General features: G+C 41.1%; 1 protein-coding gene across 1 annotated transcript; it reads left to right on the plus strand.

The window, feature by feature from the left end:
- Positions 1-2,528: 2,528 nt before the first annotated feature.
- On the plus strand, positions 2,529-46,833 carry AQP9 (aquaporin 9). The gene is made up of 6 exons (XM_004421625.3): positions 2,529-2,984; positions 28,342-28,468; positions 32,786-32,923; positions 34,295-34,413; positions 39,881-40,098; positions 44,889-46,833. The coding sequence occupies exons 1-6, from the start codon at positions 2,874-2,876 to the stop codon at positions 45,061-45,063; spliced, it is 888 nt and encodes a 295-aa protein (XP_004421682.1). The 5' UTR covers positions 2,529-2,873; the 3' UTR covers positions 45,064-46,833.
- The last annotated feature ends 25,256 nt before the right edge of the window (positions 46,834-72,089 follow it).

A 72,089-nucleotide genomic window follows, 5' to 3' on the forward strand; every position in this document is an offset into this window, starting at 1 on the left:
AAACTAAGAAGCCCCACACTATCAATTGGAACATTGACACAAGGGTGCTTTGCAAAGATCTCTTCCCAGATGGAGAAGAGATGTTATTCATCGCTTACCTTCTCTGGGTGCTTTTGAATATTTTTTTTGGTGGCTGGCTGGGGAGTGTCAGTGAGTTATGTTTGATGACAAGTTATTCATGGCGATGGAGGTGAAAAGTGTGACTGTCATCTGAAGGTAGAATAAAAGAAATAATAAAGATTTCCTTCACCTCTACCAGGGCAGGAAATAGTCAGTACCAAAAGCTCAGCCTCTGCTCTCTTCAAACTCTCCCCCTAGGTAACCTCATCTTTATTCGTGGCTTCAATTATCACCTCTTTGAGCACATGGACCTTTCCTCTGAATCCAGACCCATATCATTTCCTACCTGACATCTCTCAGAAGCACCAGAGAGCCCCTGAGGCTCAACCTGCACTGGCAGAATTCATGATGTCCACTGTGACTCTGGTCCTCTTCCAGACTTTCCTCTCCCAGTGCTTAGCATCTCCTTCCCCAATACGCCAGGAACCCAGCAATCAACCTTGATGATTCCCTTTTCCTCATCCTACATATGCAGTCCACTAGGTCCTTCCAATTTTAAGACACAAAGAACTCTTGAATTCTTCCATTTTTCTCATTGTCAAAGCCACCACCAGTCCCGGAATTCAGTAATATCCCCCAATGGGTCTATCTATGCCCACTTTAGGCCCCCTCCAATCCCCTTTCTACCTCACAGCCAGGATGATCTTTTTAAAACTCAAATCTGGTGGTGTCTTGTTCTTGCTTAAACCACCTCAGTGACTTATGATTGCTTTTAATCCTAAACACGATTCACAAGGTTCAATATGATCTGATCCCTCCCCACGGCTCCGGTATCATTTTGTGCTGTGCTCCTTCACTCTCTCTGGGAGGCAGCCACAGTGGGCTTCTTTCATTCTTGAATAAGCATCATACTCTTCCCACACCCACCCCCAAGGCATTTCTCCATGCACCTCCTTCCCCACTTCATGTAGTTAACCCTACACTTCCTCTGATCTCAGTGCAGGCATGATTTCCTTGGAGAAACCATCAGAGATCTCTCTGACAAGGTGAAATCCCCCTGTTATATTCACTCATAGAAATATGTCCCCCGTCTTTAAAGCATGCATCTCAATTGTGATTTCATGTTTGTGTGCATGATTGTTTCACTCATGTCTGTCTCTCTTATGAGACTCTAAACTCTAGGAAGGACAAGAACACTCTGTGCTTTTGCTAAGTGCAGTGTTTGGCACATAATGAGTATGCCATAAATATTTGTTAGATGAGTGAATGAAGAGCCCAAAGAACACCCTTGTGTGGTATTTATTGTAGTCACAGCAATAAAGTCCTGTTTCTCTGGTCCACCCACTGGGACTTGGGAATCATGTGGTCATAAGTAACTCTTCAAGACAATGGTATCCATGATAACTTAACCAGGCATTAAAGCCAAAATACTGCATTCTTGTCTTGGCTCTGCAATGATGTGTCCTCAAGCAAGTGACAACTTCTTTAGCCTTAAACTCTGTATTTCACCTACAGATCAGGTATCTCCTCTCGCCCATGGACTCTCAACAGCTGTTTCTCCAGACCTCTCCTCCCTCCTTTCCTGCCTGCCTCCTCACCTAGAAATGACCGCCCGCCTCCTGAAAAGGTATTCAAAAACAACTGCTGGATTCTATTTCTTAGACAAACTAGTTTTGAAAAACAAGGCTTGACTATTTGACATGATAAGAAGCTAGTCCTGAACCCAGTTTGTTGCCTGTGAGGATGTTAATTCATCTTAAATGGCATAACTAGGAGCCTTGTTTAGGTGTATTTACCTCCTTTCTTGTTTAATTGGGGTGGCATAGACTCAGACTGATCTATTTCTGGCTCAAGGATCTCTAAGTGGTATAGACTTTCAAGCTGCTATTGTTTATTTTCTGTGTATTTTGCCTAAATATTTCATGGTAAATGAAGGGGGGTAACTTGGTTTTCAAACTGGAATCCTTTTTCAGAAGAAAGTCAACAAGTTGCTTTCCCTATCTTTCTGATTCTTGGATCCCAAACTATTCTCAGTAGATGAAGCCCAGCTTCAGTAACTGAGGAGGAGATCCCATTCTGTCCTACAGAATTCCAATGTGAAACTTGCAATGGTCTCTCTGTATGTTAATTTCTCTATCTCTGGAATGTGCACTGTGGTTCTTACCACCATCAGGAAGGCATCATCAAATCACTGAAATGATATTGGAGGAAAACAAGAGTGATTAATTTTGCAGAGCAGCACATCTATATTCTCTTCATGTTTTCCAATTTGCATGAAAAGCTCCTTCAGTAAAGAATATTTACACTCAGTGTATATACACCTTGTTTGACAGTTCCAAACTACACCCCAACCGCCCACTTCCGAATAGGGGAAAAAAAAAATCAGAAGCCTGCAATTGTGTAACATGTAAATCTCTTCTGGACTGGAGCCCATCGCTGTGGTTTGGCAACACAACCAGCACAACATTTCTTTTCTCATCTCTTGGAAAAAAAAAAAACCCAACAGAGAAAAAATACCTTGAGAATAAAGGTAATGATTAATCCACCAGGCACAAAAAGGACCGTTTTGGGGATTTCAGGTTCTAACTCCATAATTCAGATAAACAGCAGTGAACAGGGAATGACAATTTCACCGGAAGAGGATTAAGTCACAGGCTCTAATCAGGACAGCATTTGCACAGTCAGAGCACCTTACTAGCCATCTCCAGGAATCTGCGTGCAGCTGTCAAAACTTCTGTCTTCACTTGCCAGTGAGGTAGGGACCAGAAGCAGCAGATATTGGTGGGAAGAGTGGTCCTTGAAGAAGCCCCGAGATGCAGCCTGAGAAGAGACAACAGGGGAAAAGCTTCAAGCAGAGATTGGTCTTGAAGAGCAGCTTAGCTAAAGAAACGCTCTCTGAGTTCTTGGGCACGTTTATACTGATTGTAAGTATTTCCTAATTTCCTGATTTCGTACCCAATAATGCCTCCCTATCTATCTAGCTGTGAGTGGAGAGCTTTGTTTTGGTTTGTTTTCTTTAAGTTCATCATTAGATTCATCTCTTCCAAGAAACACCAAGTTACTTCCAGGCTGTTGAGCTACTTAGTGGCCGCAATATTAGGCTTCCATTTACTCATTTCATTTAGCCACAAGAGTTGATGGGGGTAGCCGAAGGGGAGTGAAGTACTTTCTTCGTTTCAGAGATTTACTCAGACTCTGAGATGGGTTTGTGATTCAAGTCAGCCGTTAGAAATTTTTCTCATTGATTAATTGATTTATACCCTGCTTTTTTCCCACAAACACAGAGGTGACTCAGTCACTTGAAATAAGTATTGAAAGTCAATAAATATGGATGGCAAGAAACAGCTCGTTATTACAAATGCTTTGCAAAGATTGTGCTGTCAGATCACCTGACTTTTAATAAACTAGAAATTGCACTAGGTAGAAATAGTGTACTGTGCAAGAGTCCAGCTTTGGTTTTGTATCATTTTTTCCCCTCTATTTAACTGGAGGTAATTTCTGAAGATCTTTAATTAGACAGTTTTGAGAACCTTCTATATATAAAGGAAGGACTGATTCTAAGCACCTCTCAAGGATTTTGTCCAGAGGTTTGCTCAGCTGTTAATAAAAGACTGGAAAGTTTACTTAAGTGGCATGGGATCTAGGCTTTCATCCTGCTGCATGTTCCAGAATTCTCTGGATCCTGAATTCTTAGCTGGAGCAAGACCGTTTGTGTACAGAAAATTAAATGTTCAATTATTCCCATATGTAGCAACCACTGATTTTAACTTGCTTTATTTATTTATTTTTTTTGTGAGGAAGATCAGCCCTGAGCTAACATCCATGCCAGTCCTCTTCTTTTTGCTGAGGGAGACTCGCCCTAAGCTAACATCTATTGCCAATCTTCCTCCTTTTTTTTTTCTCTTTTTCTCCCCAAAGCCCCAGTAGATGGTTGTACGTCATAGCTGCACATCCTTCTAGTTGCTGTATGTGGGACGCCGCCTCAGCATGACCCGACAAGCGATTTGTTGGTGCGCGCCCGGGATCCAAACCTGGGAAGCCAGTAGCGGAGCGCGCGCACTTAATCACTAAGCCACAGGGCCGGCCCTTAACTTGCTTTAAAAAAAAAATTGCTCAAAGATTCCCTACTCCAGGTATAAATAATTTCATTTTTCTTAGGGTTATAGAGAATTGCCCATAAACTTTGTACATTAAAAGTTCTTTGGTAATACACAGCATGGTGACTACAATTAATAATACTGTAATGCATATTTAAAAGTTGCTAAAAAGTAGATCTAAAAGCTCTCATCACAAGAAAAAAAAATTTTATAACTACGTATGTTTGGATGTTAACTAGACTTACTGTGGTGATCATTTCACAATATACACAAATATCAAATCATTATGTTGTACACCTGACACTAATATAATGTTATATGTCAATTATACCTCAATTAAAAAAAAGCCCGGGCCGGCCCCGTGGCTTAGCGGTTAAGTGCGCGCGCTCTGCTACTGGCGGCCCTGGGTTCGGATCCCAGGCACGCACCGACTCACCGCTTCTCCGGCCATGCTGAGGCCGCGTCCCACATACAGCAACTAGAAGGATGTGCAGCTGTGACGTATAGCTATCTACTGGGGCTTTGGGGAAAAAAAAAAAAGGAGGAGGATTGGCAATAGATGTTAGCTCAGAGCCGGTCTTCCTGGGCAAAAAGAGGAGGATTAGCACGGATGTTAGCTCAGGGCTGATCTTCCTCACAAGAAAAACAAACAAACAAAAAAAGCCCTGGGCTGGCCCCGTGGCTTAGCGGTTAAGTGCGCCCGCTCTGCTGCTGGCGGCCCGGGTTTGGATCCCGGGCGCACACCAACGTACAGCTTATCCAGCCACGCTGAGGCCGCGTCCCACATACAGCAACTAGAAGGATGTGCAGCTATGACAGACAACTATCTACTGGGGCTTTGGGGAAAAAAGAGGATTGGCTCAGAGCTGGTCTTCCTGGGCAAAAAGAGGAGGATTAGCACGGATGTTAGCTCAGGGCTGATCTTCCTCCCAAAAATAAATAAATAAATTTAAAAAAGCCCTTTGCTTTGGATAAATACATATCAATTTAGGAGAATAAGCCAAGATTGAGAAATGAATATGAGCTCAAAAAATTGAACCAGTGTAAAATGAGTGAGAGTCATAAGTTTTCTGGTCTTTGAGAGCCTCTTTTGACCTGACTCATTCCAGTATTTTCAAGGAGTTATGGACAATTTCTTGAGCTCTTTGTCTTCACCCACGGGACTTAGTTAGGGGGAGCTCTAAGGAAAAGAGAGAATAAAAACGCAAGATTCTTCTGATTCCAGTGGCTGCTTGCTGGATAACCGCCCACAGAAATCCTCGGGTTTCTCTTACTTGGCAGTCTGGTCCCAAAGAGAAGAGTGGTTGTCACCACAGACTGACTTGAGCCCCAGTGTGACTTAAGGTCCAGAGAAGTGAAGCAAATTTGGTCACAATTCTTAGTGCTCTGCAGAAAACACAGAGGAGGAAGTGAATCCATTTTGCAACGGAAAAAGTTAAAACTCTTTATTTCTTAACAAGAACTTGTTTCATAATCCCATCCCGTCTGGGGTGAGTAAGTGGAAGTTGCTCTCAGCCATTCACTGTTCTTTTTACTCATGCAGCTAGTAGCGTGTGTCGCCCTAGTATTCAAGGTGGGGGCCAAAGAAGTAATATCTTAATATTGTACTTGGAAAAATTAAACTTTATACCTTCTCCTAAAGCCAAGCATTTCCTGAAAGGTTTGATTTCTATCTATACTGTACCTTTATTTTTCTAAAGCGAACCCTGATGAAATCTATAATTGTGATTATAATCTTCAGGTTTGCTGAGGTTTTTTTGGGGATGTGTAAACAAGAAGTTTCTGCACAAACACAATAGTTTTTAAACCAATAAATATACATGCTTTTGCTCAAAGTTTATCCAAAGCAATTGTTTCTGCTTTATTAGAAAGTGTGCATTTGGCCTTGCTTTCTCTTGTAAAAAGCTTTGCATGTTGTTAAGGCGTGGGGAAAAGGGGGCATTAAAGAGACGGCAGAAGATATGTAGGACTCATCAGTCCTTCAAATTTGTGAAGTTGGTCTTCCCCCAGACCCTGGGAATCTGGTGCCATTTTTCTCCCTCCTCTCAAAAATGGCTCTTAGAGGAAGTACGTCAAACTCATTCACACCGTGGTATAAATGACTGATAAGGCCTACGGGTAGCATTAAGGGAAGAGAAGGTCCATGAAAAATACTTTGTAAACTACAACTAAAAACAGCAATAATTAAGCCATAATACAAAGAGCCAGCTTTAATTTGGCATTTTAGACAGGGGGGTGGTAGGCCTTTTTGCCTCTGCTAGCTTCAGGGAGGAGGTTTGCAATGCATCTTCTTTATCACAGAGAAGAGGTTTAGAAACCTTGAGCCTCAAAGGTAGGGAGCATGTATCAAGTACCTATCATATGTTAGCTTCTTTATATGTGTTTGTTTCATCCTTACAATAGCTGCATTAGGAAGGTTTTATTATGACCCACAAACAGTTGGAGAAATGAGGGCTCAAAGCAATGAAGTAACTGCCAAAACCAGGAAAGCATACAACTGGGATTCTTTCTAATTCTAGAGCCTACGCTTCCCACCTATTGCTGGAATCCCTTGACCAATGTCCTTGATAGAGAGGAAATCAGACTCCCTCTGCTTCAACATTTCCATAGATTGGAGCCATGCATTAGCCTTCACTTACTTGTGGGCATGCGAGTTTAACTGGTGGGCACCTGATGAGACCAGACCACTAGTTGTACCCTGAAGTCAATGTCTTTACTTTCTCCGAAGCAGAAAATACTGCTCAACGTGGGTGGACAGGTATAAGGTAAAGATAGAGGACAGAGGACTGCTCAGCCCCCTGCTTGTGGGCCCACTGTCTGGGGATTTCAATGCACATTAAATACACACTACACGTCAAGTTCCTAAAATAGGAAACGCTCATTAAATGCTAGCTCCCGGGGGGCCGGGCCCGAGGCTTAGCGGTTAAGTGCGCGCATTCCGCTACTGGCGGCCCGGGTTCGGATCCCGGGCGCGCACCGACGCACCGCTTCTCCAGCCATGCTGAGGCCGCATCCCACATACAGCAACTAGCAGGATGTGCAGCTACGACATACAACTACCTACTGGGGCTTTGGGGGGAAAAAAAGGAGGAGGATTGGCAATAGGTGTTGGCTCAGAGCCGGTCTTCCTCAGCAAAAAGAGGAGGATTAGCACAGATGTTAGCTCAGGGCTGATCTTCCTCAAAAAAAAAATAAAATAAAAAAAATAAATGCTAGCTCCCTTTCCCCTTTCCCACCCCTTCCCCTCTTCTACTTGAGAGTCCTTTGTAGTATTTGAAAACAGCTGCTTTGTCTCCTCCTGGGCATCTTGCAGACACCTTTGCCCCGCATTTGCCACGAAACTCTGCACTTACGTAAATGGGACCCCATAAACGTGTGTTGAATTAGAATCTCTTTTTTGGGCTGAACTTCCCAGGATCTCTAGTCATTTCTTGTAGTACCTATGTTCTCTCCCCACTATTCTGTGTACCCTCTTCTCTCTTCAAACGTTTCAGGATTCTTTGATACAGAGCTCATCCTACTGAAGATGCTGAGGTGAACAGCTCGGCAAGCAGCCATATTTCCTCCTGTGGTGTAAGGGCATCCTTCCAGAGCTGGACTTATGAGTGGGTAGCATCTACCTGTGTATTAGGGAGGACCTTAACTTCTTTTCTCACCCTGTCAAACTTGTATGCTACAGATCTACCTTTTGGCACCTCTAAGAATGAAAAAATGCAAATACTTCTTTTAAAAGTAATACCCTCGACCTGTGCCCTAAAGGGAAACGGAAAGGGTACAGGCCTGAGACACAGAACATGGAGGGCATGGGAGGGTGGGCAGTGCAGGAGGGAGGGAGGAAGCGAGACTGATGCTACGTGAGAAACTTCAGACCTCGCAGGGTTTCCTGTGCTCCTGCCTCCCTCCGTGGCTTCATGCCCAAACTTCCCTCCTTGTCAGAGTCACCGGGTGCATCATTTCATTCTGGGTGGGTTGTCAGATATGCTGACTATTGAAATTCCAGGGCTTTAAAATTATTATTACAGTGTGCTCAGATCTTGGAGTAGATCTATTCCATATTAGAGAACTTTGAAACAAAAGAATACATGGTCAGCAATTAGAGTGAAATAGGAAAGTTCTTAAAATAAGCCAGTTCATGAAATATGTCTGCTGATTCAGGACAATTTTGGTCCACTACATTATTTAGAATTCCCAGGAATGGGAGGACAGTTCTGAGATAGGGGTGGGACAGCTGTCATTGGCCCTTCTTATTGATGAGGAAGCTGATGCAATCACGTGTCCTCTGAATCCTCAGAAGCTCAGTCGCCCTGCCATACGCACCCGCTGACCCTCAGGTTCCCCTGTGCTTTTCCTCCAAAAGGCATAGGGTGTTCCTTCATGTAGATTCCTGTTTATCTTTACATCTTTCCTAGGCGAGAGAGAGAGAGAAGGGATCAACTCCATTTCGCCAGATGGGGAAACAGGTGTAACATAATTAAGAGGTTCACCCAAGGTCACCCAGCCCATGAATGCAACAGCTGGGCTTGATATCTTGACTCCAGTCACACCTGATACACCATCATTTGGTGAGAATTAACTCCTTTCACATGAAAGCTCAAGAGAACTTTTCTAATTTTATAGCCTAAAATACATTAGACATTAGAGGTGTCAAAAGATGATTATATAGAACAGACATGATGATGGCAGGGAAATTTTATAGAAGATCTACTAGCATAGAGTTTTTGGACCTCTTTGCCACCTTCAAGTACATTCAAGGCTCTTGTAACGCTGGGGTTCTGAGGTGGGGCAGCACATTGACCATTCATTGCACTTTTTCCCCGGGTACTTCTAATTTCTGGGTTCTCCTTGAGACCACCCTGTGGCTCAGAGGCAGAGCAGAGGACCCACAAGGAAGTGGGCCTCAAGAGATCCCATAATTCCTCTCTCTTGCTTTCTGGCTCAACAGTCCCCAGCCCTCTAGCTGTTTCTTCTCTGCTTGGTTTGAGCTTATTGCTTTGCAGACGTGCCCCACTCCAAGCCTGGGATGTTCAGGACGAGGGTCCCAGAGGACCACAGCTGTCAGTTTGCTGAAAGATGATAGGCCAGAAGCCTCTGCTGTGAGCAGTGCCCTGGCTGATTCTGGCCACGAATGTCTGCTGGAGCCTTGGAGGGGTCTGCCATCCTTAGGTCTTCACACACTGGCTTCGGAATGAAGTGGTCTCTGTTGTCTGGTCCCTATGTCTCTCAGATGAAGGAACAGAGACCCACATGCTCACAGAATTCTGTCAAATGCTCTTTCTACTGCAGCAGGACATCAGAGAGAATGCCCACCATCAATCCCATCTGTTTCTTGTTATTTACTTAAGATTTATGTCCTGTACTCAGCCTTTCATGGATCTGCACTTCTGTACTTGGGTGTTCTGTCGCTGTAAGTAAGTCCAAGGTTTTAAATCTGAATGAGTGGAGGAACTAAACATGGAGGGTTCCGTGTGGATTCTTGCCCTATATCTTCAGCGAGATGTAAAGGGGACTGAAGCAGGAAGTTAAAGACTTGTGGTTCTCTCCTGCCAAAGACAATGATGGGGACAAAAGACAGTGAAGGAGGTTAACATTTACTGAGAATATCCTATACCCAGACACTCATTAATCCTTGAAAATCTCATAAGATAAGAGAATTGTTCCTGTTTTACAGATGAGGAAATTAAGGGTTAGTATGATTAAGCAACTTGCCCACAGGCAAGTGTATGGTGGAGCTGGGATTACAATCAAATCTCTGGTTTGTCTTCATCTTGCTGGAGTTATCATTCTTGTGTATGCTTTTGAACTTTTACGCTGTTCCCTATAACAATATATTTCACTGTTTTGCACGTTTTAAAAATTTACAAACATGGCTTCATAACTTGCATACCTTCTACAATTTGAGATTTTCCCCCAAAGACACTTTTTGAGATTTATCTATTTGGGGACATGTAGACGTAGATAATTCATTTTAACTGTTGTGTGGTATGGCAGGTTTATACATCCATTCCCCACATAAACCATTATGTTGTTTGCAGTTTTTCGTAATTACCAACACTGCTGCAATGAACATCTTTGTGCTTGTCTCCTTGTACACATGTTCCAGAGCTTCTCCTGAGTGTATACTTAGAAGTGGGTTTGGTGGCCCTGGCGCATGTGTATCTTCAACTTTGTATGTATCGGAAAATTGCTCTCCAAAGTGGTTTCAAATTAATAGCACCAGCAGCAACATATGAGTTCCCGTTTTCCACGTACTCACTGACCCTTGATATTATCCAACTTTTATATTTTTGTCCACTTGACATATAGGAAATAGAATTTCACTAGTAGTGTTAATGAATTCCCGGTGTAGTTGATCATCTTTTCATGTTTACTGAAACTAGATTTCCTCTTCTGTAAATTGCCTGTTCATATCCTCTGCACATTTTGTGGTTTTTTTTGTTTTGTGGGGTTTTTTTGTTTACTTTTTCTTTGGTTACAGGACATTGGTATTTATTTAAAATCCAGACAGTAAAGATATTTTGTGTTTTCTTATTACAGTTTAATATTTTGCTTTTCATATTTAGGTCTTTAAGTCATTCGAGTTAATTCTGGCATATAATGTAGAGTAGGTGTCTTTTATCTATATCTGGAAGGATAGCCAGTTGTTCCAGTACCATTTTTGACCAGTTTATCCTCTCTCTACTGATTGTGATGACATCTCTATCATACACCAGTTCATATATATGTATGGTTGATATTTAGACTTTATTCAGTTCCATTGATCTCTCTCTCCAAACCTGCACAAATGTCACATATTTTTGTTATAATCACTTTCCAAATAATTTTTATTATCTGGCATTTTCCTGCCTTATTATTTTTTCAATATTATTAGCAATATTGCTATATTGCTATACAATTGCTATACAATATATGGTTATTGCTATACAATAACCAATATTATCTTGGCTATTTTTAGGCTTTTATTCTTCCACATGAATTTTAGGATCCGTTTATTGAGTTCCATAAATACCCTGTAGGGGTTTTGACTGGAACTGCATTGAGTTTATATGTTATTCTGAATAGAACTGATATCTTTAAAACATTGACTCTTATTTGTGATTAGTTATTCATTTGTAGATCTGCTTTTATATTTCTTTTTTAAAGTTTTATAATTTACTTTGTGTTAGTCATATATATCTTTGTTTGATATATTTCTAGGTACCTTAGGTTATTATTACTATTGTGAATGGTACCTTTTTAAAATTATATTTTCTAATTAGAGTTTAGGAACAACATTGATTTTTGTTTGCTGATCTTGTATTCAGCAAACTTGGTAATTCACTTATTAATTCAAATGAATTTACAGCTTATCTTGGATATTCTGTGTAGATTAGGGCTGTCAAATCTGATAGCCACAAACCATATGTGGCTACTTAAGTTAAAATTAAACTTAAATAAATAAAAACTTTAGTTCCTCAGTCTTACTAGTCCTATTTAAAGCCCTCAAGATGCATATATGACTACAGGCTACCATATTGGACAGCACAGATATAGAACTTTTCTTTCACTGCAAAATGATCTATTGGACTGTGATGACACAGAAGATATTTTTTTCCTGAGAATATAGAGTTTTTATTTTCTTTCTTTCTGGAACTTAAATATTTAGTTTCTTCTTATTGTGTTATTATCATGGTTAAAACTTCTTGTACTATATTATTAGAAGCTATAATTGTGGCACTCTTGTTTTATTCCCTACTTTAAAGAATCTGCTTCTAATGTTTTACCGTTAAATGTGATAATTCTTGTAGGTTTTTGGTAGACACTCTTGATTTGAGTAAGGAAATGTCTGTCTATTCCTCATTTACTAAAACTTTCACTAACAATTATTGTTGAGTTTTTAAAAAATACCTTTTCTACATCTATTGAGATAAGCATATGAGTTTCCCTTTTTATCTGTTGATGAAGAAAATTACGTTGAAAAATATTTCTGTCATTAAATCATCCTTACATTCCTGAGATTAATCCCCACCTAGTCATGCAGCATTTAGTTTGCAATGTTTTATTAAGGATTTGGGCTATAATTTCTTGTTATTATGTTTTCCTTGTCTAGTTTTATTACCAGTTCATATTAGCCCCCTGAGATGAATTGGAGTTCTTTCTCTCTTTTTATATTTTCTGGGACACTTGGTATAAAATGAGGATTATCTGTTTCTTGAAGATTACTTAGCACGTGTCCTGAAAAAGGGTGTGAAGAAAGAAAGGTGTGTGCCAGAGAAGATTTCTCTAAAAGTTACAGGTCTAATTTAGATTTTCTCTTCTTAATTCCATCTTGGCAATTTATATTTCTTTCTGGGAACTGTACTCTATTTATGTTTTCAAATTTAGTGTTTCAAAATGGTTAATACTTTCGAATTAACACAGTGAAAGCAATAATTTTGAAAGGATTTTTCATAGTATTTGCTTATGGTTTTTAAAATCTCTACTGTACATGAGATGATGTCCTCTTTTTAATTTTCTTTTTCTTTGAGGAAGATTAGCCTTGAGCTAACATCTGTTGCCAATCCTCCTTGTTTTGCTGAGGAAGATTGGCCCTGGGCTAACATCAGTGCCCATCTGCCTCTACTTTATATGGGATGCCGCCACAGCATGGCTTGATGAGCGGTGTGTAGGTCTGTGCCCAGAATCCGAACCTGAGAACCCCAGGCTGCCGAAGCGGAGGGAGTGAACTTAACCGCTACGCCACTGGGACGGCCCCATCCTCTTTTTAATCTTTCATGTGATTTCTTTGTTGTCCGCTCAGTTGTTTCTCCTTCGACCTTTCTCATATCCTGCCATTGAGTCCATCAGTTTTCTTTATTTCTCCTCTACTAGCTCTTTCTATTCCTTGAGTGTTTACCCTTACATCTTTTAAAAAATGTATTGTTGGGCCGGCCCGGTGGCTTAGCGGTTAAGTGCGCGGCTCTGCTACTGGCGCCCGGGGTTCGGCTCCTGGGTGCGCACCGACGCACCGCTTCTCCGGCCATGCTGAGGCCGCATCCCGCATACAGCAACTAGAAGGATGTGCAACGATGACATACAACTATCTACTGGGACTTTGGGGAAGGAAAAAAAAAGGAGGAGGATTGGCAATAGATGTTAGCTCAGAGCCAATCTTCCTCAGCAAAAAGAGGAGGATTAGCACGGATGTTAGCTCAGGGCTGATCTCTCACAAAAAAAAAGAAAAAAAAAGAAAAATGTATTGTTGAGTTAAAAAGTTTAAAGTGAATCAGCATCTTTTTCCTTCTGAACAACACAAAAACTTTAAAAAATCCTAATTGTAATCAGCCACTCCATCTTACATGTCATTATTATGTAATAGTTAAATTCTACCTTCATTATTATTCTAGGTGTTTTTAATAGTGAACACATTTAAATTTACTGTTATGTACCAATCTATTTGCTATTCATTACTGCATACATCTGCTACTTTCTTTTAGGTGCAATCTCCTTTGTGCAGTAAGTTCTTTAGAAAATTTTTCAGGAAGAGTATGTGAGGGATAAATTTTCTCAGTCTTTGCCTAAATATGCCTTTCTTTCACCCTCAAGGTTCAATGATAAATTGGCTGATAAATTTTAGATTGATTGTTTTTGCTTGGCATTTTGCAGGTGCCATCTCAACCTCTCTATTGTTGCTGTTGACAAGTCTGTTGTTGTTCTAATTTTTGTCCTTAATAATCTGTGTTTCTCTGGTTACTATTAAGAGTTTCTCTCTTTTTTTCCCCTGAAACTTCACTATATTATGACTAGGGGTGAACTTATTTTATTTGTAGTGCTCAGGATTCATTGTTCATCTTTAATATAAAGATTTGTAATTTTCATCAGTTCTGGGAAATTCTTTCAGCTTTATTGCCTTTCCTCTCCCCCAGTCTCTCTATTTTCTCCTTTTAGAACTCCTGTTATATTATATTTGTATATACACTTGACCCTCTCACTTTTTTCCTTATGTCTCTTAACCATTCTTTCATATTTCTATCTCTTAATCTCTCCATGCTGAATTTTGTGTAGCTGTCTCAAATCTATCTTCCAGTTCAGTAATTCCCTATTTAGTTGTATCTAATCTTCTGTTTAACAAATTCATTATGTTTTTAGTTTCATTAACATGTTTTCATTTCTAGAAGTTCTATTAGGTTCTTTTTCCTAATTGCTTTTCTTTTCTCTTCTTATGTGTTTATTTCTTTTATCTCTTTAACTCACTGAAGTCTAATATATTTATGGTATTTTATGATTATTCTGTCATCTCAAGTTTTGGGAGAGCTAATCATCCTGCTTATTTTATCTACTCACTCTCATTCACAAAGGAACATTTCCTTTAGTATTTTGTAAATTTGTAGCATAAGCTCTTCTGGAAGATTTATTTTTCAGTGTGAGAATTCCATATGGCCTGAACCTTGGATTTGTTCTTCAAAACAGGTTTGCATTTGCTTCTGCTAGGTTGCCCAGGTATATCAACAACCAGAACTGATTATTGTGAAGCGGAAAACTGAAAAGAGAAGATTGATGAATGCATGTGCTAGGTTGAAGACCTCTCTCCCAAAAGAATGACTCTCTGCTCTCTTTCTCCCACATGGGTTGTGTGATCGTAAATCACTAGGAAATCCCATACTTTCTTCAGATGAGGCTGGTTCTCTTCAAGTCCTTAGACCCTGAGTCAGTATCAGCTGAAGGAAGGCTTTCCTGCAGGCTTCCTCTCATCGGCTGTAAATATGAAGGGCCAGACTAGTGTGGGAAATTTCAGAGTTCCAAAGAACCTGGAGAGAAAAGTCTGTTCTGGGTCGCTGATCTAAGGGCTGCAGACTCCTAAAGCCAAACTTGATTGTGCCCAAGAGAACTGTGCTTTTGATCCCTGAGTTTTCATTTTGACCCAGAAAACTAGCTATTGTCATTGATTTTCAAAGGGGAAGTTTTTTGTTTTCTACTTTCCAGAAGTGGGTTCGGTTAGTTTTTCTTTAGTGACAAAGTCCATTGCAACATGTTCTCATTAATTGACCAGAAAGGGGAACATAGTAATGAGAACAGAAGTTGGCTCTTCTTTACTCATCAGCCTTATGATGAAGATATGGCATAAAGTGAAGGAGTGTGAGGAAGAGAAGCCTCAGAAAAGTGAGATAACCAATAGAACTGATCAAAATGCTACACAGCGCAGCAGTGAAGGTTACTCTCTACATCTAGTGAGCACCTTATTTCATGTCTGAGGTAGGACTGCAAATGCTTTCAGAGAAAATATGCCAACGAAATGTGCTGCTCCCTTCTCCATCTTGATAGATTGGCTGATCATGCTAGGACACAGGCCTGGCATGGCCAGTCAAGACCAAAAAGGACTTGAGGGCCTAGTCCCTCTCAGCCTAGAATCAGCCCACATACCTTAGTCTCTGTTTGAAAGTTTAGACTTTCTTAGGAGGAAACCTCCCAGAAACCTATGCTTCTATCAATAGGTGAATGGTTAAAGAAATTGGGGTGTATCCATGCAATGGACTCTTGTGTAGCTGTTAAAGATAATAAAGCCAATCTTTATATGCTGATATGGATAGACTCTCTAAACTGTTAAATTGAAAAAGCAGGCTGAAGATGGTATGTATAAGATACTCCTATTTGCATAAACACACACACACACACACACACACACATCATGTATTTTTGACAGAATATACCAGAAAGTATTGATACTAGTTATCTGTGGAGAATAAAATATGAAAGCTAGAGTGATAAAGAGATGATTTTATTATATTTTGCTGTATATTCTTTGTATTTTAAAAAATTTTACAGGTTCGTGTATATTTTCTTCATCTTCCTTCTCTCCATAAAAGAGCTCACTGAGTGGAATTTGTCTCTTCCAAGTGTTTTAGAGAGTGGCTCAAAATGTGTTCTGAAGAACACTAGTTCCATGAAATGCAAATAAGAATTAAGTGAAAGAAAATATGCTATCCTTCCCAAATATGCTTAAGAAACACTGGTTTAAATCAAGATAAGTAGTTTTCTCAACTGCAGGAATTATCAGAGCCTTTAACGTTCACTGTGATTTTCTAAGAGGAGACTAGAATGTATAGCTGGCCCCAGACTTACTTGACCACAAATCCCTTTTTTTTGAGGAGCATCTTATGGAACTGATGGTCTATGGAACATACTTAGGGAATTGCAGGCCCTGGAATGAATCTAAGAAACAAACCAGCCCCCAGAACATCTCCATCTTCAGAGATCTTCCAGATTGAGAGTGACTCAAGGTATACTTGACATTGTTTGGCCACTTCACTAAGAGAGAACTGTCCTCAGCAACCCCCATCCACACCCAGCACACTCAGATCCATGGTTATCTTCATATGCATACACACACCTTAATAAGTAAATGCTTAGTTTCTTACCCTGGCCCTGGGATTATGATCAGATTCTTGTCCAAGTTAGCATTATTTGGGATGAGTTGAGGGATGTGAATGTCTGGCGTAGGTCAGAAAAGGACAGCATTGTTCTTTTTCAGCCTAGCAGAAATAATGGAGTTTAAACAGTTTTCTAACTGCTAGCCCTAGTGGTCTGGTGGTTAAGATTTGGTGCTCTCACCACCATGGTCTGGGTTCATTTCCCAGTCAGGGAACCACACCACCCATCTGTTGATTGTCATACTGTGGCAGCTGCGTGTTGCTGTGATGCTGAAAGCTATGCCACTGGTATTTCACTAACCAACAGCAAAAATCACCTTTCATTTCTGAGGTCCAAGTCGGGTCTTAGTAGTCTCTTGGTTGGCCATTTGCCCATTCACCTGGTTCTCAAATCTCAGATTCTTCTTTTTATGAGCCTGGCCTAATATCATCTCTTTTCAAGTACAGCTGGTTCTAGAGGGGTGATTGACGTCCTCCCGATTTTCCCTCAGGCTGTATGTCACCACATACTTTATTTTTAACCAGAACGTCCAGGTTTCAGTCTTGGTTCTTTGTGACTATCTTTGTTATGACTGAGAAAGTTTTATTTTCAATTGGAAAACTAACTGACTGGAAAGCCATGCATGAATATCATTCTGTCCTAATAAAGGGAACAAGTAGACCCACCGAGACAGCAGCAGTTGTCAGAGGGGAAATACAGAGCTGGGAAACAGAAAATCTGGCTCCAGATTCGGATTCTGCCACTTGTTAGCTGTATGAATTTTGTCAAGTTGTCCAGTCTTCCACTTTTTAAACGGGGATTCAGTATTGGGAGGAATAATGGATGCAATATACGTGAGAGTGCCTGGCCCACGGAGTACATGCTATAAATGTTTGCTTGTTCACCCCTCCAGCTGTCAAAATTATGTGCAGTCAGACCCGAGCCCCATCACTTACTACCCGTGTGAATGTGAGAAATTCTCTTGACCTCTTAACCTCTTTAAGCTTCATTTCCCTATTTGTAAAACGGAGACAATAAGAGAACCTAACTCACAGGGTCGTTATGAGGATTAATGGGCTAATGTATGGAACGTGCTTAGTTCATGAAAAGGACTCAATAAATATTAGTTGTTATTGCTGTTGTTACTATTATCACTACATGTTCCAGTGGATATGGTCACATAAACTAAATAGGTATATGTAGACAGGTGGAGTAGGATGTGGACTTCGGGTAACACATACCTACAGCATGGCCTGGAGGGCCACGGTTTGCAGAGAAAGCTGTACTGACAGATTGGCGTTTGCTTTCCTTCCTCTCCAATTACAAAAAGCAAAATGTTTACCAGAGGAAGGGGACCTCTGGCAAGCCCCAAAGTCCTTCTCAAGGATGGGGACTGTCTTTTTTGGTCTCTCTATCTCCACCACCTTAGGTAAAGTTTTGCCTGTGGCCAGACCTTCATTTGAAGGTAGCCACGGATCCTTCCTCCAGGAACTGGGAGGCTGTGCTGCATCTCAGCCCAGGTATCTTATAACCATGGTATTGTGGGGCCAGGAAGTCACTGGCACCAAAAGCTAAATGGGTTTCTCTTAAGAGGGGAGTGAATATCCCCAAAGCCTATTGCAACCAGGCATGTTACATATAAGTGAAGTGGAGGTGGTGGGGTTGGGGGGAAGTGGACAGTGTATGCCCTATCTTAGGGGCATGTCCTATCTAGACCCTCTCCACTACGACTGAGCAGGAATGGGCTAAGCCTTTATCAGATTTTCCAATTTTTCAAGAATGGTCAGAAATCCAGAGTTCTATGTATAATTTTTCCATTTTTAAATACTGGCAACATTTTCCAAAATTGAAAAAAAATTACCATGTGTGTCAAACAAGACATCTATGGATCAATCCTACTCATAGGCCGTCCTCAGCCATGGACTACCAGTTTGTGACTCTGCTCTGAAGGTGTCCTTAACCACATTCTACAAAGACAAAATTTTCTCACCAGTAAAGGGTAAATGGAGAGATCGTGAGGGTCTACGCCTTCTGTTCAACATCATCTGTTTACCGGAGTCCTGGCTACTGGAAGTCAAATTCCTGTGTGCAAGATTGTGGTTCTTTCTTTTCCCATCCTACCACCTGGTTAAACTGGTTGAGGCAATAGTGTGAAAACCATTTTTATTTCAGGCAATATCAGAAGAGAATCTTGATCTCAAATCATCTTAATCTGGTTCCTCATTAGGCCAATCTGTTATACACTCATGTGATTATATTAATACATCTCAGATTTAATATATTATATCAGGTGATTCAACAATTTTAGATATTTATCAAATGATTCCAAGAATTTGGGGAGACTTAAATATCAAAATGGCCATCATTTAGTTAGTAAGGCTGAATTACAAAACTGCATCTCCATGTATACTTTCTCTAGGCATAAATGCTTAAGCCATTCATTAAAAACAAGCTTATAACATTAAATGGCAGTTCATCTCTTCCTCCCTATTTTTCTTGTGATTCTTACCAGATATCAGCCATCTTCCCTCTCCTACTGGTCCATGAGGTCTCAGAGGACCTGGGTCTGACTGTTTGCACTCCTGCTACCACCAGGCACTTAGAACTTTCAAATGTACATACACATGGAGGAATGAAGGAAGGAAGGAAGGAGGGAATGGCTGAGTGAATGCCAAATCCCATTTAGAGGTACTTGTAGATTTGGGGATCTTAGTTTCCTATAATTTGACTTTTTGAATGACTTCTAAAGCACAAATCTGGACAAATTGCTTACTTGGCTGCAGCACAATTGAGGGCAGTTTAGTGTAAGTGAAGGAACACAAACTTTAGACACAAACATTAATTTTAGGTTCAAAAAGAGCTTTTCACCAGCTGTATGTCCTCAGGTAAGTTACTTAATTTCTTTATCCCAAGGTAACTTTAGATAAAACAGCAGACTTTTCCTCCCCCTCAGGTTATTATGAGGACTAAATGAGAGTATTTATAGCATATATATATATTTGTGTGTGTGTGTCTGTGTGTATACATATCTGACACACACACACACATATATACAAGACAAATCAGTTTGTTTAAAATACAAGTATTGCCATAGATATCCTCTTTTAATGTTGAATTATGTCTTATGAACATTTGCATCATTGAATGACAAGTTGTTTACTGGAGGATATTTTTTGTTAAAAATACATTCCTTACCTATTTCCAAGCCGACCTGCAGCAACGTACAAGAAAAACAGTCAACATGACTCATGGTCTTGGGTCGCATTGTTGCTGCCCACGTGATGCATAGCAAATGTGCCCCAAACTGGCACTCCTGGATTAAAAGAGGATATTAGTCTTCCTATAAAAGTTTTTAAAAGAACAACAATAAATACTAGCCAGTGAGCTTTGGAGGTATTGGGGGATTTTAGAATGACCACTGGGGTTTCTTCTTTGACTCGGATTCAACCAAAGGTACTAAGGACACAGGCAGGGGTGAGGGAATTGTTTGACTTCTAGGGTCTTGGTGATGAGAATAGCTATGAATGCTAATAAGTCCCCCAAATGCTGGCCAGTGACATAAGAAATCTGTGTGGCTCACGGGTGTGGTTCATCAGTGTGGAAAAGGCCTGCCCAACCATTGTCTCAGCGCACTCATGCCCAGTGTTAGGCAGGTTTGATCAGTGTTAGGGGAATGAGTGTGCCTTCTGCTGATGACCACAAGATTGGGAGACACCATGAGGAAAGGAGATAGCAAGACAGAACAGGAGAGGAAAGAGTTTAATTCTGCCTTCAGGTCTGGTTTTTCCCTGGTGAGCCCTTGGTCATCTCGTGGAAGTTGTCAATGTAAGGAGAGCTAGAAATAAAGCAAATAGAAACCAATAAAACAGGTTTTGCATAAATTGAAAAAGCTGTACTTAATCACCTATGTATCTTGTTGATCTCTGAGAAAGGAAGGGAAATGGGGCTGAAAAGGATTTTTCTCTAGGTTGTGGGAAGCTTTGGTGAAAAAGCACAAGTATTGGGTATTTTTCTGAACCAGAGTGACTACATTTGTTGTCACCAGAAAAGCCACTTGTCCTGGCACAAAGACCAGGGCATACAAGGAGGCTCCCAAATGAGCTTCATCCTCAGTCCTTTCTCCTCGGACTGATGTACGTGGTTTACAGCGAGGCCATTGTATGGGTAGATTTGTAACAGATGGCTGCTGCCTGGGGTCTCCAAGTCCTTCAACATTCTGAGACATCCCTTTACTTTCAACATGCAGATAGGAAAACGGGTGCCCCGTCCCACATCCTGTGGAACCCCGGTGTTCTCCCTGAGAATTTCCATGAATTCTTGGGGGCATTGGTTGCTTCCAATGACCTCTTGCTCCACCCAATGTGCAATAGTTAAGAGCACAGGCCTCTGACAAGACAGATCTGAAATCAAATCCTGGTTCTGTCTCCTTTGTTTTTATTATGTAACATTGGGCAAATTGCATGGCCTTTCTCAGCCTCATTTCCTCATCATGAAATGGAGATAATAATACTTCCCTCCCAGAGTGATCATAAGTTAATAATGGGATAATGATGAGGCAATACAGGTAAGACACTTAGCGTGGAACCTGTCGCAAAGCTCACACCAAATAGACAGGAGCTGATATTTGTATTCCTTTATTCTCACTACCTGCAACAGATGAGTAAAGACAGTACACATCTCACACAGTCTTTATTCCAAAGTCCATGACAGCGTTTCCCAGGGAGCTCCTCTCAACTTCAGAAAGTTTCGAGAACTCCGTAGGATAGAGACTGTTCTTTTAGTGTCCATTAATTCTGAAAATACTGAACCACAAAAGGTAGATACAAGACATGTTATTTTTCTCTTCTCTGGACAAAATTGATGTGCACAAAAAATTACAGACCCCTTGCAATAATTGCAACGTTCCCTGGTGATCCTTGGCTGCAGATTGGATGCATTTGCAAACATTGTACTAAGGAATTCCTAACCTTCATTAACTACTGCTTTTCTGAAAGGGCTCAGTTTTTACATATTCACTGAACAAATATTTACTGAGTGTCTGTTATGTACCACGTACTGTGCTAGGAATATCTTGGTTTACACTTTAAAGGATGTGCAAGAGATTTGAGAGGGGTCAAATGAAATAAAATCTGTGGGTTTGTTATTCTTTTTCCCCATCCTCAGCATTTCAGTTCACAATACTCACTTCATCACATTAGGTTTTATTATTGAGTTTGTATTGTTATTATTGTGTCCAGTAATTAGCCCGTCATAAGGGTCATGGCTCAACTGGGAACTTCCCAGCAGTCCCAGCTGATACTTCTTAGAAATTACACCTCCTGCTTTTCACATCCTACCCCCAAACGATCTCTTTCTCTTGAAAATGCATTTACACAGGATTTGTTTCCTACTTGTGTTTAGATATTTTAATATCTTCCATCATCTATTGTTTGAGCATGGAATATAAAGAAGCATGAGTTGCTCTGGTGGACATTATGGTCTTGGTGGGGTGGCACAAGGCAAGGTGGAATATAATGAAATGACATGGTAAAGACATGATAAAAGAAGCAGAGGAGGCCTCTGAGGGCTTAAGTCATCAGAGAAAGCCCTACGGGAAAGGTAGGATTTTAGCTCAGCGTTAAGAATAGATTGGGTTTGGTTGGAGAAGGTGCAGGGAAAGGATATAGCGTGAGCAGGTGTGTAGAGGTGGGAATGAGTGTAATGAGCCCAGAGGACTCAAAGTGATTAGGATGCCAGCCTGGCTGACGCAGAAGATTTATGCTGAAGAATACTGGGCAAAAGTGGCAGGAGATCATGAGGCAAGGCACTGGAGAGCCCTCCGTACCAGGTTGAGGAGTTTGTGCTGGCACTTCCTGAGCAATGGAGGGGCAGTGTATAAGTTGTGCTTCATCTGGCATGGGAGACACTGGAGGGGGAGACACTGGAGATGGGATACTGGTTGCAGGCTGCAGGAGAAGGCTAAGCAAGATTTGGGTGTGATTGGCTATGGGTGGCCAAGGGAGAGAAGGGGAAGGAATACCAAATGATTCCAGAATGTTTGGCCTGGGTGATTGGGAAGGATATGGGGGTACCTCACTCAGCAATCAATCTTTTGTAGGAATTCTGCCTTTCAAGTGTCTTTCTTTTCCATTGAAATTCTTTCTCCTGCTCCTGCCATGCATGGAACCTGATAACAACAACAGTATGTACTCTCTCCTCTTTTCTAGTGTTGCTTTCCTACCAAAAGCAATAAACCTCACCAACTATGAAATGACTCGTCTTTGGAGAAAGACAAAACAACTTGTGGGTCTTGCAGCTTCCCACTCCCTGCAGATTTTGATCACATGACTAGGAATGAAACAGTAACTATTTCGAAAATCTGTCATAGATGTGTTTTCTCTCCTGTTTTTATTGCCAGACAGTGAGTTAGTGGTTAAGATCATGAATCCCTTTGTCTTAACTTATTCACTCTGAATTGGGGTTTTCCTTTCGAGTTTATACTAAAAGCAATAATAGCTGCAGTTATTATTGCTCTTTGTTGTTGAAATAGTGCCTTCATTAATGTTCCCCCATCTGAACCTTTACTCAACAGCCTGGCAGGTATTATTATTCCCTTCAATAGATGAACAAGCTGAGACTGAAAAGTAACATGTTCATTTACACAGACACCAACTGTCATACCTGGAAATAACACCTGGGATCTGGTTATTTAATTGCCTTCAATATACTACATGCTATTACAGAGACAAAGGAGTTTAATACTTGATCTTGAGTATCTTCTTATAAAATTGGGGAAAGTAGGCATAGATACAGGAACAGTTCAATTACACCCTGTGGCTAAGTGCCCCACTAGATGGCAATAGAAGCAACGAGCAGAAGGTAAGTGATTAATTACCACGTCATAATATGATGCATAAGTATGGGAGGATTGTGTCCATTTCTGGGCTCTGTGTCTTAAGAGGGATGCTGACAACCTAGAGCTTATCCAGGTGAGACTCGCTGAGAATCTGAGGAGCCCCGGGGATCAAAGATGAGGGGACAGATATCTAGGAGAAAAGAACTCAGGGAGGACATTATGCTCTCTCCACTCATTGGAATGCTTGGTATGTGAAAGAAGCTTCTCCATGGTCCCAAGAGTGGGCCAGGAGCTAACGGCAAAAGTTACAGGAAAGAAGACTCCAACTTCCTATAAGGAAGGCTTTCCCAATCACTAGAACACCAAAAATGTATAGAACAAGCTGCCTGATGTGGTAATGAGCTCCCTATCCCTAAAGGTAATCAACGTGGGCCAGGTTAACACCTATTTAGGATGTTGTAGTTTGTGTGCTATTGAGTTTAGAACCAACATAGTGCTATGCTGAGAGGTAGTGTGCTGCAGGGTTTAAGAATGCTGGTTCTGGAGCCTATATGGTGCTCACCCTTGGAACTCAGCAACCATGTTGTGAAGAAGCTAAGCCCCACTGAAAGGCCAGTTGTGTTGGCTAACTCCCCAGCTAAGGCATTGGCTGACAGCCAGCATCAACCACTATACATGTGAATGTGTGAGCCTTCAGATAATTGCAATCCTCCAACTTTTTGAACCATCACATTTGACACCAAATGGAGCAGAGATAAGATACCCTGCCAAACCTTGCCCAAATCGCATATTCACAAGCAAAATAAATGTTATCATTTTAAGCTACTAACTTTGGGGGTAGTTACGTAGCACTGAGTAACTGGAACACAATGCTTATGTGATATTCTGAATTGCCATTTATCTTCAAGGCCACTTATAGGTGCCAAGACAAGGAGAAGGTGGCATTATTTGCAGAAAGGGGTTGGGTGCCTTCAGCTGATGAGAGAAGAGAAGGCTTGGTGACACTATTGGGAGAATATGAATGAGAGAAGAATGAAGAGCTTTGGGGGCACAGCGAAGACTAGGTCCATGGCTTTGTAGTACCCTCCCTCCCCTACACGGTTTTGTGATTTTACTAACTCTGCTGGAGAAAGCAGCCTAGATTGAGCAGGTGCTGGATCCTGACAAGAAGGTGGAAGAGACCTTGAAGGTCTGTAGACGGCCTGCAGAGGAGGAGAGGGTGGTGGATGTGAGAAACACAACACCCAAGGGAACAGAATAAAACAGAATAGATCAGCATATTATTGGCTGTTAGTATGGGAAGGAATTTTAGAGATTGTTTTCTAGGTAAGAAAATCAAGATCAGGCTCTTGGAAAACAACTAAGTACTAATTGTATACTATAGACAGTACAGTTGAATTTCAGAGAAGAGAGGGTAGATTTGGTGAGAAGAATATGAAAGGGTGATGAGTCCCAAAAAGCTTTCTAGACCGGGACACCAGGAAAATTGAGACAGGATGCATATGATATTAGGCTCTTTCTGTGTCTAAGAAGAGGAACAGTTAGTGGTTCTTAAAGGTTAGAGCACGGAATCATGTTGGAAATTTTATCAGTAATACCATAAAGAACAGTTCTCTCATCTTTTAAGGAAAACACTTACACTGGGAACACAGAAGAAGGAAACTAGAGTGGAGGACCAATTTCCTAGCAATCAGACCATGATACTTTCGAATATCTAAGATCTGCTTCCCTGGTGCTGTGAATGTGGGTGGAAGGAGTCAGGCGAGGGAAGATACTAGTAGGCAGTTTACCTGTCTTCCTCATTGCTTTTCAGGCTATAATAAATGTACTTAAAAATTAAGAAGCAATGGTGTAAATCTGGGCTGAAATCTTCTGAGTAGCGATTTCTGCTGAGGGTAACGGAAGTCCTCACAAAGGAAGGAAGTCCTTCCTTTCCTGCAGTGCACAGCATCGATTACCTTCCCGAGAAAAGAACAAAAAAGCAAATTCAGCATCTAGGGTGGAAGAGGAGAGTATTAATCATAGTGAAATTTTACAGGACAGAGGCCTCCCTGGGTCCACTCAGGCCATTTAAAGTTTTTGTGACCCCTCTGGACTAGCACAAGTGCATCATGCACATCAAACCATAAAAGAGAGAAGATGCTTATTCAGAAAGCAGTAATAGCTCAGGACTGGCCTGTGTCTGGATGCATTTCTTCTAACCTCCCGGTTGTCTAAATCAGGTCATCTCAGTAATATTTTTTTCTTCTTTTCAGAAGATGCTATCAAGATGCCGGTTAGCTTGTGCCCAGGGCATTTATTTGGCTCTAAATTAAAAAAAGAAAGAAAGATACCAATGTGGTTTTAATTCTGACAGTTATTATAATGGGTAGGGATTCTAGAAAAAAAAATGTCAAGTCTAGGTGAAGTTGGTAGGCTATGCAATGGACCTAGGGGATTTTTTTGAAAAGGGAGAAGGGAACATGTTCCTGCTGCAGCTTTATTTAGTGCTCAGTGTAGGGTCTGGAGCCAAGGCTGTGATTAGAGTCAAGAGAGCCGTGTGCGTGTGATGTGGAGTGCTTCCCTCGAGATGTCAAGCCCGCCTACTTCTCCCTGCTGTCTAGCAGTTAGAACTAAGACAAGTCAATATAGCTTAGAACTGGGGACTGGAGGGGATCTTAAAAGATCATCTAGGTAATTTCTCTGTCTTCAGGAAGGAGTAAACCAAAATCATTCTATATATATTAAATATCCCTTGTTTGTAAATTATATGTCTCTGGAAGACCTCACAAATGCGCCCTGGGAGAGCTCTTTAGAATTAATTCATCACTACCAGGAAATTGTTTATGTGCAAGCGCTCGTATTTCAGTTTCAGACTTCCCTTTCATCCCTTTGTGAAGAGACACAATAGCTGGTGACTTCCTTCCTGAAAAGAAGCGTTCACATTCTTAATTTCTTTTTTCTTAAATATATTTCTTTCTGAAATCTTTCCTCATACACCCTTAAATAATATTCATTACTTGGTGCTGAGCTCTCCCTCGAGTTGGTTGGTCTGTAGCAATGAAACCCAAACAGGACTCTGTATTCTAGAAAAAGTTCGGCCAGTTGGACACACAAAGAGTAATGACCTAACGATTCTACAGTCCAGAACTTACTCCTCCAGGACCACACGAGGTCTGTAAACCACAGCATGACGATGGCTGATGGTCATTTGTTGCCTTGTTATTTTCCTACCAAACTTGTCTGCAACAGTTCCGTCTTTCCCAATAACCTTCCTTCACCAGATGGCTCTTTAATGGATCATAATTAAATGTTTTCAATTGGTTGTTCAGTGAATATATAGGACCCATTTTTTAACAATTAGGAAATACATGATGCTATGGTCTGAATGTTTGTGTCTCCCCCAAAATTCATTTGTTAAAAACCTAATGCTCACGGTGATGGTATTAGGAAGTAGGCCCCGTGGGAGGTGATTAGGTCGTGAGGGCAGAACCCTCATGAATGAGATCAGTGCCCTCATAAAAGACATCCCAGAGAGCTAGCTCACCCCTTCCACCATGTAGGGACACAGAGAGCAATCTGCAACCGGGAAGAGGGCCCTCACCTGACCAGGCTGGCACCCTGGACTTGGACTTCCAGCCTCCAGAACTGTGAGAAATAAATCTCTGTTGCTTATAAGCTACCCAGTCTGTGGTATTTTGTTATAGCAGCCCAAATGAACTAAGATACTTGGTTAAAAAAAAAAAATACACACACACACACACACACACACACGCACACTGAAAAGTTTTCTTTCAGTACCTGTACTGGCCATCAAGTTTCCTCCTACAGGGTCCAACTCCACTTTCGACTGCTTGTGCATTCATGGAGATAGCCCATGCATATAAAAAGAAATATATATAATGTATTTTTAATACAATTGGCAGTGTACTGTAACACTGCTCTGCGTCTTTTTTAAATTTAATAATATACCTTGGGGATCTTTCTACTTTGGTACACACAGACCTTCCTCATTCTATTTTATGACTGCATAGTATTCTGTTGAGTGGACAGAACATAATATATTTATTCCAAACCTTTCTGAACACTGATTCTATTCTCCAAAACATCCTACACCAGCTGAATATTGTCGAAGGCTCACTCTCATACTTCACCTTCATTGTACAGCTGTGCAGCTGTGCATTGTGCTTGGTGCCATAGGAAATGCAAGAAGCAGTAAATTTGGCAGCCTCTGCTCTCCAGGAAACTACAGTCTCACCAGGGAGAAAAGACATTGGGATGAGGAGGGCTTGATTGCCAATTCTACCCCCGCACAGTTTCCTTTGTTTTCTTGCACATCACACTCTTTCTAATGGCCCTGCATATGGTACAAATGGCCCTTCCACTTGTAGGATGTGTGTGTGATTGTTTGTGAGTCTCATCTAGTGTATACTGGAGCCTCTAGAGCAGGGATCTCAAACCCAAATGCCACAGGGGCCAGAAGGGAGACCTAAATGAGTGAAGCGAAGCAAAGTGAGCCATTTGGGAGAGCACATGCTCTGTTTAAAGGGGAGCAGCCACCTGCTACTTTGCTCCAGGAAGTTATTTTCCTGTGGGTTGCTAGATGTTCTGATTGATGAAAAGGAACCAACGGGTAAAAGGTACATGGGATCTTTCTGCGTCGATTCTCACAACCTCATGTGAATCTACAATTATCTCAAAATAAAAAGTTTAACTTAAAATAAAAGCCAGAAACCTGGATCATTATGTGACAAGACCGAAATTATAAATGTAGCCAAATTTTAACACTGTGCAGGCCCAGCAAAACTCACCCGTAAGCCAGATGCAGTTTCGGGACCACCATTTTGCTATCTGTACGCAGGTGGATCATTATAATTTGATTGGTATGAAGCCTGAGAGAGCCCAATCCATGGACTTTGCTTAAAAAATATTTCTTGTTATTGTGACTATCCATTATCTTTAACAGTGGCCACTGCCACTTACTTGTTGAGTTTCTTCTCATTCTAGGTCCTTGGATGTGGCTCTGTTGCCCAAGCTATCCTCAGTCGAGGACATTTTGGAGGAATTGTCACTATCAATGTTGGATTTGCATCAGCAGTTGTAATGGCCATTTATGTGACTGGAGGTGTCTCTGGTAAGCAATAGAAATAATAATGGGGACTATTAACTCATTGCAGTGTGCTAGAATAGTGCTGGCTGCTCTCCAGTCTTTAGTTTATTCAGATATCACTCCTGCAGGAATATGTATTTGCTTCTGTTTTTATAGATGATATATTAAAATGGCCAGCAAATAGTTAACGACTTGGGCAAAGGCAACATTTAGCAAGAGACAGAGATGGGGGTTAGAACTCAGAACTGGCTGATTCCTAAATCTGACCACTGCATCATATTCTTCATCTGTCAAAATGATCTTTTACTTGTTCTACCCCATGTTGGGAAACTGTTTCCCAGATACTCTGTGAATAGCCCAGTGAAGATCACTTCAACAGAGGCGAGTCCCTAGACCTCGATCCGCAGCCATCAGAGAGAGTCTAGGTCATTGCAAAATGGCTAGTCCTTTCACGGAAGTGCAGGTCTGATCCGAAAGGTCTTGGTCTAATTCTGCCCTGAGGTGGGTTGATGAGAAGCCATTCTCAAGGTTCTGAGAAGCAAAATGAAATGATGATATTTAATGCAGTCTGGAAACTTAGGAAGAAGTTGATGTGGAAATGATCCAGTTCCCAAAGGCACTCGGAATCTTTCAGCAACCTGGTCTAGGTGCTTGAAAGTCTAAGGCAAGACTCTTGGTGATGCTGGACACTGCTGGTGCTGCACATACTTCATCTCGTCTCTCCTCTACAGCAGCACTCAGAGGCGGGTATTATTGTCTCCATTTTACAGAGAAAACTGGAGCTACGTGGGATTAAATAAATTGCTGGAAGTCCCACAGCTGTCATCGGGACAAAAAGTCCCTCTTTACCAAAGAGGCAGAGCAAAGATTTGACCCAGATCTATGTGACTGCAAAGCTCATGTCCCCAATATTACACAATATTTCGAATGGTCTATTATGAGAAGGGCATTCCAGGCAGGGCCTTTGGGCAGAAGAGTCCTGCCGGAGGATCCTGCAGTTAAGCTGGCTGTCCTGGTGACAAATGCTGTCATCGGAGCCCTGAAGAATGATTGCTCAGACTCCCTGGGAGCCTCCTTGGGCTGGGCACCTGGAACAGTCATTTGCTGGCTGGCACCTTTTCCATATCACAGTCGGACTCAGATCCTGGGGCAGTCCGGGTTACAGATTACTGTATAGTATGTGATTTGTTTGGCATGAGCAGTGTATCTGTTCACACTCTTGTCAAGCCTTTGCTGTGACCCCAGCACCGTACTCCCTTCCTAGGGCATCAGAATAACCAGGGGACTGCTGGACTGTACCAAGGCCTAATTACAGTGCGGACCTGACACCAGACGCAGAACACAGTCCTGGCTTAGAGCAAGCATGCGGGATGCTCTGCTGCCACCCCCTACATGCTCCCACTACATTTACAGAAGTGTGATTTCCACAAACCATGCACTATAAATGTGGGCATATTCTCAGCTATTATTTTAGCTGGAGATGTGGTTTTGGAGTATTTCGCTTGCATAACACCCTAAATTGAACATTGTCAAATATTTGCTTAAGATAAATCGTTCCCAGATCCTACCAACATAGCTAGAGCGAGGAGGTGGAGCCTTCCCATCTGGCCCTGGACTGGGGTTAAGCCCCTGTGCTCAGAGGGGTGAGGGACAGAACTGACAGGACTGTTTTCACTAAAGCTTGTTTCTGGGTAAGGGTCAGGAGCTGACCAGATTGTTTACAAGAGAGTGAGACCCCAAAACACAAGTAGAACGGTGTCTGAGCTTGGTTGATAAAAGTTAGCATTGGGTTGGAAAGAGAGCTTATCTCCCCATCTCTGTTTGGAATCTAGTGCTGTTCAGGTTCCCTGAGGACTGGTGGCTTTGGAAACAGGCCAAGACAACACAATGGCCCACCGATGACATCCACACCAACGTCAGTATTGGCTTCAGCAGCCACAGGAATAGGAGAGAAAGACTGTGGGTGGGAGGCGACTTTCTCATGGTGGCTGCAGCTAGGATACTGGTTTGTGGGCACATGTGAGGCCCTCTTTGAGGATTCCAAAAACAACTAACGTATATCGGGCATAAACATAAATGGGATCCCATTTTGTGGTCACAGACTGGTGAGGTCAGCTGACTTGTGGTTTTGAGCTATAAAACATGCCCTGACTGCAGGGAAGTTACTGCACCTGGCTCCCTTGCGAACATGCCAGTGGGCTGGCAATCCAACCCGCCAATCAGAACCCACAGTGCCCTAATTGTGTGGCGTCCCCCACGAAGTGTTTACACTGCATACTCATACCTAGACTATGGTGGTTGCTTTTGATGTAGCATTTCATAAGTAATACAAATTCCCTGGAAAAGCAAAATAGCTTTGCTTAATGACAAATAAAATACTAAGGTTAGCTCCATCACAGAATCGTCTGTAGGTAGTGGGGAGGAGGGGACTTGTCCAGAAGAGAACCTTGAAAATGTTCACCCTGCTCACATAAGGCTTTCATCTCAGGCCTCCTTGACTCTGGTTGCACCCCCGGGCTCTTTATGTAAATAAGCTGATCTTCACAACAACCTTGGCTGGGCTGAGACAAGGGCCAAGTGCACCCCTCTGACTCCAGCACTCATGTTCTTTCCACTACACTGCTCTGCCTTTTCCTTCCACTAAGCCAGGGCGACCATTCATCTCTGCAAGGAGAAATTTTCCTCATTGCTTTGCAAAGCACCCTCACAGACACACCCTCTGTGACGCCCAAACAACTTTCTCTCTCTGTAGATCTTTGTAGTCTGAGCTCTCTGAATAAAGGCCTCTGACTACTTATTTCTTCAACTTTCAAATCTTGAACACCTATGAAGGGCCTTGCAACAGGTGAAGTCCAAGGTGAATAATAGTTCCTGCCTCAGGGTGCTTATGAGGGGCTCAAAAGCATAAACCTATCTACAGGAAGTTTTATTTCGGAACAGGAGCTTGCTAAACAAATAACTCTTAGATTGGTGAACTTGCATGAGGGGAGGTATCTCTGAGGAGGTGATTTCTTATGTCCCCTTGTCCTTTCACAATGGGTCCCTCTGGACTGGCTAGGTTGTGGCTGCTCTCCAACCATCCTTTGGGTGCATAGGAACAGGGCTGACTTCAGGAACTTTCCACCACCGTGTATGCTCCCTTCTCCTAACCCCTGTTTCCAGCTTTCCTTGTAAGCCACACTCCTGCTAGTCACCAGAATTGTGGCTCTCTTGGATTTAAAAGTAAAACAAAACAGTTGACCTGTTTGTAAGGCTTCAGGAAGTCATTTATGCTTTGATATATTGGAATTTTCTCGCTCATATAAGCCCCTGAGTGGCAGGAGCAGGGGAAGAAAGGATTCTTGTGGTTTTGCCAGCAGCCAGAACCTCGCAGCTACAAACCCACTATGGCTTAGAGACTCAAGAAAAGCATAGCTTTCTTCTGTGCCTCAGTTTCCTCACCAGTTAACTGGAGTAGAACTCATCTCGCTGGGTTCTTACAAGGATTAAGTGCATGTAATACCCCAGTGATGGCGTCTGCCAAGTGTTCAATCCATATTGTTGTTACTAGCCAAGCCAGCTGGGGATGTTAGTGACCTACCACAGAGCAAACCCTCTATCTGATCTTGTGGCTACATGAGAATCAAAGAGGCTGATTTCTCTAGCCATAGATGAGGTTGGGGTGATGGAAGTGTTGCTACATTTCTGGATGTGAGAAAAATACACTGTTTATGCAGAGGAATTGTGGAGAATCCACTCAGACACTGTGATCACCTCAAAATAAACTGAGCCGCTTACCCCAGTGAGAGGCACAGCCCACCTACCAAGGATCATTCCCCCTTAAAGAGGCGTCTCTTTTCAGTCCTAAGATTGTTTTTATGTCCTCTGGACATGGACTAAGGAACTGCTAGTGACTTTAAAAAATATATATTGAAATTAACAATTTACATCAATCTCTTTGGGGTTATTGCTTTATAGATCGATAAAACCCAGTAGATAGATGATAGATAGATAGATTAGAGAGATAGATAGATAGATAGATAGATAGACAGATAGACAGACAGATAGATAAAGAAAGAAAGAGAGTAAGAAAATGAACCACTTGAGTACAAGTTTCTTTCTATGTCTGACTCCCTTTTCAGAAGACTAAACTTCCTAAACAATGTTTAATGATGCCATGAAGATTATTGGCCCTCCCTTCCTGCCCACTCAAACACACCCACATACAAGCCTCTGTCTCCTCACGTACAGCTCTCTACCTAGAAGACTGAGTTCTGCTGAGGTATCTACGTAAGGTTTTCTTCATAATAATTCTCCCTGGCCTGCCCTCTGACATTACTAATCATCTTTTCTTCCTTGCAGGTGGCCACATAAACCCGGCTGTGACTTTTGCAATGTGTCTCTTTGGAAGGATGAAATGGTACAAATTTCCTTTTTATGTGGGAGCCCAGTTCTTGGGGGCTTTTGCAGGGGCAGCAACTCTCTTTGGCATTTACTATGGTGAGTAGGGCCCCTGAGTCCGGAGGTTAGGGAGAGCTGGGCATAATTTGAAAGTCAGAATTACTTGGTAGGAAGAAGTGAGATAAGGCAAGAAAAGAAGAATTCTACAATTCATAGACAGTTCTAAGAGTTCTAGTTTCTAAATAATAGGGCCAACGTTATCCTTAGGGTAAGTTCATGAAACCTCTTAATGAAAATGGTCACAACTTAAATGGGTAGCAGAACTTAAAGGAAGTCTATCTTTAGGCCAAACCAGGACTACAGTGTGAACATATACAAAATAAGCAATAGGCCAGTGGCTTTCTCTTATTTGGCTGAGAGAGGAGGCTTTGACTGGTGGCAAAGGCTATGACGAGTAAGTATTTAGAGAAGGAATGTAGAACATAGTCTTCGAAGGAAGAGGCCCAGCAGAGAAACGGGCTATGTGGGGAACCTCTTCCCCCTTCTGTCCAACAGCCAGGGCTTCTGTTCTGCAACAGTCCTGGGGGCAAAACACTGTCCCGACAATCAAAGACCCAGACTTTGGTTCTGTGTGAACTAAATAAGTAGCTGTGTGATTTAAATAAGTCATCTGACCTTATTGGTTTCCTCCTCTGGAAAATGAGGAAATTGAACTAGATGACTTCCAAGGCCCTTCAAACTAAAAATCTTGGCGTTCCATGAAATCAACTGTTAAGGTAGTTCCTTCTGGCTAACCCAAGGTAAGTCTCAATACACAATGACTTCTCAAACTGAAGGGCTTAGGAGCTAGAATTTATGAACCAAGCCTTAAAGAAATACATTGTGGAAAGAGGCCTCTTCCCACAGTGTCTTTCTGAGAATTAGAGCCTAAGAAGACTACAGGGGAATTCAAGACCAGACCAGAGACTCAGAAAGCCAGCTGCTGTGGCAAGAGAGACTTGGGGTCAGCACTGGCTATGTGGGGGACTGCTGTCTTCCTTGCCCTAAGGTCATCTGCACTGTACCATGACACGCTCAAATTCTGGACTGGTGTTAGGGGTTACTGAGAACCCTCTGGGAATTCTGCCTAAAGTAAGTCCAAGCTCCACTTTGGCTTTCAGTCAATCTCAAAAATTCCAAGAATTCCCCCAAAAGAAGATTGGTTCCCAGGACTCACTGGCTAAGGATCTGGCTCAAGTTTAGAGTGAACCATCAAGGGCAGCCAGGGCTTTCTACCTTTGACCCACCATCCTGGGATTTCTCTGGGCATTTCTAAAACTACCATACTATGAAGCGAAGAGAGGCAAATGATATGGATCTGCCACACTGAACCTGAGTATTTGACTGCGGTTCTTTAGCGCAAGACCTGGCACACGTGTCCCTCTTTCCTTCCCAGAGTACGCTAACATGCCAGAGCTCTGTCTTCCGTAGATGGACTTATGTCCTTTGCTGGTGGAAAACTGCTCATCGTGGGAGAAAATGCAACAGCACACATTTTTGCAACATATCCATCTCCATATTTGTCTCTGGCGAATGCATTTGCAGATCAAGTAAGTGTACATTCAACATAGATCTAACTTTGATGAAAAGACATAATCTAAGAGGGGAATGCAAAGGGGCATTGCAGGCCTTTCAGAAAGGAAAGGCTGTGTTTCCAAAGTCAGAGGTCGCTAGGCATAACCCAAGCTTTCTTGACAAATATTGCCTTTGCTGAAATTGACACCGTTAAGAAAGTTTTCTGCTTCCTCTTTAATACATACACTTGTGTTAAAAAAAAAATTCAAGTGAGCAAATTTTAAAGATCTTATTGGCTTTATTCAACGATTCATGAATTGGGCAGAATCCTAGCTAGCAAATATAAAAGAGGTCCAAAGAGCTGTACAAAATGGAAGGCTTTATAGGCGGAAGGAGGTGGAACAAGGAAGTTACTAGTGAAGAGTGAATTGTCATAGGCAAGGTCACCTTCCTTTGAGGGCGACAGGGGTCTGTCAGGCAGATTACCTCACTAGTGCTGACCAGATAATTCCAGACTGACTGGTGAGGTTCACATTCCTGGGAAAGGCTAAAACTACATTTAGGTTAGGTATGAAGTCTTGGGCTTAGCACAAGTGACCCCATTTTGGGCCTGTTGTCTCTTTTTTAATACTTGTTTTACATCAGTTGAGGTCTAGAAAAGAGTGGATATTTCAACTGCTGTAGGGGCAAATGGGGTTTGCTTCACTATTATTGCATCTTTTGTGCACATTACCTAAATGTGGAGGCCACCAGAAAAGACGTTTTGATCTCAGTTCAAGGACTGTGGAGTGTGATCATTGAGGCTGGAGTATCATGGGTTCTCTGTGTCTCCCCATGTGCACAGGTTTATCCAAACTCTCAAGGTAGACAGAAGTGTCTCTGCTTTACTGACATTTAAACAAACTGTATCTAAGCATTTGTAGTATAGCCAATAGCACAATGATTCTAGTCAGTTTGTGGCAGGATCAACATTGTCAACCCAACAGACTCTTCCTCCCTTACTGTATCCCAGGAAGGCTGCTTGGTTAAGGCAAAAGAAGGAAGGCAGGAAGGGAGGGAGGGAGGGAGGGAGGAAGGACGGTCATCTTCTCCAGCAACTCTAAGATCTTCTCTTGTGATTAGCACTTATACAGTGGGGCAGGTTAGAGTGGGCATGTGTATAAAATGGATCTTCCAGTTTGCCAACTCTGCTTATCTCCATTTAACAGATGGATGAAGAAACTATGTCTTCAGATTTTTGATCAATAAACCAAACAGGCAACAAGTTTTCATAGAGCACTCTTTATGTGCTCAGCCCTGTGTCTGGAGCTTGAGGGAGAAGTAAATGTGAGCTGTAAAGATCCAAGATTTAGAGTCTGAGTGCCTGAATTAAAATAAGAGTCCTGCCCACAACTCCCTGTGTAACTTCAGTAAATTACTGGACTTTTAGCGTCTCAGGTTTTTCATTTGTGAAATGGGGATAATATTAGGACTTATCAGATTACTTGTAAGGATAAAATGAATAATATGAAGAAAATGCATTGTAAATAGAATCTGCCCAGGATTTAGAATCTAGTTGAAGAACAAAATGATCATATAAGAACAAGAGGAACAATGCAAAACTGAATATAATTAGACAAGAAAGTGAACTCTAAGGGCCACATTAGTAATTTGGAACAAAGATGGGATGATAGAAAAAGTTTCAGTGGAAAAGATACAGAGAGATGTAGCTGCTAGAAAAAGGAATGTTATCATAATCTGCAAAAATAGAGCACAGTATTCAAATGAAGTAGTTGAGGGTCTTCCTCTACTCTATCCTGGGAGTATTAAACTCATTTCCAAATGTCACACTTCTACGGAGCATGCAACCAAAGGAGAGGAACCAAAAAGGTAATGATGTCACCCAGCAATGAGTGGAGAATGGGGATGTTTGCTCAGGAGAAGGTGTGTGTGTAAGGGAGTTGGGGGGATGGATGGGATGGGATACGATAGTAGCTTTCAAAGATTTGAAGGGCTGTCAAGTGCAAAAACTTGGTGTATGTGCCCCCCATGGAGATTTGGTGGAAGTACAATGCTTGGTACATAATAAATACTCAATAAATATTTATTAAATGATGAGTCCATAAATAAATGAAATTATGGTGAGATAAATTTACATTCAATAAAAGAAAGACTTTTCTAGCAATTGGGGCTGGGCTAAATATAGACCCTGTTTCCCCAGGACAACAGTCACTAGAGGTTTGGAGGCTTGTCTGGGTAACCTCTAGGGGTAGAAAGTGGGAATGGGGAGATTCTCGAGGAGATTCTAACACCAGATGGAAGACAGTGTGGGATACGTCACCTTTAAGGTGTTTTTCCAACTTGGAGACTAGATTAGCCAGTGGGAAACTTGGAAAAACTGGTGCCCTTTGAAGGAATGGGGCAGGAGGGTAGTTGTTTCATAAACTTGGGACAGCAACGCAAAAAAAGATGTGAGGAGGGAAGGTTAGGAGGAGGGGGAAAGACATCACTGAAGGCAAGATGGTGGGGTTCCTTAGCTGGGCATCGGTCTCTACTGAGAGAGAGAGAGAGAGAGAGAGAGAGAGAGACAGAGAGAGATTGACCAGGTGATTTAGTCTAGCTTCAAAGTGCCGGGAGTCTGTTCTCCTAGGCAGGTCGGGAAGGACAGGGAGGGTGGTAACTGTCAACCCTTACATGCACACATTGATTAGAGCAATTAGCTGCGTATTTTCTGAGTCAATAAGGGCCCCAGGGGGTGCCTCAGAATGGACTTTGGGGTTGGGTAAGAGTTACAGGTTTCTCAGGGATCCTATTTTCCATTAGATTCAGGCCCAATTTATCTTATAATGAAGAAGATAGGATTGGAGTCAAGGGCTGTTGAAGGACCCTTAGTGATTTCTCATGTGAACTCAAGTCCTTTCCATTGGAGGTAAGAGAGAAAGAATGTGACTTTCTCTCTCAAACCTCGGAGAAAAGGACTATGACTTTGTTTCTTGTGATTTGGACCCACAGTCACCTCCCTATACTCTCAGGCTGTTCTGAGAATGTGAGGAGCAAGTGAAGACTCCAGCCCCATATACTTTCTGCCAGAGACAGCCCTTCTCCACTAAGTCCTGGAGCAATGCTCTTCTCCTTCTTTCCCCTCCAGATAATTAGCAGGCCCCAGGACATCCCTGACACAGGGTCACTCCAAGGGCAAGAGAATGGCACGAGCCTGCCTTAGAATTCTGCAGTGTTCCAGGAGCCTGGTCCCAGCCCTGACTCTTCCCATGCATTTGCCCTTGCACAAGTTACTCAGAATCTTCTGAAACCTCAGTTCAGTCTTCTGATAAATGGCATCAATAATACCTGAGTAATACACCATGGCAATAAAATCCCCAGCGCATAGTAGTCAGTCAACAAATAGTCATTTTTCTACCTTTGGTCAGCCCTTTCTCCCTCCTTCTCTTTCTCCCTTCCTCCCAACTTTGTTCTTCTAATGGAATCTTGTAGAATTTTACGTGTTCTCCCAATTCCTATTCTCAGGATGTTTCACCAGGTGTCTCAGTCACAAGGAAATTGCTCGGTCTTCTGGTCAGTGGAGGTTCAACCTCACTGAGGGTTAGCATGTCTTGCCTGATGTTCATCCACATATCATCTCCTCAGCTCTCCTCACTGTGTGCTTATCTCAAAGTGGGTTGCCGTTTCTCTAAAGACCATGGTTTTAAGCCAGATATTATACGTAGCTAAGTAGAGAAAATAAATGTTAGAAAACCCTGGTGCTCCAACCATTAGCAATTCCTGAAGGCTCTGTATTCTTTAGGCTTTCAGGGGAGTCTTGGAAAGTGGCAATTATCAGTCAGTGGACACCCAACAGAACACTTGACCACCACAGCCATATTTCTGGGTCACCTTATCTCAAGATCACTAAATTGTTTAGCTCTAAATATTGTCCAAGCATATTCCATAATGTAATTAATAAACAATCATTGTTTCAGCTGTTAAATATTTATTGGCATCTGCTGAGCCAGGTAAACTCCATGTTGTTCCTTCTTCAAGGAGTTCAGGGCTGGTGCTTAATCTGACAAGTAAACAGATCACTGTCTTACAGGGTGCTAAGGGCTGTGATAGAAGCCAACTCAGAATGCAATGGAAGCCCAGAGAAGGAAGCTTCTACTCTGCCTGGGAGGGTGGGGAAAGGCTTTTCAGAGAAAAGAGGTCTTGGGAGAACACCTCTCTTTGAATACAAATTCTTTCTGTCTTATCATTTTGGAAAGCAGATGAAATGATGAAGTTGCCTTGTTCTCATTCTGACTCTTCTGCTTATGGGCTGTGTGCCCTTGGGCAAGTTTCTTAACCTCTTTCTACTCAGATGTCCTCACCTGTAAACCTACAATAATAATACGACTTATCTCACAAATTGTTATGAAGTCCTAATGAGAAAAAGCCTATGAAGAACCTGGTACATAGTCAGTTTTCAGTAAATAGTAGCTATCATTTAGCTGTTAAAGTAAAATAATAGTTTGGAATGTTTAGAAAATAGAGAGTGGGGAAAACACCACCTATAACCCACCACTTCAGAATACCTATTATCATTATGTGTATATTCTCTTACACTTTTTCTTTTACGTGTGTGCTTACATGTAAAATATAATGCACATATAATTTTTCACTTAATATCATAAGCACTTTTAAATGTGACCCCATAGCTTTTTTATTGTTTTAATGCCATATAATAGCCTATAAAATGGGCACTCCATAATTTAGTTAGCCATTTCTCTATTGATGTGTACTTAAGTGGCTTCCAGATCTTCAGTACTATAAATAATTCATAAGTGAACACGTTTGTTTTATGATTTTTCCATATTTTAGATTATTTCTATGGAATGGTTCTCAAATATCCAGCTGGGTCAAATTGAATAAATTACTTTATGTGTTTTTTTTTTTAATGCATATTGATAAATTACTGCTGAATTTCCTTTCGGAAGTGTGGTATGTGTTTAGTTCTGCTAGAAAAGCCTGAGAGAACTGGTATCATTTCCCTAACTTTGGTATTGTTTGCATTTTTTCATTACAAATCAGTTTTTCTCAATTATTTGTTTCTTAATTCTATTTTTCTTTTATGAATTTTCAGTTTGTTTCCTTTGGCTGTTTATCTGTTGATGTCTGACATTGCTTTTCTCGCCAATTTGAATGAACCCCTTGATTCATTTCTCCAGCCTGCAGCTTGCCTTTCTGTTTAACTGGGTAGTAGCTAGCAGGACAGCATAGTCAAGCTACCAGTCTCCAGAGCTGAACCCTCTGGGTCCATACCTGCCTGCCACTGACTAAGTGTGTGGCCTTGGGTAGGTAACTAATCTGTAAAGGAGGGTGCTATTAGCACCACGTCTAGGATTGCTGTGATAAGAAGAGTGCCTGGCACAGTGTCCTCACCCAGTGTATGTTAGTTATTACTAGGTTTGTTTTAACGAGAAGGAGTGAATTCTGAGGTGGGCAAGTGGGCAGACTATCAGCTAACCCCTTGCACATTTTCTCCCTCTCCAGGTAGTGGCCACCATGTTCCTCCTCATGATCATCTTCGCCATTTTTGACTCCAGAAACATGGGAGTCCCCAAAGGCCTAGAGCCCATTGTCATCGGCCTCCTGATTGTCGTCATTGCTTCCTCTTTGGGACTGAACAGTGGCTGTGCCATGAACCCGGCTCGAGACCTGGGTCCCAGATTTTTCACTGCTTTGGCAGGATGGGGGTTTGAGGTCTTCACGTAAGTAACAACGGTGGGAGGAGAGAAAGATTCATTCTTCGCCTTATCAGGGAGAGCTGTGCTTTGACTTGGAGATCCAGGAGAGTTCAGGTGGGAGGATGGAGGTGAAGTGCATACTCTGGTCATCAGCGTGAAACTTTTCACTGGTGATTGGTGATTTAGGGCAGGGGGTGTGTACGAGAGAGGGAAAGATGAAGAAATAGAGAGACAGACACAGATACAGAAAGACAGTGAAAGAGAGAGAGACAAAGAGACAGAGGCTCTAAGTAAACTCAAAAGGGATAGGCCTGTCCTATATAATAATAATGATTCCTCAGTTGGTATATGGTTTTATGTGAATATTTTAGTTGTATAACTTGTCTACAGGTTCACTTTATGACAAAGTTAAGACTGGAATTTACATCTGATACTACTACAGGGCTCTTTCTAGTGAGCCAGGCTAGTTATGCTTCATTCATTCATTCACTATTCAACAGATCTTCATTGAGTATTGTCTATACTATAGTCACTGTGCTACGTAAGGCAATTTCAAACTCAGCTAAGACACTAGCCTTGAGCAATGTAATAAGTGATCTAGCAACCCCTAAAACAAAGTGCTGAGGGAACACAGACACGGGAGTGTCTAGCTCTGCCTGGGGAAGTCAGAGAAGGCACCACCAAAGAAGTGAGAGCTGGCTTGGGTCTTGAGGTATGAGTAAGAGATTCCTGGCAGAACAGATATAAAAGACAGTCTGTGCACAGGAAATGGCAAGACCCCATGCTTTCCACCTCAGAATGTGCTGAGGAAATATGCCAACTTGGTACCAAGTTGGTACCAAGTTGGTACCAAGCTCACAGGACAAACTTTGCCCATTATTTCCTTCCCATGTTCTCCTCATAAAGTCACAGTGGCCCGTCCCATCCATTCACTGCATCCATTCCTGCATCCCAGAAGGGAACTCACAGGGCTCTAACGTGGAGAAAGAGAAGTAGGAAAAACATATGTGAGCAAATTTTAATGTTTGCTGTGAGAACAAAAGACTTGAGTGTCCCTAAATGCTGATCAGCACGTATAGTCAGACACATATGATGACTTATTTAAGGAAGAGTTTGCATTGCTTTCACCAGTAAGAAAAACAAACTATTAAAATAACTGACACCACTCAGATTACAGACAGCATTGAAAGCCCTAGAGTGTAAGCATCATGAGGATGGGGACCTTGACAGCTTTTCACTGTTGTATCCACCATGAGTAGAATGGGGCTTGGCACACAGAAAGTCCCAATAAAAGTTACTGAATCAAAGAATGGGTAAGTGCTATGTGCCAGACATGTCCTAGGAGATGAGGATACAAAGAAGATCAAGCAACATTCCCTATCTTTAAGAAACTAGCAATACAATGAATTTTCTAGAGCAATGTCTCTCAACTAGAGGCAATTTTGTCCCCAGGGACATTTGTCTGGAGGCATTTTTGGTTGTCACAACTGGGGACGGTGGAGGCAGAAGTTGTTACTGGCATCTAGTGGGTAAAGGTCAGGGATACTGCTAAGCATCCTACAGTACCCAGGACAGATCCCCACAACAAAGAATTATTTGGCCAAAAATGTTCAAGAGTGCACGGTTGGGGAGCTCTGTTCCAGAATGATCACCACTAGAACATGAAAAGATTGAACAAAATGTCACCAACTATGAAGGATCCTTTGTAGTCTTCCAATGGAGAATCAAAAACATATGTCCGAAAGATCTCCTTCTTCCCAGAGGCTAGAATTAGCCCATGAGTTTCCTTTAATCTCATCTTCCTGAGCTTCACTCTAGGAGACCACTGCCTCCACCACCAGGTCACCTCTGTTAGCTTCACACAGACCCCTAGAACAAAGATGCCTCAAGGTGATCTGGTCTCCCTTTGAGCCCATCTTGGTGGTTCACCCAAAGCTCTAAGAGTCATGGTGGTTCTAAAACAGGTAGAGTTCTTGCTTATTCTCTCTTTGCTTTGTTAAGTATATGGTGGGAGACCATGTCTGTGGGAGAATGCTGGGGTAACCTAATGCCAAACTCTGAGCTCCATGTCCCTTGTTTAGCATCAAGAGTCTTTTCCCTTCATGCATTCATTTATTCATCCACACAGCTACCTGATCTCTCATTCAAGGCCCTGTGCTAAAGATGATAAGACCCAGTTGCTGCCCTTCACTGTTTTATTTAAGTTCTATTTCAGAGGGGTTAACACAGGCTTCTACACAAGGTTGAAGCTGTCAAGTGCCATTAAAGAAATTTGACTGATTAACTCCAGAAATTGAGAGAAGGTTTCCAAATTTAGGAATGATGGGGGTGGAAGTAGGGCCATTTTATAGCATTTTGACATACTTAAACAGGGAACAAAGAGGTTATTTCAAGAAGAGAGGATCTTGTATATGAAGACCGATTGTTAAAATAACAAGTGGTCTAGTCCAGCTGGAAGGGCGCATGAAGAAGTTTGGAAAGGGCAACTGTTGTCAGATCATAGAGGACCTAGACTCCCAGAACGAAAATTTTGGGTTTTTGATGCTCCCTGTTCTAGAAGTGATGGGGAACAGCAAAGGATTTAGGGCAGAAATTTGACATGTTTACAACCTCAATTTAGGAAAATTAACCTGACATCATTGCATAAAATGGATTAAAAGAGAGAGAGTAGAAGGGGCAGAAACCAGTTAGGTAAGAGATAGGCTGGCTGGTAATCTTCACACAGAAAGTTCCCAAGAAAACCTTTGAGGGGTGATAGGTCTCCAAAGTGTCCCTAGAGTGTCCCATCCTATCAATGTTTGCTGTCCAAGGTAAGCATCTCAGTAGTTACCCTAGCTTGGATCCACAGCCAAGATCTCTGATAAAACCAAGACTACCTTATTCTTGGATCCTCACTTGCCCCTGTATGGCAGGCATTGAGGATGACTGGGGGAGTGGGCACCAGAGGGTCTGACAAGGGCAAGAGTCAATGGCCCCTGCCTGACTCTTGCTTTTCCCTTCAATATAGAATGTTTCCTATGCAAGTTCTCTCCACTAATTCACATTAAGGTGTTAATGACTGAATGGATGAAAGATCTCAGAGATGTTGTTAATTTTTTAAATAGTTTATCCAAAGGAATGAATCTCTGATGATGGTACCTTAAGCAATGGACACAGACATTTTCTTGGCAACCCCAAAATCATAGCGTGCAAATGACCCTGTGTACACATGAGACTGAGCCAGGCAGGGAACCATATCTGAGCTCCTCCATTTATGACACATCTCTGGCACAATGCATTCAGCTCTGATAAAAGGAAGAAAGTCCAGCCAGGAAAGGAGGACGTGTGCTGGAGGACATATCTTGGATCCTAATCTGTTAAATGACAGTGAGAAATTCGCCATAACACAGCGACGGAGGAAAGGAAGTTATGGACCAAATAACGCGGCTTATACTTGCTTCATGTATTTACCTGAAGAGAAGGCTCCTAGTTCTTTAAAGCCCATGTACCTCTCATCGAAAAGTCCATCTGGATTTGGGGGCGTGGGAAAGGGCGCTGTGAGAACAGCAGAGTGCAGCGACCTCTCTCCCATGCAGTAAGAGTGACATCTGGTGGCTGCTGTGCTCAATCTCAGCGCTCTTCCCCGGAGCCTGCATTTACGATCTAAGATTTCTGATCTAAGGCAGTGCTTGGATGACCCAGGTGGAAGGGACCACCGCGCAGATGGAAGCACGAAGCTCAGGGAGGGGCACACTTGCCCAAAGACCTTCTAGACAGTGCTGAGATAAGAACTAGGTCTCACGAATTCTAGGACAGGCATCTTGTTTTGTGCTTATTTCCTTTATTATCCTTTGTAATCAAAATTTGATACAAACAAAAGGACCCATGGAACATATGTGTAGTTATTAAGCATAACGATAAAAAGAACAGCCAGGCATCCTTCCCCGATACAACACTGTGAAATCCTCGCGTATCTGTGCGCTCCTTCGGATTCCTCTGCCTCCTCCGCGTTATCCTAAATTTTTTTGTTCATCATTCTCCTGCTTTTAAAATTTTATCTCAAATTTATATATCCTTAAACAGTATACTGTATAGTTTTTCTTGCTTCTGAGCATTCATGGTCCTTTCTATAGAGTTATTTAAATGGATTTCCCGTCTCCAGAAAAAGATTGGTGACAATTCACAAGGGCACCTGCTTTCTCCAGGAATTATGCCTTTAATACAATGTATTGACACTGAAGATTTCTGGAGAGAGAGAGAATCATGGCACAAAAGCCTTATCAGAGAGTAACTTTAATCTGTAACCTCAAAAAATAAGCACTGAATTAAATTATATTTAGTAGTTCATAAAACCACCTTTGAGTTTTTTTAATTCGTTCATTCATTGACAAACATTTCCTCATTGTTTATTTTATGGTTGCCCTTATAGAATAATGATGTCCAGGAGTCTCTCCACATCTCCTCTCCATTCATAATGCCCAGGACTCATTATTTCAGGATGAGGGAAAGGCAATTCCTGAATATTTGACCTGAACTTTCCCTAGATGCCCTCAATTTTGACCAGGGGTTCAGGGACTATATTGTCTGAAAGGAAAATAAATGGGACATATTCTCTCACAAGTACTAATAAGACAATGGAATAGATCATCTGAAATCAGGTATACTGGAAAATCTAGGATGACGGTTGCCAAGCTACAGTGAGTGCCCTTATATTTAGTTCTTGCTGAGTTAAAAGGGAGCCAGGAGCATGAGAAAGAAGCTGGTTAGTGAATAATTAGCAGTAATACCAGAAGGAAAGCCAAGCGTTATATCACTAATTTCTTGTTTGATTTCAGGGCTGGAAATAACTTCTGGTGGATTCCTGTGGTGGGCCCTCTGGTTGGTGCTGCCATTGGAGGCCTCATCTATATTCTTGTCATTGAAATCCACCACCCGGACCCTGACACAGACTTCGAGGCGGAACAATCTGAGGCCAAACCAGAGAAATACGAACTTAACGTGATAATGTAGTGCATGCTCAGTTCTGGGTTTACAACGGGCTGAGCTGGTGTTCTCTTTAGGAAGGTAGCATCCAGGTGTCTGTGTTTTCACAAGACTGGGGAGGATCTACCCAATTTTCTCTGCCAGCCAAGTGGGACACCTATTTGGAAAAGCATCTGAGTGAAGATTTGAAAACACTGACCTCTTCTCTACCAGCTTCCCCCTAGAACAGCACTGACTGCCTGTCCCCTGAAACAACCTTCTCTCCTGCCCTGTTTATTTCATCTTTCGGTGGGAACCCTTATCACCAGGCCAGCACTAATAACTCGGAACCTTGACCAAGGACTTATTTGGATGGTCTCAGCTGCATCACCTGTATGAAATAGTATCACCAAAAGCCTTTTTGTTTTCAATACTCACAAAGATTACATTCTGAGTATCAACCAAGACTAAACTGGAAGACAAAACAGTGGTTTCAGTTACATATCCATGAATTAGGGAGACAATGGGTTAACTCTCTAGTTATATTGTGCCTCCGTTTTTGTATAAATTTGATATTCTACAAACCTAAGGATATAGAGAGCAGTAGAATGCAGCTCAGGAGAAGGACATTGTGGCACTCAGAAACCTCAGGAGACAAGATAAATTTGGGAAACCAAATGGAATTTTTTTAATGGAAACCATTTATCAGACTAATCTCCTGCTCTTTGCATTTTAGAGAGCATCAATTAATTTCCTGGTCTTTAGTATATAATAACCTAATATACAATCATAACCTCAGTCATGAAATATACATCACTCTGTATTTTTAGCTCAAATGTATTTTCCTAATTGCCCACTTGAGGACAGACATTTGACAAGTTAAGTCCATGGCTACACTCATCCATTATTCTATACACGCCTTAGATGCCAGAACTAAAAGCCATTGGCTCCTGGTGTAGTATAATCTTCAGGATGGAAAGTCCCTGGAAAGATAATATACCTATTGGGCTTTATAATTCACAAAGCACTTTCACACATATTATCTAATTTAATCCTCATAGTGACTGTCTGAAGTAAATACCATGCTGCCCATTTCTCAAATAAGGAAACAAAATCTCAGGGAAGTTAACTGAGTTGCCTAAGGTCACATGGAAAGTTGAACATCGTCTAATGCATTCTACAACTTCCAGAAGATCAATAACTGGCTGAGAATCTTGGCCAGCCCTTCCTGGCTGGCCAGAAGAAGTGGGATTGGCAGCTGCCAGAACATGTACACCTTCTGGACATAATTCTCCTGGATCCTAAGATATAAAGACCTTCATTGTCTGGTTTTACTCCCGCTGTTACTGAAGCATTAACAAAGAAAAGAGGGAGTGATTTGATCATATTCTTCAACTGCTGAAAATATTATCAATGGCCTCCCTTCCTAACCCACGTTTGGTCTTGCTAAGTCTTGATCTTCCTCCCCTGCCAATCCCAAACATTCCATTTGAGGACTTTCCTCTTGGTCAGGCTCTTGCCTGTGAAGTTCTCTAATGGATAACACTTTGGTCAAAAGCATCTCTGTGAGTTACAAACACCAGAAAAATTGCTCTACATGGAGTGATGCACCTCCAGCCAAACTGTGAAAAAGAGCAGCATCAACGAGGCGTTCCATTCCCCAACTGCTTTGTGACGATAACAGAACAACAAAAAGCAAATATGAACTGTTTCCAGTGGCCTATGTTCTATTTTCTACCAACATATGGAATTGTTTTCTTGCTCTGAAACTACCTGGATATTTCCTGTTTGAAATAAAATTGGGTGGGTTTTGCTTTAGTTTTTATGAATACTAAGACTGCTGAGTACACTTAGTTCAGAGGTTGTCTAGCCTGTCTACAAACCGAGATCTCCTGGGGAGCTTTTATAAAACACTTATGCCCAGTTAGTGATTTGTAAATATCTGGATGATTCTAATGTGAAGACAGGGTTGAGAACACTGACTTGGTTAAATCACTTGGGTCTAAGGTTTCTTTGAGAACCATGTCTTCTGGTGGCCAGATAATTCCTGATAGGATTCTCAGTTTGGGGATGTTCATGGATTAGAGAGCAGTGGTTCTCAACAGGAGGCAAGTTTGCTCCCTTCCTTCTCCCATGCACCACCCTTGCAAGGGGACATTTGACAATGTCTGGAGACATTTTTGGTTGTCACAACTGGGGAAGGAGTGTTACTGGCATCTAGTGGATAGAAGTCAGGGATGCCGCTAAACATCCTACCACTCACAAGACAGGTTCCCCGCAATACAGAATTATTCAGCACAAAGTGTCAATAGTGCGGAGGTTGAGAGACCCTAGGTTCGAGAAAAGGTGAGGAGAGGAGTAACAGAAGACATTGAAATCCACTGCCCTGATTCAAGTTCTGCCAGCAACAGAGATCCCAAACAAGTCAGGAGCAGACCCTGGGGGGTGACTCATAATTATTAGAGGCAGAGGCAACCCCAAATTTGAGTTTTCAGGTTGAATTGTGGAATCTATGATCCATGCAGGTGCTCATTAAACATTACTTGGTGATTAACGACTAGGATTAGGAAGAGGAAATGTACACTTATGGAAATCAACCCCAGGAAGGTTTTTTAAAATGGAAAAAATTCCTCTTGTTCCAGGTGCTCACGCTCAAGTCCTCCCCACCCCCAGTTTATAAGTGGGTTTGCCTCTGTCCTGTTCTTATCCAAGAGAAGGTCTGTGAGGTTGAATGATCTGTGTTAGAGGTCAATGAAACAGAGCCAAGTCATGTATTTGTTAAATAGATCCTTTAGAAGCTAGAATTGCAACACCCCTCCTCTCTCCTCTTCTTTGTCAATCCCAAAACTTAATAGAAGCATTTATTTTAATGCCAAAACTAGAATTTCTCTGATTCTCCAACCAGTTGAGATCTCAGAGCATGTCAAAGGTTGTAGGACTCTTCTAACCAGTAAGAGCCAGAGTTACTATTCAGCTGTTGAACAAGATAAATGGAGTAAAAATGTCACCTTTAAAAATCTGATCCTTGGGGCCAGCCCCGTGGCGCAAGTGGTTAAGTGCGCGCACTCCACTGCGGCGGCCTGGGGTTCGCCGGTTCAGATCCTGGACACCTACCGACGCACCACTTGGCAAGCCATGCTGTTTCGGTGTCCCATATAAAGTGGAGGAAGATGGGCACGGATGTTAGCCCAGGGCCAGTCTTCCTTGGCAAAAAAGAGGAGGATTGGCAGATGTTAGCATAGGGCTGATCTCCTCACAAAAAAAAAATAAATAAAAATTTGATCCTGAAGATAAGAATTATTACTTTCTTTAAATTGCTTACACATACGTCTTATTTAAAGGTACGTCAGCGCTTGAAAATATCATCATGGAAAAAGACTTACAACTTCCAGTTGTAGAGAATGGTTTACAAGTTTTATTTAGCCACAGAACCTATTGTTCAAATAAAACCTTACGTGGCACCCACAAGTAAACTAGGGCTGCTACAAATAGAGGAAGGATAGGGAAGGAAGGCAGCTTCATCCTGCCTGTGATATCATCCTATACCGCCCCCTGTGCAGCTGCTGAGGGGTCTCTGAAGAGAAACTCGTATGTGCGTGTGTGTGTGTGTGTGTGTGTGTGTGTGTGTTGGAAGGACCTTCAGAACACAATTTGAAGACCACTGATAAAGGATTTGGGACAAGTTGTTGATGAACATTTTTATAAAAGTTTCGAGCATAGAAACTTCCAAAGGCCATGTTAGTTCAATCTCAGGTAATTTTCCAGAGACTTCTTAATAAATGAATTAGACAGGTTAAACAGGATTACCCAAGCCACCAAACAGATGTTGTATATCAATTCTCAAGCTGGGAATTTAAGTTCTCTGAGATAACATGTTTACTAACCACAGCGTGTGGAGAGAAGCAATGGTAGTCCTGGTCAGGCTTCCTGTGTTGACTCTCTAAGTCTCTGTAAAAAGAAATAGGTAGATAGCTGACACATGATAGGTAGGTAGATGTGTAGAGAGGTAGATAGATAAGGTGGGTAGATAGATGGACTGATCCACCACCCTCAACCTTTTTCTTGTGGCTGGAAAGGGAGTAGCTCTTATTCAAAAGGCGCTGTCTCTAGACCAAGGAAAAGGAGGTCTCCATATAAATTGAACATAAATAAATGAACTAATTGGCTGAGAGAAGCCATGGAACTGTGTGTGGATGGAGATGCTGCCCCAGCATGCTTTGACTCTCTCTCTCTCTCCAGGGCTACATTAAGTCTTCCGTGGACTTGAAGCACTTTTACCTTTGTGGGCCGCTTCCTTCACAGAAATGTATAAATTATGTTTTATGACTGCACCTGTGGCAAGCTAGAGTATATGTTTTTTATACGGTGTTAGAAGACATTAAAACATTTTCGTGGGCTACTAAAAACACCGTGGGCTCTGTGCTAAATGACTAAGGGGGTGCTGCCTTCCGCTTCCGTGCTCTGGCGCGCCCCCTGGTGCCCCAGAGCCGGGTCACGCTGCAGCCTCTTCCCCCGCGGGGCCCTCAACTCCCTGCCTGCAGGGCCTCAGCAAGTGAGGCCAAAGGCAGACTGAGCCCCGCAGTAGGGGTAGAGACAGAGGAGAGCGTGGGAGTCCTGGAGGTGGTGAGGGATACTCCAGAGGCCAGGCCTGGGGCCATGGGGATCGTCCACGTCTTGGCCCTTCTCCCTCCTTCTCAAGCGCCCAGCAGGAAAGGGGCTTCCTGACCTCCTGAGAAGGAAGCGGGGAGGTCCTGGGGCCTGGCATCACACGCTCCAGAGACCCTGTAGTATATATATTATTAACACATAATTTTTGCTCATAGTTTACAAAGCACGTTCACATCCACTATCTCGTAAGACCCTCAGACTAGCCGAGCAAGTAGATTATCGTCCCCCTTTAGAGGTGAGGAAACTGAGGCTCAGAGGCCTAAATGATTTGCAGCAAGTTCCAGGGCGAAGATGGCAGAGGTGGAATGCAAATCACGTGTCTGAGTAGGGTGACCAACCATCCCAGTTCGCTCGGGACTCAGGGGTTTTCTGGGATGCAGAGAGCCCGTGTAAACGTGGGGAAAAATTGGTCACCCACGCGCTTCCCACCACCGTGGAGCCTCCTCCCAGACTGACGCCCTCCCTCAGGCTCACGGTCTCCCGCAGGTAAAATGTTCTTTGTTTTATTTGACAGCAAGTCTTCATTTTTAAATTCAAGCAATTATGAACGTGAATAAATGTTTTGAGAGTGGCACCACGGTTAAGAGCAAGGCTATTAATTAAAATTCTGTCAGCTCCATCTTCAAAATATATTCCAGATCTGCCCTCTTCCCACCCACAGCCCTGAGCTAAGCCACTAGGATCTCTCCTGGGTCTTAGAGGAGCCTCCTAACTGGGCTCCCTACTTTTCTGCTTAACCTTCTGCAGCCTGTTATCAAAACAGTAGCCTGAGTGACCTTAGGAAAGGTCCCTCTTCTGCTCAACCCCCCAGTGCAGTGGCTCCCATCCCACTCAGACTAAAAGCCCAAATGGCCATCAAAGCATCACATACTCTGACCTCCCTGGCCACACGTCTACTGTTCTCCCTGTCTGTCCTCAGCTCCAGGCACAGGGGCCTCTGTCCTGATCCTTGAACTCACCAAGCAAGCTCCTGCCACAGGGCCTTTGCATATGATGCTTCTCTTGCCTGAAATTCCCTACCCCACATCCTTCAGGTCTCTGCTCAAATGTCACCATATTAGTCAGGTCTTTCTGACAACCCTGTCACTCCCTCTCCTCTTCTCTGCTTTATTTTTTCTACAGTACTTCCACTGTCTCTAAAATACACATATTACTTACTAAGCACGTTGGGTTTTGTCTGTCTCCTCACCCTGGAATAGAAGCCCCACGCTGGCAGGACTTTTCATTCTTTTATTCACCACTGCTACTCCAGTGCCTGGAACATGGTAGCCACTCAATAAATGTTTGCTGAATGAATGAAAGAATGGATTATAGAAGCAGACTCTCTGGGTTCAAATCCTGGCTCCTCAGGACTTTACTTACTAGCACAGTAGCCAAGTTACTTAGCCTCAGTTTACTCATCTATCAAGTGAGGATAATAATAGTGAGATAGACAATGTAAAGCTCTTAAAACAGTTGCAGGCTTATAGTTTGTATTCAATAAATATGAACTGTTGCTGTTGCAGCAGCTGCTGTTGTTATTATTATTAATGTCATTATAATATGCTGTCGTTTGAAAATGTGGAGTAAGGACATCAGAATTTGGTTACAAGCTCTTCTCTCACTCTCCAAAATTTAATAATCCTTGGTTACATGTATCTTCCAGAAACCATCCTTCAAGTACCTAAGGATTCAATTTTATTTTTCAATGTTTAACAGAGGTCAGTAGAATTGCCTTTGTTTTTTTTTTTTTATTGTGGAAGATCTGTAAAATATACAGTAGTAGCGAAAATAGTATAATGTGAGTACAATAGTACAATGTACTCTCCATCTGCCTTCAGCAGTTGTCAACACATGGCCAATACTATTTCATCTGTACCCCCTCTTTGCTTCTCTTTACTCCCTCAGAGATTTTTTTTTTCCTGCTGAGGAAGATTCTCTCTGAGCTAATATCTGTTGCCAATCTTCCTCTTTTTTTTTTTTTTTGCTTGAGGAAGATTAGCCCTGAGCTAACATCTGTGCCAGTCTTCCTCTATTTTGTATGTGGGTCACCACCACAGCATGGCTGACGAGTGGTGTAGGTCTGTGCCTGGGGTCTGAACCCGTGAACCTGGGCGTCCAAAGCAGGGCATGGCAAACTTAACCACTATGCTATGGGGCCAGCCCCCTCTGAGATTATTTTTTGAAGCAAATCCCAGACATGATATCATTGTATTCAGGAATATTTAATACGTGCAACTAAAAGATAAGGATTCTTTTAAAAAAGCAAAATACCATCATCACACATAAAAATAATTATCAATAATTTCTTATTTGTATCAAATATACAGTCACAGTTCACATTTCCAGTGAGACTGTCCTTTAACTCTCATAAACAACCAAGGAATCTGTGAAGGAGGAAACCGGGTAATTTCCTCTGCTATCTAATCGCTCCCGAGAACACTGGGGTTTTCTAGCACTAGTTTACCTCCGTTTGGTATCTTTGCATCAGGGTCTTCTGTAAGATTTTTGCAAAATATTTTCATTTTTATACCAAGAGGAAATTGCATTTGCCTTCTTTTACTAAAAGTAGCCATCTGCCAGGAGTGAAATTATGTTTAGGCAAAGAGGAAGTCTCGGGTTTGCTTGAAATTGTGGAAAAGATCTTTAGTAATTATTGTTACATCAAAAAACGCATACTCCACAAAATGCTTACACTTTAAAAGCTAAAATGCACTGTGAAAAGAAATCCAAATATTTAACATCCACGCAGCCCTGTGCGAGACACTGTGGCTGAGGGAGGTAAGTGAAAACCTAAAAATTCCTAAGCTACTATCACCTGTAGTAGCAGTGTTTCTTTGATACTTTCTATTTATTTATTTATACTTTTTATCCAAAGACTTCAAACCTTTGGAAATAAAAGCTAATAAAAAAGTGGCACAATGCTTTCCCACCTTTGCATAAAGGAAATCATCTCTACCGAAAGGGGGTTGTGATGGCCTTCAGCTGGCTGATCTCGTCTGGTGATATTCTGACAATAAGATTCTAATCTAATAGATGATATAGTTATAGCCAAAAGACCTCCATGGATCAAGGGGAAGGTAGGACCATGCAATGCCCATCAGGGCCTCTTCTTAGCCTGGGGCCAAGGGCAGGGATTAGATGTTTTGTTGCTGAACCACTGACCTTCGGGACAAGACCATGAAGGGAAGCTGTGTGGTCACAGGTTGGAGGCTGTGTGGCTTGTGCTCAAGAGATCAGGCTCCAGAGACAGCCAGATTGAATTCATCTACTGCTGAATAGCTATGTGACCCTGTGAACCTCAGTCTCTGCATCCATAAAATGGGAATGCTACTAGCACTTGCTCTTTATGGGTTGTTGAAAATATTAAGAAAATGTGTGTGAAACGTTTAACACAGTGCCTGGGGTTTCCTTTCCTCTTCATGTCAGCTAATTCTATTATTATTTACAAATTCTGCTGTATACCCTGCTTTGCTAACATAAAAGAATTTAATGAAGAAAAATATCCAGGTGTGTAAACTTGCTGACGCTTAAATAACCCAATTCATGTGACTGATGTAGCTTTGACAGTTCTCTTTATTTACTCAGGCACAAAGAACTTGCACAGGGCCATGCTTAGTTCGTGGATGACAGAGTCTGGCTTTGATAAAAGATAAACCAAATTACTTAGTTGCCTAATGGAGCTACCATATTTATCTGAATATCTATCAAAAATAAATGATTTAATGCATTTAAATGCAAATAATGCAGATTTAATGCAATTCCAATCAAAATTTCAGCATGCATTTTTATAGAAATTGGCAAGCTGATTCTAAAATGTATATGCAAATACAAAGGAACTAGAAGAGCCAAAACAAACTTGAAAAAGAGGAACAAAGTTGGAGGACTTATACTATCTAATTTCAAGACTTTCTATAAAGCCATGGTAATCGGGACAGTGTGCTGTTAGCATAAGGAGGAACAAATAGATTAATGAAACAGAATAGAGAATTCAGACTATTTTTGCTGAGGAAGATTAGCCCTGAGCTAACATCTGTGCCAATCTTCCTCTGCTTTATATGTGGGTTGCCTCCACAGTGTGGCTGACGAGTGGTGTAGATCCATGCACGCCCGGGATCCGCACCCGTGAACCCGGGCCACTGAAGCTGAATGTGCCAAAATTAACCACTATACCATGAGGCTGGCCCGGAGAATTCGGACTTTTAACCCACACTTATGCAGTAAATTGATTTTCAATAAGGAAGCCTATGCCATTCTATGGAGAAAGGAAAATGTTTTCATCAAATGGCATTGAACAACTAAAAGAAAAGGAAACCTTGACTCCTACTTAATAGTAACACAATATACAAAAATTAATCATGCTAGATCATAAGCTTAAGCATTAAAACTATAAATCTTCTAGAGAAAAATATGGGAGAATATATTTATAACTTTGGGGTTGGCAAAGATTTCTTATATAAGAACATAAAACCATAAAAAATAGATCAATTGGATTTCCACAAAATTTAAAACTCCTACCCATTAAAGGACATTAAGAAAATGAACAGGCAAGCCACAGACTGGGAAAAATATTATAATACTATTGCTAACAAAAGATTTGTACCCGGAGTACATAAAGTAATTCTTCAACTCAATAAGAAAGGCAAAACAATTTTTTAAATAAGTTAAGGACTTAAATAGACACTTCAGTAAAGAATATATGTGAATGGCCAATAAGCATATCAGGAAAGTTCAAATTAAAAGCACAATGATATACCATGTTACAGGCTCCAGAATGGCTAACTCCAAAACAGATTGACAACAGCAAATAATGGCACCTGAAACTCTCACACGTAACTGGTGGAAGTGTAAAATGATACTACTTTGTAAAAGTATTTCCTTTTTTTTTTTTCTGGTGAGGAAGATTAGCCCTGAGCTAACGTCCAATGCCAATCCTCCTCTTTTTTTCTGAGGAAAATTGGCCCTGGGCTAACATCCATGCCCATCTTCCTCTACTTTATATGGGATGCTGCCACAGCATGGCTTGACAAGTGGAACATTGGTGCGCACCCGGGATCCGAACCTGCGAACCCCAGGCCACCAAAGCAGAGCGCGTGCACTTAACTGCTACACCACCAGGCCGGCCCTTTGTATTTCTTATAAAGTTAAACATATGTCTATTATCCTATGACCCTGAAATTCCACTCTCGGTTATTTACCCAGTAAAACAAAAAATATGTCCACAAAATTCCTTATACAAGAGTGTTCATACCATCTTCATTCATCATAGCCCTAACCTGGAAAGAACCCAAATGTCCATCAACAAGAAAATGGATAAACAATTTGTGGTATATCCTTACAGTGAAACATTACTCAGCAATAAAAAATAATATGCTATTAGTACATGCCACAACATGGATAAATCTTAAAAGCATGCAGAGTAAAAGAAATCAGAAATAAAAGAGGACATAATATATGATTTCATTTTTACAGAGTTCAAGTACAGGAACAAGAAATCACAGCAGTGGTTGCTTTAGAGTTTGGTAGAGGTATTGATTATAAAAGAGCTAGAGGAAACTTTCTGGGAAATGAAAGTTTTGTATATCGTGATTGGATTAGAGATTACATGGATGTGTACATATGTCAAAACTCATCAAACCTTACACTTAAAAAATCTGTGCAGGGCCGGCCCCGTGGCTTAGCGGTTAAGTGCGTGCGCTCTGCTGCTGGCGGCCCAGGTTCGGATCCCAGGCGTGCACCGACGCACTACTTCTCCGGCCATGCTGAGGCCGCGTCCTACATACAGCAACTAGAAGGATGTGCAGCTATGACATACAACAATCTACTGGGGCTTTGGGGGAAAATAAATAAATAAATAAAATTTAAAATCTGTGCAGTTCACTATGTATAAATTATACAAGAGATATTTAAAAATATTAACAGCTGATTTCTTATTAGAATCCATAGAGGCCAGAAGGCAGTGGGATAGCATCTTCAAAGTAATAAAAGAAAAATGCTGTCAACCAAGAATTCTATATCCAGCCAAACTATCCTTTAAAATGAAGGAGAAATCAAAACTTTCTCAGATAAACAAAAACTGAGAGCTTGTCACTAGCACACCTGCCCTACTTGAAATACTAAAGGAAATCTCTCAGGGTGAAATAAAATGACATTAGACAGTAACCAAATCCACATAAAGAAATAAAGAGACTGGAAAAGGTAGCTACATAGGTAAATATAGAAGGCAGTATACATGTATTTTTGTTGGTAAATTTTTTTTCCATGGTCTGTTTTTAAAAATAACTGTATAAAGCAATAATTACAAAGCTTTGTTGATGGGCTTATGATGTATAAAGATGTAATTTGTATGACAATAATAGCACAAAGGAGAGGGGAGGGAATAAAGCTATATAGGAGCTAAGTTTTTATATAATATTGAAATTAAGTGGGTATTTATCAGAAGTAACTATTATTATAATAACTAACTTTATATATAGTTATATATACATATATAGTTTAACTTTATATATGATTATAATAAACTATTATTATAAATTAATGGAAATAACAAGGAAGAAGGAAAGAGACAATGATTAGAGTAAAAATTAATTAAATAGGGAATAGAAAAACAATAAAGTTAACAAAATGAAAAGTTGGTTCTTTGAAAAGATCAACAAAATTGACATCTTTAGCTACACTGACCACTAAAAAAAGTGAGAAGATTCAAATTACTAATATCAGGAATGAGAGAGGGACCATAACTACTGAACATACAAAAATAAAAATAATTATAAGGGAATACTATGAAAACTATATACCAACAAATTACATAACCTGGAAGAAACAGACAAATTCCTAGAAACATATAAACTATTGAAACTGACTCAAGAATAAGTAGAAAATCTGAACAGATCTGTAACAAGTAAGGAGATTGAATTGGTAATCAAAAGACTTCCCACAAAGAAAACCCAGGACTACATGGCTTCACTGGTGAATTCTACCTCACATTTGAAGAAGAATTAATACAGATTCTTCACAAACTCTTCTAAAAAATAAAAAAGAGGAGATTATTTCTCAACTCATGCTATGAGGCCAGTATTACCCTGATACCAAAATCAGACAAAGATATTACAAGAAAAGAAAGCTACAGACCGAAATCCCTTATGAATATAAAAGCATAAATCCTCAACAAAATATTAGCAAACTGAATCAAGCAAAATATAAAAAGAATTGTATACCATGACCAACTGGGATTTATCCCAGGAAGGTGAGATTAGTTCAATATATGAAAAACAATCAATGTAATAAACCATAATAGAATAAAGGAAAAAAATCACATGATCGTCTTAATAGAAGGAGAAAAATCATTTGACAAAAATCCAAAACACTTTTATGATAAAAACACTCAGCAAATTAGTAATAGAAAGAAACATCTTTAAGCTGATACAGGGTGTCTACAAAAAAATGCACAGCAACATCATATGCAATGGTGAAAGACTGAAATCAGGAACAAGACAAGAATGTCCCCTCAGGTACTTCTATCGACTGTTTTACTGGAGGTCATAGCCAGGGCAATTAGGCAAGAAAAAGAAGTAAGAGACATCCAGATTGGAAAAGAAGAAGTAAAGCTACCTCTGTTTCCAGGTGACGTGATCTTATATGTAGAAAATCTTAAGGAGTTCACAAAAAAATAATATTGACTATAATAAATGTGTTCAACAAGTTTGCAGAATAGAAGATCAAAAAACAAAAATCACTTTTATTTCTACACACTATCAATAACCATCTGAAAATGAAATTACAAAAACAATTCCATTTACAATAGCATCAAAAAGAATAAAATTTACTAATACATTCAACAAAAGAAGTGCAAGCCTTATACACTGAAAACTACAAAACATTATTGTGGGAGGTGTCATTACAGCAGAGAGAATGTGCAAGAGAGCAGCATGAGAAGATTTGGCCTGTCATCGTTGGCTTTGAAGATGGAGGAGCATGTCATGAGCCAAGGAATGAGTGTGGCCTCTAGAAGCTGGAAAAGACAAGAAAATAGATTTTTCCCCTGGAGAATCCAGGGAGGAACACAACCAAACACTTTGATTTTGGTGAATCCGTGTGGGATTTCTCACCTATAGAACTCTAAGATAATAAAATTTTGTAGTTTTAAGCCACTAGATTGGTGCTAATTTGTTAGAAGCCACAGAAAACTAATACAGATGGTAACACTCCCAAACACTCCCAAAAAATCTTGAAAAAGAACAAAGTTGGAGGACTTGCACTTCCTGATTTTACAACTTAGTATAAAGCTGCAGTAATCGAGACAGTGTGGATAAGGATAGATATATGGCAATGGGATAGAATTGAGAGTCCAGAAATAAACCTTCACATTTATGGTCAATTGATTTTCAACAAGAGTGCCAAGACAATTCAATGGGAAAAGAAGGGTCTTTTCAAAATGGTGCTGGAACAACTGGATATCCACATGCAAAAGAATGAATTTGAATCCATACCTTACAACACATTCAAAAATTAGTTCGTAATGGATCAAAAATTCTAAATGTAAGAGCTAAAACTATAGAACTTTTAAACGAAAACATAGGCATAAATCTTTATGACATTGGATTAGACAATAGTTTACACCAAAAGCATAATCTATAAAAGAAAAAATAGATAAACTGGACTTCATCAAAATTAACTTTTGTGCTTCAAAGGACATGATCAAGAAAGTGAAAAGACAATCTACAGAATGGGTGAAAATATTTGCAATCATATATCTGATAAAGAACTTTTATCTATAATATAAAAGAACTATTACAACCCAACAATGAAAGGACAAATAACCCAATTTAAAAATGGGCAAAGGAGGCCAGCCTGGTGGCATAGTGGTTGAGTTTGCACTCTCTGCTTTGGCAGCCCGGGGTTCACAGTTTCGGATCCTGGGCACGGACTTATGCACCACTTATCAAGCCATGCTGTGCAGGCATCCCAAAGATAAAAGTAGAGGAAGATGGGCACGGATGTTAGCCCAGGGCCAATCTTCCTTGGCAAAAAGAGGAGGATTGACAGCAGATGTTAGCTCAGGGCTAATCTTCCTCACACACACACACAAAAAATGGGCAAAGGATTTAAATAGACATTCTTACAATGAAAATATATAAATGGCCAGTAAACACATAGAAAGGTACTCAAAGTAATTAGTCATTAGGAGATGCAAATCAAAACCACAATGAGAGCCAGCCCTGATGGCCTAGTGTTTAAGTTTGGCACACTCTGTTTAGCGGCCCAGGTTTGGTTCCCAGGCACGGAACCACACCACTTGTCTGTCAGTAGCCATGCTGTGGCGGTGGCTCACATAGAAGAACTAGAAGGACCTACAACTAGAATATACCACTATGTACTGGGGCTTTGGGGTGGAAAAAAAGAGAGAGAGAGACGAAGATTGGCAACAGATCTTAGCTCTGGGAGAATCTTTCTGAGCAAACGAACGAACAAACAAACAAAACCAAAATGAGAGGCCAGCCCGGTGGTATAGTGGTTAGGTTCATGCACTCTGCTTTGGCAGCCCAGGGTTTGTAGGTTTGGATCCCAGGCATGGACCTGCACACCGCTCATCGGGCCATGCTGTGGCAGCATCCCACATACAAAGTGGAGGAAGATTGGCATAGATGTTGGCTCAGTGACAATCTTCCTCAGGCAAAAAGAGGAAGATTGGTGACAGATGTTAGCTCAGGGCCAATCTTCCTCACCAAAAAAAACCAAAAGACAAAAAAACAAAAACACAATAGATACTACTTCCCAACTACTTGGATGGCTATAAGAAAAAAGATGGAAAATAACAAGTGTTGGTAAGGATGTACAGAAATTGGATCCTTCGTATATTGCTGGTGGGGATATAAAATGGTGCAGCTTCTTTGGAAAGCAGTCCTCAGCAATTAAGCCAAGTTACCATATGACCCTCCAGTTCCATTTCTAGGTCTATACTCAAAAGAATTGAAAATGTATGTCCACACAAAAACTTGTACATGAATGTCCATAGCAGCATTATTCATAATAGCCAAAAAGCAGCCCAAATGTCCATCATCTGATGGATGGATAAATAAAATATGGCATCTCCATGGAATGGAATATTATTCAGCAATAAAAAGGAATGAAGTACTGATACATGCTACAACATGGACGAACCTTGAAAACAGTTTGCCAAGAGAGAGAAACCAGACACAGAAGGCCACATATAGTGTGATTCCATTTATACGAAATGTCCAGAATAGGCAAATCTGTAGAGACAGAAAGCAGATTTTCAGCCCATAGATGACAGGGGATGGGAGGAGAGGAGATGAAGAGTGACTGTTAATAGTTACCAGGTTTCTTTTGGAGGTACTGAAAATGTTCTGGAATTAGATGCACAACTCTGTTGTGCATCTCTGTTAATAATCTAAAAACCATTGAATTATGCACCTTAAAAGAGTGAATTTTATGGTATGTGAATCACTTCTCAATTAAAAAAAATGTTATGACCATTTGAAGAAAAATCTGGAAGCACTTAGTGATCCTAAATATGTCTATCACTGTGACTCAGCAATCTCACTCCTGTCTTTAGAGTCTGATAATCAAACCCATTGGGACATATGCATGGGGATGTTTATTGTGTTGTTTTTGATAGCAGGATGTTAGAAACAACCTAAAAGTCCATCACTAGGGAAATACATAAATAAAGTGTGTTGGATACGTACACTATGCAGCAGTTAACAGCAATGAGCCAGATGGACATCCCACACTATAAATAGATCATAGAAACAGCGTTGAGTTAAAAAAATAAAAAGAAACAGAACAAGACCAATAGCAAGTACCATTTACGTAAATTGAAAATACATAAATACAATATAATCTTCAATGATGCATGCAAACGCAAGAAGATAGCCTCTTAGAATAGCTACCAGTGCTAGGAGGGGGGACTGAAAGTAAAGACTCAGGATGAAGGAGGAAAATAATAAAATAAAATAGAAGCCAAGCCAAGGACATGCCAATATTGATGTGTGCCATGACGGAGAAGTATAAATAACTCAACTCTCTGGCCTTGAGGTACAAAGAAAGAAAGAGAAGGAGGAGGACAAGAAGGAAGCAGTGGTGGGGGAGGGAAAGAGGGAAGAAGAGGAGAGCAGAAGGAAGCTAGCTTAGACACACTCCAAAAGTTTAACAGCTTGTCTCCAGAAGACGGGATGGTGGTGGGGTTTATTTCTCCACCTCTTTCAAAAAAATTTACTTTGATATATTTTAGTTTTAAAAGATTAAAAAATGGCAAAAGTCTTAGATGACTGTTGAGTGACATTTAAGGGCACCTTGATGCTACAGACAGCCAGAGAATTATAACCAGTTTCATTCCCTTGGGTCATTAAAGTGGATTAAAAATGACTGCCCTGTAAAGTGTAACCCATCACTGCCTCTCTCCATTCTTATCAGATCTGTTCTAGCCTTTATATTGACATTTTGAATACTCAGAGAGTCACCGGTGACCTGGATCCCACTCAGCTGCAGTCAAATATTGTCATCCTCCTGCTGAGAGAAAGGCAGCTGATAGATTTCTGACTGGCCTTACAATAAGGTCATCTCTCAAAAGACTTGGAAATCAGCAAGAGAAAAGCTCTCCAGAATTTAATTCAGGACCCGCTGGAGGAAATGGATGGGATGAGCAAGTGTCAAGAATCTTGGAAATTCTCTTGGAGGACATCTCAGTACCTCACTTGGCTCTCTGCTGGGGCAGCACAGTAACCCTTACCACTGGGGCCACCTAATACTGCTTACAGATTCAACTCAGACTCAAGATCTGGTACCGCCAGTTTCAGAGGGAGGATATAAGGGACCCTGGATTTGGTACTTTTGGTATCTCACTATGTCCAACTTGTGCCTGGTTCTATGACTTCGTACCCAGATCCTTGCTACTATAGTTCTATTTCATTTCCTTTCCTGGTGCCCTAGTTCCCCCATGACTAGGATGCTCTCCTGTTCTCCAAGTCCTGCTCCCTCACCCTAGATCCCATGACTTTTTAATGTTGACTGGCTTTCTACCCCATCCTAGCAAAGCTAAATGACCTCTAGGTCTGGCCCAACCCACTCCTGGTGATGACAGACCAATGCAAAATATGGCAGGAATGGAAGAGTGGCCCCAATGGGGTCTGACTGATGATGGTTGGAGCACCAAATGAGTTGAGCCATGAGAAACATGCTAGGGCCACAAAAGGTACGAGTTGGGCATGAGGTTGGGGGACACATTTTAATCAATGTTTTGAGCAGAAAGAACAAAAAAATAGATGGGCCCATAGCTTTGGGCAGATGGTTAATGTTAACAGATGGCAGATAGAAAGCAGTACTATTTTTATTTTTGCTATATTCTTCAACACAGTGCCATAAGACCAGGGATAGGCGTGTGTTATTCAAATTTTCAGAAAAGTGGAAAAAAAAAAGAGGTCAATTTTAGAAACTACAGATTGAGTAACAACTTATCATTACAATAATAATACAGTAACAATAATGAAACCCAATGTATATAGAGTTATTACATGGCAGGCATGGTGATAAGTGCTTCCCATACATTATTTCATGTTAACCATCACATCTAAATCAAGAAGAAAGTATTATTATCCTCATTTTACAGGTGAGGAAACTGAGGCTCAGAGAAGTTGAGTAACTTGCCTTAGTTCACAACAAAAATAGACAGGATTTCAACCCAGGTGTGTTTGACAACCAAGCTTGTGCTCTTCAAATTCTAAAACAAATTGTTCATGATTGTGTAGGAAATCAAGTGATGTTCATTAGGAGCCTACATCAGTTGATTAACAGCCAGTCATGTTAGACTAAATTTAAACCACTTTACTGGAAAATTTTACCAATAAATACCAAATATCCCTTGACTTCAGCAAAACAAATTCTCGGCAATGTCATTGTGAATCAAAGGAAGAAAAGCAGCTTGGTGGACAGCAGATTAAACAGACTTGTAGCTGGAGTGATCATTTCCTAAAAGTGTTGCTCAATCAGTGGAACAAACCTACTCATCAGGAGGTCTTTCATGCCCTGCCAAGGGACTCTGAATTTGCCCAGTTCTATTGAACCATTTGATCAATGATTTAAAAAAAAAAAATGTATGGAGCCAGCCCTGATGGCCTAGTGATTAAAGTTTGTTGTGCTCCACTTCAGCAGCCCAGGTTCAGTTCCTGGGCATGGAACCACACCACTCGTATGTCAGTAGCCATGCTGTGGTGGCTCCTCATGTAGAAGAACTGGAAGGACTTACAACTAGAATATACAGCCATGTACTGGGGCTTTGGGGAGGAAAAAAAAAGAGAGAGAGGAAGATCAGCAACAAATGTTAGCTCAGGGCAAATCTTTCTCAGCAAAGAAAAAATTAAAATAAAAAAAAATGTATGGTATGTTTGTGAAATTGCAGAGGACACAAGGGATAATTATTATATTAGATGACATAATTAAAATTTTTTCTAGGGGCCGGCCCAGTGGCACAAGCGGTTAGGTGCGCACTCTCCGCTGCGGCGGCCCAGAGTTTGCCAGTTTGGATCCTGGGCGCTCACTGACACACCGCTTGTTAAGCCATGCTGTGGCGGCGTCCCATATAAAGTAGAGCAAGATGGGCACAGATGTTAGCCCATAGCCAGTCGTCCTCAGCAAAAAAGGGGAGGATTGACATTGGATGTTAGCTCAGGGCTGGTCCTCCTCACAAAAAAAATAAATAAAATTTTTTTCTGAAAATCTCATCAAACTGGAATCATGTCACAACAGACAAGATGAAAGTTATCAAGAAAAAGACATATAAAATCCTTTATTTAAGTCTATAACACCATTTAGGAAGACCATGGAGAGACATAGCCAAACAGCCAGCCATTACAAATGCCAGGGATTGGTAGTTGGCTACGCATTCAAGCAGATGGTATAATTGCTAAGTGTAAATTAAATCCAGGACAGTGTTAATAGTGTCAGGATAAACAGAGACATTATTCCTTTCATCCTCAGCATTAGACATACCAATTTTGTTTCTGGGAATATTTTTTGAGTGGGTTGTTTCAAATTATCTATTGCTGTATCACAAACCACTCAAACTTAGCAGCTTAAAAAAAATTTATTCTTATCTCTCATGATTCTGTGCATCGATTCGGCTCAGCTGTGTGGTTCTTTTGTTGGTTTTACTTGGAATCTCTCTTGTAGTTGTAGTCAGTTGGCAGGTAGGGCTGGAGTACTCTGAAGGCCCCCTAGGCAGGATCATCCAAGATGGCTTCTTCACTCACAGAGCTGATACCTCAGTTCTTCTCCATGTGACACCTCATCCCTCGGGGACTTTCCTCTCCAGTAGGGTAGCTAACCTTCTTACATGGTGGCTAGCTTCCAAGAGCACAAAGATACAAGTTGTCAGGCTTTCTTAAGGCTTAGGACCAAAACTGGCAGTCACTTCTGCCCATTCTATGTAGGTCAAAGACCAACCAAAACTCAGGATGGAAGGGACTACACAAGAACATGAATACCAGGAGGTGTCGTTCATTGGAGGTCATCTTTGGAGTCCATCAGAGGAAGACAGCAAGGTTTATAATGAATCTAATTCTAAAATTCTTGTATAACATGAAAGACAAATAAATTTGAGGATTTTAGCATGGACATGATGTTTTATAGGTTCACAAGAGTTGTTTTCAAATTCTCAGAGGACTGTGTACAGAAGAGGGCTTAGATATATCCCATATAGCTCCAGGGAAAAAAATTAGGATTAGAACTAAATTTCAACTCCACTGCTAAGCACTCAATTGTCTGGGCTATGTGGAGAAGTTTCTGTCTAAGCAGGAAGTCTTACTAAGGCCTCCAAGGCCCCTTTCAACTCTCGAAATCTAAGCTTCTTATTACATGTCTCCTCCTATTAATTATTAGTCCTGTCTCCTCAGCCAGATTTTAAATTGGAGAAGCTGGATGAAGGAATAAAAAGATTTCTGGACTAGCTTCTAGTCTTAGCTCTGCCAACAGTCAGCTGATGTGTGACTTCGGGCAAATCACTTAATGCCCCTGGGCCTCAATTTCTTCATCTGGAGAAGGAGGGGATTGGCTTCTAACCTCCCTCCCAGTGTAAAGTGAGGATAATAAACAGCAACTTTGATAGGATTACTTTAAGGATAAAATGGAAATGAGAGTAGAAAAAGTACTTAAGATAATGCCTGGCCTGTTGTCTGTGCTTAATAAATATTAGCTCTCATTATTTCCATGATTATTATGTTATAATGTTTTCTGAGTCTATGATCTCCATGTATACAACAGTGGCGATCAGAAAATGACTCATAATCAATTCTAGTCTAGTCTAGTCTAGTCCTCCCCAGGTAACCAGGAGCCCACCATGACGTACAGCGCAAGCCCTTAGTAAATAATTGAATGAAATCTGAAATGGCGTGGGCAGCAAATGTGTTCTCTTGCTCCATGCCCAGCAGAGGGAGCCAAAGAAAAGGAACAAATCCTGTATCAGATTAGGTACCAAACACAGAGCAAGACCGAAGGTCATGGGCCTTTAGAGTATCTCCATTCACCCCGCCTCACCCTCATTTTATAGATTGTGAAACTGAGGCCAAGCAAAAAAAAGGGGATTTGCCAAGGTTACCAACTAATAAGGCTCTCAGAAAAACAAGCCTGTCTTCTCAATACTAATTCTTGGGTCTTTGACCCATGGTCCTTTTTATGCTACCATGTTGCTTTCTTGCCCTTCAAGGAAATGAGCTGTAGGTAACTGCAACCCCACCATTCCCTTTTCCTCAGTTAATCTGACAACATAGTCTTTGGGTTTGAATCCAGACTCTGCTCCTTACTAACTGTGTGACCATGGGGAGTTACACAGCCTCTCCAAGATTCAGACTCATATCTTTGAAGTGGTTACAGTAATTACACTTATCTCAAAGGGTTGTTGGGAGGAGTAAACAAGATAATGTAATGTAAAATGCCTTGTAAGGCATTTTTATGCCTTGAATGCATGAGGTGTCTTAATAGATATAAATACCTATTTTTGTCAAAAGAAATGATTTTTATCTAAATGATTTGAAACTGGATAATGTAGATCTCAAACTCAGATGCTTCCAGGAGCCAGCCATTTAAATAGAGCTGTCTGGATATACGACAACAGGGACTTCTAAGGATTGTGGCAAACCAGAGTTCATGGCCTTGGGAGACAATCAACCTTGCACAGGAGGAAATTCAAGCCCAGCATAGTCAGATCTTCTAATATGTCAAGAGAAGTTGGAAATTTGGGTTTTTATGTGCAAATTTCTGATTTTTAAAAATAATATACAGACCAAATAAAATCCAGGCCAGCTTGTTATGCCTGCCTTTAAAGCTAATTTTAGAGCTCCATATGCAGACACACAACATACGAGAATGGAGAAACTCAACCCAACAAATTCAGGAGAAGAAAGTATGTCTCTCATTTGGAGGGAATGTGCCAATAACGTAAACCCACAGGATTGTTTTTCTAAGGACCTTACTCAACAAACACATTGAACCCCCCAGGATTATTTTGCAATCTCTAGAATATCCGCCAACTTTCCTTGATGACTTTAGATTTTCTGCCCACTCCATGCCTGATGCCATTTAAGTTGCCACAGTCTTCCAGCTTGACTATAAATTACACATTCCACGCTGATATATTTTTTCCTTACAAGGTATAAAATAACATTTCACAATTTTATATATAACATTCATTTTTATTTAACAGCTACCTTCATTAGATATTCATTGAAAAGAGGTTTATTGTAAGCAACAACTAGGTGGGGGGGGGGGAGGTTGAGCATCTAGAATTTTTTATACCAAACTTCCAACACACATTAAAAATAAAAATCATTTTGTTCCAGTCAACAAAGAAAAATAAACTGTAGGCACATCAGAATAGGACAGAGAAAATGCAATATTAAATGAAAATGAAAAAAAAAAGAGAAGGTTAACTAACAGAATACTTCAACCCAAACTTCTTCAAGATCCTTGAGTTGTTCCATTCTCTACCTAGGCAGGCTTACACCTCGTGGTTTATGCTTGATTCCCATAGAGCATCTCCACCACTATTGCCCTTCCTTTGGGTGAAGAAGGGCTGATTGGGAAACATGTTTATTTTTCATTGTTTCACTACTTTGCAAACAGCCTGGTGGTCTAATTTACTGGGCAAATTCAGCCTGGTGGTTTTATTTAGAGGTTGGTGTATTTCAGTCTACTCCCTTGGAGATAGGGGGAAGTTACTGCCCTGAGTATAGCCTTTTGTTTAAAACTGAGGTTTCCAATTAGCATGACCAAGATACGATTATGTTGACTTGGTTATGTTATGATTTGTTTCAATAACGTAAAGAAGCTTTTTAAAGATCAGCCCAAGAATATTAAGAAACGTGTGGTGGCCAGATCAGTGGGAGGGGCACCTAGTTAATGAAACAAGAAGACAGTGAAGCCCTGATAGTTGTGATGGGGATTGAGTGAGAGGGGCTATGAGAGCGCCCAGGTGTCCTGTCGTCCAGATGCTCCCATCTAATGAGCAGGAGAAACCATGGAGACCAATGTCAAGGCCTCCTGTGTGCTCTGCCCTCCCCCAGTCATTTTGATTTGGAAAAGCCAGTGCGGTACTAGAAGAAATTAAAAAGAATTTTACATGCCAAAAAAGTGAGGTTAATTTTCATGAGACACAGCAGAGAGTAGTGGAAATAGCACCAGAAGCCAAGCTCTCTTGTTTGCTGACGCTGTGGCCTTGGGCAAGCTCGTTAACCTCTTTGGGTTGTAATTTTACAATTTACAAAATGAAAGATTTAGAAGATAACAATCCAAGGACTCTACCAGGTCTTACGTCATATAGTCAGGCATTTTCCCCCAACTTTTTATTTTGAAAAATTCACGTCTATAGAAAAGATAAAAGAATTGAACTAACATCCATATACCCTTCACCCAGATTCACCAACTGTCAACATTTTGCCACATTTGCTTTATTCTTCTGCCTCTGTTTCTCTCTATCTATCCATCTACAGATGAAATACAGAGGAAAAATATGTCTATTATTACCAGTTTGTTAAATCACTTAAATTAAGTTGCAGACATTCATGACATTTCGTCACTAAATACTTCACCATTATAAGGACGTTCTTCTATCTAACCACAATATCATAAACACATCTAAAAAGATGACAATAATTCCATATAATCCAATATCCAGTTTGTATTCATATTTCTACAATTGTACCAAATTCTTGCACTTGCTTGTTGTTTTTTTAGCCATTTAGCCTTTAACATTTTGAGATGTTGAACATGCTCCTCTCTCTCTCTTTTTTTAAATTTATTTAAATTGACTTTTTGAGAGTCCAGTTATTTTGTAGGGTGTTGCACACATTCTGGATAAAGCTGACTGTTTCCTCATGGTGAAATTTAGGGTGTTCCTCTATCCCTACATTTCCCGTACACTGAAAGAGGTCTGGTGACTTGATCAGATTCAGGTTAAACATCTCTGGTAAGAACACTTCATAGACAATTTTGTGTCCTTCATGTTGTGCTGTACCAGGAGCCACATAATGTCAGGCTGTCCCAGGATTCGAGATGTTAAGTTTGATCCCTTGGTTCAGGTGGTGATAGCCAGATCTCTCCAGAGTGAAGGTACATTTTCTCCTTTGTCATTAGCAATCTGTGGGGTAATACTCTGATGTCATATGAATAAACCCGTCACCCAACTGTTTCAGCATCCGTCAAAGATCCTTACCTGAATCCATCACTATTTTGAGCTTACAGAGATTGCCTCTTTTTATCCTTCCTTCTACATTTATTAGCTAGCATTCTGCTGTAAAGATGAGCTTTCCTTTTACTCTTTTTCTTCTCCCTCTCTGTCTCTCTGACTCTTCTTCTCTCCATCCCCTCTCTCTCGCTCTCTGTGGTCTCTGTCTCTCTCTCCCACTCTTTCCTTCTCCTGCTTCATATTACTATGGTCTCATGAATTTCCTTTATATTTAATGTATTATAAGCAGTTACTTTATTCTTTTTGATGTCCAAATGGTCCCAAATTTGGCTAGAGGAAGCCCCTTTAAGATGGATCCTCTGTCCTTTTTATAAGAACACAGTGGTTTTTGAGTTCCTCCCTGCTGTCTAGCAATATAAAGTGTTTCTGATTTGCTTCATATTTGCCTCCCCAGATCGGGATTCAGCCATTCTCCAAGGAATCCCTCTTTTTAATGGAGAATGATATTCATCAAAATCTGGGCAGTAAGTGGGCTATGGCAACCAAGTGTCATTACTTGTAAGTCTTTTCAAGTGGACAAAGCTAGGGAATACATATATATTCAAGAATTCATATATTCAAATCTAATATAAATGGTTTTTTAAAACATTTTATTTTCTATTTTCATTTGTTTTCTCTTATAATAAAGTCTTGATTCCTAATAATATTACTATATCTACTTATTTGCTTTTTCCTACAATATTTATTTATAGTTTCAAAATTATAATACTAACATTAATAATAACCAATAAACATATTCAAGCTTTAGATGCCATTGAATTCTTTTTGTTCTTAGAATATATCCCACTAAGTGATGGTCAGCCAGAGTCCCAATATCAAAATTTACTTGAATCAATTCTTTTCTCTGTGTAGTTATTTTATCAATATGATATACAGCTAGATTTCTTTGTCTTTTTATTGTATTCTAATTTAGAATTTCCTTCTTTCTATCCCCTTTAATTTAATTTTCCAAGTATATAAGATCATTCACATGCTCCTAAATCCATTCCCTCCACCCCAGCCCCACCCCTCCACCTTGTTGGTTTCACTAATTTCAGGTTTATCCTTCCTGTGTTTATGCAACACACACACATTTATCCTTCTTTCTGGGCAAAGGACATCCTACTATATACATTTTTGTACCTTGCTTCTTTCACTTAACACTATATCCTAAAAATTACTCCAAATCCATTCATAAAGATCTTCCTCATTCTTTTCTATGTATCACCAGGTATTTTCAAAGGCATATTTATGAAATGAGACTTCAGGAAACAAGAAGCAATAAGTACCTGACAGTATGATGGAAGATTTGAAAGTTGAAAATAGACTTAGAGATCAAGTGAGCCAACTTCTCCACTTTATAGTTGTGGAAACTGAGGCGCAGAGGGGTGAAATGACTTACCCCATGTAGCAGATGCTGGGCTGTGCTGCCCAGATTCCCCTTCAGAACTAAAGAACTAATCCCAGCTGCTAGGAATGCCACCAGTGGAGAGCCTGCTGCTGGCACTCCCTATTGGAATTGTCTTGGGCTGGAAAAAGCTGCCTTAACAAAGATTCCACTCCTCTCTGAGACGAGCCTGCATCCAAAGACAGGCTCATGTGGAGGCTATAAAGTCCAGTCCCCTTGCCTTACTCAGGACAACTCTGAAGGGTCACTCCAGCTCAAGAGTTCCCCCGGGGGAGGCTGAGCCTTTGTTGAGCCCCAGCCCAGCTTCTCCCTCTCCCCAGTTCTGCTTCCTGCTTCCCAAGTGTTGATCCTAAGGGCATGCCCTAGTAAATCTCCTACACATTGATCTCCACCTCAGGATCTGCCTCCTGGGGACCCAACCTGAGACACCCAGAGTCATCCGGTTATGAATAGAATCAAAACTAGACACCAACTCTTCTGACAATAAATCTACTACATGGCACTATATCATATTGCTTTTCAGTTCCTTATCAATTTACTTGCCTATTAAGAACACTGATGCCAATAGTGAAAACTTCTGGGGCAAAAAGTCTCTATCTTTAGAGTTACTTGCCATCAGAGATAATACTTTATTTTTGTTTTATTTAAAACACAATGTAACCCAGATGTCAGCTAAGATCTCTCAACCCTTTGTGATCTGGATAAGATTGGCTTGAAGCACCATTCCATGCTCTGTGGAAATCTGAATCTTCCCGTAAGACTTCTGAAAACTCCCAAAGAGCTTATGTTCTTAGAACAATTCTGGTTCTGGCTCCTGCTTTTAAACGTGTGGTCTGGCACATAGTAGGTGCTCAATAAATATTTATTGTTTATTATCCAAGCACCTCTCCCTCCTTCTGGGAATAATGTCCCCTTCTTTTTGAAGCACAATTTCTTTCCCCTATCTCTTTCTACATTATAATACATGATCCAAATCAGAGTGACTATCTTTTTACACATGGATATTTTAGCTGTGTCAGGAAAGGGAAAATTCCCCTCTTCTCGAGTGACTATCTTTTTACACATGGATATTTTAGCTGTGTCAGGAAAGGGAAAATTCCCCTCTTCTCTTCTTTGTTCTTTTGGCTGGTTGAATAATTAAAATGACATGAGACAGATTCACAGGAGAAAATAAATTTTAATTGTGTATGTACAGAAAATCCCCATTAACATGAGAGGTTCCAAAGATAGTCAGGCAAAAAGAGGTATATACGTCATTGTGGACTAAGGAGAAGGGGGCAAGGGTCTGGGATTTCAAAGGGAGAGGAAGCAAGTCACAGGAAGAATAAAAAGAATAAATGTTTGGTAAACAAACGTTTACTGGGCCATCCAGAAACAATAGGACACAGGGAGGACTTTGATCAAATGGGCCTTGCTAGATTCCTCCTGTCTACCACATCTCGTTCATGTTATACTATAGTTATCTATGGTGATAGCTCCTTCTTGGAACAGGTCTTCTGTCTAAATTCTTTTAGGCAGGTAGGAGGAAAGTCAAAGGTTCTTCTTGAGTCTTTTGGGCATTGATTGTTTGTAGCTCGAAATAATCTACACAGCAGAGTGGCACATCTTGGAGTGACTCATTATGAACCCCTAAGCTGCAATGACCTGATCCAAGCCAATTAGAGTCCTTTCCAGGGGCTGCAAAAATTTAGAACTAAAGGAGAAAGGTCTTTCCTCTCTGAGGATAAGAGCCTGGAAGCTGCTGGTAGCCACATTCCCCATCGAGTGGAGAAAGTTTATCTGTATTAGGAAGAAATATAGCCAACACACAATGCTCAAGAGAGGGATCTGATGGTGTTTGAGTCTCTACCTATCACAGTCTCTGCAGCCAGCTCTACCTTCACCGTTTCCACAGTGCGAACTGAAAGATGACATAATCATCAGTGGAGCAAGGTAAATTACCTCCCCAAAAGATGGAGATCATGATAAGCGGCAATAATTGAAGTGCAAAAGGAATGTAGAATTAGAAAATAACACATTACAAGAATAAATTGAAAACTGCACAATAGGCGAAGAGGGCATGTCAGATTAAGAATTTCTACCATGTTCCACAGTTCATTGGTAGGTTGCTAAAAATGCAGCCTGTAGCTGGAGAACACTTCCTCCTCCCCACCCCACCCCTGCCCATTACCCACTAGCAACATACGTGATTCCGAAAAAGGCCATGGTCTCTCCTCCAGAAGGGCTACCCACAGAAGGGAATTCACTGGTTTCCCCTATCTAACCTCCCACCCTACAAACCTCTGT

The sequence above is a fragment of the Ceratotherium simum genome, chromosome 3 (genome assembly GCF_057802395.1).
Source record: "Ceratotherium simum simum isolate JZ-2026a chromosome 3, ASM5780239v1, whole genome shotgun sequence".
NCBI classification, from domain to species: domain Eukaryota; kingdom Metazoa; phylum Chordata; class Mammalia; order Perissodactyla; family Rhinocerotidae; genus Ceratotherium; species Ceratotherium simum.

Excerpts from the sequence above, each read along its gene's own strand:
- AQP9 (XM_004421625.3), top strand. The coding sequence starts at position 2,874 with ATGCAGCCTGAGAAGAGACAACAGGGGAAAAGCTTCAAGCAGAGATTG. Across the intron at positions 28,469-32,785 it reads TGTGACTGGAGGTGTCTCTG|GTGGCCACATAAACCCGGCT; the intron begins GTAAGCAATAGA and ends TCTTCCTTGCAG. Across the intron at positions 34,414-39,880 it reads CGAATGCATTTGCAGATCAA|GTAGTGGCCACCATGTTCCT; the intron begins GTAAGTGTACAT and ends CTCCCTCTCCAG.